We start from the raw sequence: 72,089 nt of genomic DNA, 5'->3' as shown, positions 1-72,089 counted from the left end.
GCTTAAAATTTCATATATTCTAATTAGCAGTATGTACAATTTCTCCTTTTAGGGGGGCTTTAGCTTGCATTAACTAAGAAAAAGAGAATTTACTTGGCCCAAAGAAACCAATTCTTCTCCCAGAATCTACCCACACAAAGAGCTTCTAATACTATGGTGTGGTTGCCACAGTTGGACTTTGGTTCTCTGAGGTCTGATGGTACCTTGTCCACTGCTGAGATGAGGCCTTTGGTGATTTGGATCCTTTGTGGGACAAAGGGGTACCCTGGTTTAGGGTTCCAAATTTATCGGTGTGTGTGTGTGTGTGTGTGTGTGTGTGTACTTGTGTATATATTCTTAACGTTGCACTCACATTCTCAGCTCTTGTTCTTCAAAGTAAAATGAGACCTCCTCATAAAGGAGCATCTACTTACAATCTTGTGATATAGGGCCAAGACATTCCCTTTGAATAAGACTCTTTATTAGAAATCTCCTAATATCTTTCATCAATAAATGATTATATTTACTAATATAACATTATAAGTTAACTGTACTCCAATAAAATTAAAATTTAAAATGATATATAAAGTGTGACAATACAGTAGATATATGAACTAGGAGACTGTGTGTCCCTGCATTTATCTTTCACTTAAGATGACATAACTCATCTCTGGTTAACACAGTAGTCTTACAAATTTTTGGTTTGCATTAGTGTTCATATCACACTTTGCACAAAGTGAGCTTAGTATATGTTTTTAATAAATACTCCTTAGTTTTTTTCAGGCTCGCACCCATGACATATGGAAGTTCCCAGGCTAGGGGTTGAATTGGAGCTACAGCTACCAGCCTATGCCACTGCCACAGCAACTCAGGATCCGAGCCACGTCTGCCACCTATACCACGGCTCACAGCAGTGCTGGATCCTTAACCCACTGAGCGAGGCCAGGGATTGAACCCGCATCCTCACAGATCGTTAACTGCTGAGCCACGGAGGGAACTCCGGAAAGACAAGTCTCAAAGTGGAGAAAGAGGTGACTAGCAATGCCAGAGGAAGAAAAGGGGTGAAGGGGGAGGGTCAGTCCTGAGTTGAAGTTTACTAACAGGAATAGAAAAAAAAGGCAATTTTTCTTTTTTTCTTCCATTTTTTTAAATAGTGGTATACGCATAAGATAAAGTTTACCATTTTAACCATTTATAAGTATACGGTTCAGTGGAATTAAATTCACTCGTAATGATCATCACTATCAATGTCCAGAACTCTTGTAAAACTGAAACTCTAAACCCATTAAGCACTAACTCTACATTCTGTCCCTCCTCCCAGTCCCCCGCAACCATCATTTTACTTTCTGTAAGTTGCTTTTCTTCCTTTCTTTCCTTCTTTCTTTTCTTTCTTTCCTTCTTTCTTTTCTTTCTTTCTTTCTTTCTTTCTTTCTTTCTTTCTTTCTTTCTTTCTTTCTTTCTTTCTTTCTTTCTTTCTTTCTTTCTTTCCTTCCTTCCTTCCTTCCTTCCTTCCTTCCTTCCTTCCTTCCTTCCTTCCTTCCTTCCTTCCTTTCTATTTTGGCTACGCCCATGGCATGTGAAAATTCCTGGGCCAGACATCGAACCCATGCCACAACAGCAACTGGAGCTGCTCTAGTGACAACACCTGACCCTTAACCTGCTAGACCACCGGGGAACTTCCTGTAAATTGACTTTTGAATCATGTTTTTTTTCAAACAGACTGGTCACCCTTAAATGGTGGAATCATTTCAACTCTTCACTCTTTAGTATCATATATCTTGGTGATGTTGTTTCCAAACAGATGTTTCACTTTTTCTTTTCTTTAAAAAAAAATGCATTATACACTTTCTTTCTTTCTTTCTCTTTTTAGGGCCACACCTGTGGCGTATGGAAGTTCTCCGGCCACGGGCTGAATTAGACCTGCAACTGCAGGCATACACCACAGCCATGGCAACGCCAGAACCAAACCACTTCTGCCACCTACACTGCAGCTTGCAGCAACGCCAGATACTTAGCCCACTGAGAGAGGACAGGGATTGAACCTGCATCCTCATGGATACTATGTCAGGTTCTTAACCCACTGAGCCACCATGAGCACTGTGCACTTTTTTTATATAATGCTTTTCTAAACTTTTTCTTTTTATGGAGTCACTGTCAAATAACTTATTCAAAGTATAGTCAACTCTAACTTAATCCCAACTAATTTCTCTATTTCTGATCTCTTTTTTTCTTCTTCTTCTTCTTCTTTCAGGGCCGCATCTGTGACATATGAAAGTTCCCAGGCTAGGGGTCAAATCAGAGCTGCAGCTGCTGGCCTACACCACAGCCACCTCAACACTGGCTCCCAGGCACATTTTCGACCTACACCACAGCACACGGCAACTCCACTGAGCAAGGCCAGGGATCGAACATGCATCCTCATGGATACTAGTCGGGTTCTTAACCTGCTGAGCCACAAAGGGAACTCCTATTTCTGATCTCTTTACACTTAGAGCACTACTAATGACTACCACCAAAACTATCCTCATTTATGCACACAACTTACTATTTTACATTTGTTCTGATACTTCCCAGAAGGGATGATGGGAAGACAAGAAAAACTTTACAAGACTAAAGATTGAGGCATTAGTGGATATGATGAGAAACTTGGACATGTTTGGAAAACCTTTTGGAAGAGCGAAGGGGAAAAAGCCACTTCAGTAGTTAAGAGGTCTGATTTACAGATCCAGAAATCCCATGTCTGGATTTCCCGGGGCACTCTTGATTTTTAAAATGTTCCCTAGTTGTTCTTTTAGAACACTTAGTTGGCTAGATCTTATGTCCTAAATTTGGGTTTGATGACATGCTGGTTGTCATAGATCTGGCTGTGTAATGGCAAAGCCAGCCCCACATTCCGTAAAAGAGCAGTAGGAATATTATCCCAAAATATGCAGAGTTTTCAGTTTGGTGAAATTGCTCACACCCAAGTCAAATTTGACTTTACTTCAGGGAAAGATGGTTCTACATATTTTCTGGGAAGAGACAAGGTTATACACCAGTATTTGATGTCATAAAAATAATGGAGTATGGGGAGTTCCCCTTGTGACTCATTGGGTTAAGAATCTAACTAGTATCCATGAGGATGCATGTTTGATCCCTGGCCTTGCTCAGTGGGTTAAAGGATCTGGCATTGCTGCAAGCTGAGGTGTAGGTGACAGATTCAGCCCAAATCCCAAGTTGCTGTGGCTGTGGTGTAGGCTGGCAGCTGCAGCTCAGATTCAACCCCTAGCCTGGAAAACTCCATATGTTGCAGGGGATGCCTTAAAAGAAAAAAAAAAAAAAGCATTGTGTGTGTGTTCAGACAATTTGATTCACTGCTTGCTTACTCCAAAAAAAAAAAAAAAAAAGCCAGAATGTGGATCATGTGAGAGACTAAATACAACAAAAGCAGAAAAAGAAATAAAAAGAGGTAAGATTTTCAAAATGGGAAAAGGTAGATCATGTATACATACTTTAGGAATGCCTTTTGATTGTTTTAATTTCTCTCTTTCTGTCTCTGTTTCTTTCACTGGATTTAGGGAAAGGGAGTATATACCAAAAGCCATTAGGAAAAAACCATGCATATAAAAGACTAGGATAAATGAAAGTAGAGTTAAGAAGTATGCAATAACTGAAACTATTTTGCAGCAAGTCTACAAATAATTAAAAACACACCTTTTAAAATAATTTCTATTTTAGTTTTGCTGACTCCAAAGACAACTTTAATGTATTTATTTTTCTTATATTATTTGATCCTGCATTCAGAAACGAGTAGAGAATGAAATCCAGATTTGAGTTTTCTCCTAAAAGGAAACTTGTTTCTAAGAGAGAAATGTACTCCAGGAAAGGCAAGAGAAACAGCAACACACATTAATTCAGCCAATGAAAAATATGTTTAAAAAGGATTAAAACCCAAAGCACACACAACACACAATATGTGTTCTTTCCCCGGACCCACACAAAGTGTTAAAATATATGACCAAAAAATGTCCAGAGATTGGAATAAAAGGGACAGTGAATTTGGAAAAAGATTCAAAATGTGTTGAGAAAAATTGCAAAAGATATTGAATAGAATATATTAAAAAATATATTCTGAATATGTTTAAGAATCTGGTTTATCTGTCTTGCTTTATCAAAATTGGTGATATCTTGTCAAGAAAAAAATAAAGAGTTATCAGAAATCACAGTTTCACTTAGTTCACTCTAGACTGGTGGTGTCAAAACATAGAAAGGTGGTGTCAATCACCCTATTGTCAATCACCCCAATTCTATGCCGGCTATAAAAAATTGGTCCCTGCAAGGAAGGGTTACTAGCTTGTCTATCAGTCTTTTTTATTTTTTTTTTTATGGGCGCTCCAGAGGCATATTGAAATTTCCTGGGTCGAGGATCAAACCCACAACTCTGCAGCAACTGAAGTTGTTGCAGTCTGAGTTTTTTTTTTTTGGGGGGGGGCGCACCCACAGCATAAGGAAATTCCCAGGCTAGGGGTCCTATTGGAGGACCCCTATGCCACACAAAAGCAACTCAGCAACTGTGGTACCAGCAACCTACCCTGCAGCTCATGTCAGTGCCCACTGAGTGAGGCCAGGGATGGAACCCCAGTCCTCATGGACCCTGGTCAGGTTCGTTACTGCTGAGCCATAATAGGAACTGCATGCAGTCTGATTCTTACCCACTTCATCACAGTGGAAACTCCATGCCTGCCAATCTTAATTGCCAATTTTAATAATCAATAATTTGGGAGTTCCCGCTGTGATGCAACAGGATTGGTGGCATCTCTGCAGCACCAGGATGAAGGTTCATTCTTGGCCCAGCACAGTGGGTTAAAGGATCCAGTGTTACTGCAGCTGCAGTGTAGGTTGCAGCTGTGGTTTGGATCTGATCTCTGTCCCAGGAACGCCATATGCTGCGGGTTGGCCAAAACAAACAAACAAACCCAAGTCTGTGATTCTCTGTATTTGATGGTCTTTATCGGTGGGAATTAGGGGTCCTTTTGTACTTTGTTCCATGATGCTCTTTCAGATAACTTGGATAACTGAATTTTTGCCTTTTACTTTGTGATCCCTAGAGTTTATTTATGTACCATGAAGTTGCTTAAATGTCTCTAAGTGAATTCACAAGAAGCCAGGGGTTACTCTCAGTGGAGAAGTATCATCATTTGTCTTCATCTGTCAATTAACACATCCTCAGAATCTTGGGACTATATTCAGAATGATAACTCTCAGAAGTGGGTGCAAAAATAAAAAATAAAAAAAAAAGTGGTTTGGAACTATCGAATCAAGAATAGGAGTTCCTGCAGTTCCCGTTGTGGCACAGCAGAAACGAATCCGACTAGGAACCATGAGGTTTCAGATTCGATCCCTGGCCTCGCCCAGTGGGTTAAGGATCCGGCATTGCCATTAAGCTGTGGTGTAGGTCACAGACACAGCTCGCATCTGGCGTTGCTGTGGCTGTGGAACCTCCATGTGCCAAGGGTGAGGCCCTAAAAAGCAAAAAAAAAAAAAAAAAAAAAAAAAAAAAATAGGAGTTCCTGCTGTGGAGTAAATCGCAACTTCGGCTTGGATCTGATCCCTTGATCCCTGGCCTGGGAACTCCATATGCCTGGGTCAGCCAAAAAAGAAAAAAAAAAAGAAGAAGAATACACTGATGACTCTTAAGATGTGGAACCCTGACTAATCATTGCCAATGGGATCAAAATCAGTGACAATTAAAGCCTGCTGAGAAGTGGACATGAAAGAAACTCCATTCTCCTGGTCACCACATAATGTATGGAATAATAAGGAAGAAAAGGGTGATTTTTTTTTTTCCCCCTGCACCTGGAACATGCAGACATTCCCAGGCCAGGGATGGAAACTGCCACAACATGGACCCAAGCCACTGCAGTAACAATGCCTGTTTTTTTGTTTTTTGTTTTGTTTTGGTTTTTGCTTTTTGGGCCACACCCAAAGCATATGGAAGTTCCCAGGTTAGGGGTCAAATTGGAGCTGCAGCTGCTGACCTATACCACAGCCACAGCAACGTGGATCCAAGCCACATCTGCGATCTATGCCACACCTCATGGCAATGCCAGATCCTTTAACCCACTGAGTGAGACCAGGGATTGAATCGGCATCCTCATGGATACTAGTCGGATTTGTTTCCTCTGTGCCTCAGTGGGCTCTCCCAATGCCTGGTCCTTAACCCGCTCTGCCACAAGAGAACTCAGAAAAATGGTAATTTAAAAAATCATCTTAGCAGCTGTTTTATGCAGTTACTTGCAACAGAGGTTGAGCCCTGACAGACCTGAGCAGAATGATGTAAATCAGACACTTTCCAAACTTTAATTTGTACACTAATCATTGTGAATTCCACTAAACTATACATTCTGTTTCAGTTGGTTGGGGACAGGTCAGGAATCTGCATTTTTAGCTAACCCTTAGGTGACTCCAGTACTGCTGGCGTTCATGGACCACACTTCGAGTAGCAAGGACTAAGAGCACTAGGGATGGAATGCACTGAATGAGCAGATGGAGAGAGGGAGAAAGGGATGGCACTGACAGAGAGAGAAGAGAGGATAGCTGGGGATTCTGATTAGGTAAGTGAGAAAGGCTTGCTACGTTAAGGTGTAACTTCCTTTCCTCATGATTTCTCAAGTTGCCAAAAAAGTTTCATAAATTTAAAACAATGGAGTGCTATTTGACATGTTTTTCTTAGAAATTTGGTGAAGGGGCTGACATTTGCACTTAGGTTGTATAAGGGTGGAATTGAGCATTTGACTAGATGCAGAACCAGATACACAGAAGAACAAAGCATCAAGGATCTGGGATTTTGGATTCTGAAGGATCACGAATTTAGAGGGTCAAACAAAGTTTACCTAAATCTCCTAGGATTTAAGAGTCCTTAGCTGACATCTGGATTATGCTAATATAATAATTATGATTAGTGCTTACCATATGCCAGACATTACACATTATATAAATTACTTCATTAATCCTCACAACAATTCAATGACGTTGGCATTACCCTATTTTATAAAGGAGGGAACTGAGGTTAATGGCATGCCCAAATCCATATACTCAGTAGGTTCCAGAATGATTATCTTAACCTTGGTCTGGCTGAATCAAAACAATTCCCATTCTTATTTACCAAAGGCCAGAAAGTTTGAAAGGAAAGGGTGGGAAATGTGAAACAGGTAGGTTAAGGAAGAGAAAAAAAATTCAGGGAATGACAAAATACTCTGATCTTTATATTGTTCTGATATTTCTACCTATACTTGTTTGGACCTGAATGGACTGACATTTTGAAATTTGATATACTACTGATGAATCAGGCGGCACTGTTCACTCACTTTACAGATAAAATTTAAAAGGTGAAATCTAGAGGTGAGAGTCACACTGAAATACAATTCCTAAGAGGATTTTTTTCCACTAGCCTAAATCCCTTCGCATTGCTGACATTTAAGACCACCTTTTGGAAATTCCAAAGAGAAATAGCTTAGCTGCATTCTTCTACCCAGAAGTGTGAATATAAATTGCTCCAGGTACCCTTTCTTCTTAATCCTTTTTTAATTTGAGCCTTTACTTCAATTAACTTTGAGCCATTACCATACTTGAAATGTAGGGATTGGGGTTCATTTTTTCTCCCCAAGGTGATTGTGAAGGCTTTAGGCCACAAAAGAGAAAAGGTATCCACATTCTAATGGAAGAGAATTTTTTCACTACAACAATTTTGAGACTATGTTACAAAAAGTAAACACATGGGAGAAGATACAAAAGTGCCAATCATCATGGATGAAACTATTTTTGAGATGAGAAACTGACACTGTTGCAGTCTAATTTGGGAGGGGAGTTTCTTGGCAGGCACTTAGAATTTTTCCATCAAGTCACAAGTATCTTCATTTAAATGTTCAAGAGTAAAAGGTCTCTATGAAAACTCACCAAGAAGTGCAAAAAGCTGGTTTTAGACTAAAATCTAGTCACAGAGAAAGCTTCTCTAATGAGCTCCAAAGAGAGTGACGGCAAATGTGAACAATTTCCCAGGATGATTCCTAATGATGATGATTCCATCTCTAACTTCCCTTGGCTTGTGTTTAAGTCAATACCTAAATCATGATTCAACACTAATCCCCCTCAAGCTTCACTAAGTATAATCTAAATCTGCTCATTCTACCTAAATATTCAACTATTCAGGGTAATCATCTCTGAAGCTTCCAGTGTTACAATTTCAATATAGTCTTCAAGCATGGGGCACACCAGGAGAGATGTAGAATTGATGTATTCTGATGATGGTAGCCAAGAATAACTGAAATGCCATCAGGATAAGAATATGCAGGTAGGCAAGCATTTGCTTCAGGGTAGCCAAAAGTTTGATTTATGGTTATAGAAACCAAGAAACCAGAAGTTTAAAAATACAATTGCGAAGTACTGGAAATGCTTATACCTTGTCGTTGCTCCATAAAGCACTAAGTGAATACAAATAAATTATAACTATGGAGGAATATTTGTGCTATAGTGATTTTGTTAAGAAAACAATCTTGAAAAAGATGGAAAAGGCACTTAAAATTAATCTCACTGGGAATATTCTAATTTCCCCTGTATTCGTACTTCCCTGGTATCTGACACACTTCTTTTATTACAATAAACATTTATTTTAAAGCTAATCATTCTTCAACTCCAGTGGCCTCTATGTTTTCACTTCCATGATATATTTCTTTTCTTTGTGGGCAAGTATATTATTATGGTTGTAGGTACTATTATGAAATAAGAAGTAACATAAAGCATTAACACACAATGCGAATAGTGAATGTGCTTTTATTGACCTAAATCTATCTGATTCAATATCATATGTTTTTAAATCATAAAAGACAGTAGAAAATAATAGAATTTAATTTTTTTATATGTGGAATTCTTCATTTTCATCAGTTCTTCTTTTTTTTTTTTTTTTTTTTTTTTTTTTAGGAGCAGAAATTGCCAAAGAAGACATACAGATGACCAGTAGGCACATGAAAAAATGATCAACATCACAAATTATTACAGAGATGCAAATGAAAACTTCCATGAGGTACCACCTCACACTGGTCAGAATGGCCATCATCAAAAAGTCTACAAATAAGGAGTTCCCGTGGTGGCGCAGTGGTTAACGAATCCGACTAGGAACCATGAGGTTGTGGGTTCGGTCCCTGCCCTTGCTCAGTGGGTTAACGATCCGGCGTTGCCGTGAGCTGTGGTGTAGGTCGCAGATGCGGCTCGGATCCCGCGTTGCTGTGGCTCTGGCGTAGGCCGGTGGCTACAGCTCCGATTCAACCCCTGGCCTGGGAACCTCCATATGCCGCGGGAGCGGCCAAAGAAATAGCAACAACAACAACAACAACAAAAGACAAAAGACAAAAAAAAAAGTCTACAAATAAGAAATGCTGGAGAGGGTGTGGAGAAAAGGGAACACTCTTACACTGTTGGTGGGAATTTAAATTGGTAAAACCACTATGGAGAAAAGTATGGAGTTTCCTGAGAAAACAAAATAGAACTACCATATGATCCAGCAATCCCACTCCCAGGCATATATCCAGACAAAATTACAATTCAAAAATATACATGCACCCATATGCTCATAGCACTATTCACAATAGCCAAGACATAGAAACAATCTAAATGTCCATCAACAGATGAATGGATTAAGCAGATGTGATACACACACACACACACACACACACAACAGAATATTACTCAACCATAAAAACTAAAGAAATAATGCCATTTGCAGCAACATGGATGCAGCCAGAGATTATCATACTAAGTGAAGTAAGTCAGAAAGAGAAAGACAAATACCATATGATATCACTTATATGTGGAATCTAAAATATGGCACAAATGAACCTATCTACAAAACAGAGATAGATTCAGAGACATAGAGAATAGATTTGTGGTTGCCAAGTGGGAGGGGGGAAGGAATGAGATGATGGTTTGGAGTTAGTAGATGCAAACTAATACATTTAGAATGGATAAGCAATGAGGTCCTACTGTATAGCATGAGGGAACTATATCCAGTCTCTTGGGATAGATCATGATGGAAGATAAGCCAATAAAGGAAATACACACACACACACACACACACACACACACACACACACACACACACACACGACTGGGTCATTTTGCTGTACAGCAGAAATTGGCACAACATTGTAAATTAACTCTAATCTTAAAAAAAGCTGAAATTGTAATTATTAGTTACAATTATTTGTGATAACTCAGCCAAGAATTTTGCCACAACACAGGAAATCTCAATAATGCAATATGGAATGTACCATAAGCTGGAACTATTTTTGACCTTATTAATTATCATAAATAGCAGTCTTGCCTTATTATATCATGGTTTCATTCATATCAGAATCCTTGTAGCATGGACTTCAAGAATGGACTCATAGTCACAAGAGTAAATCACTGAAGTACTCTGTTTCTAATTTCTAAAGTATTTTGCCAACATTATTATATGCTACCCTGGAAAAACAGTTGTTGGATATCTCTGATCTTTTAATGGTTGCTTCATCATTTTCCTCTCCACTTCTTTCTTCCTCTCTATAGCAAATTAGTATATGGTGTAAGAAGACCTTTCCAGCATCTGGGAAGAGAAGCATAACTTAAAATTGCAGAGCCAAATTGCCCTGCCCCTGCTGGATAAACCCTACTTTGCATGAATGGTGACTAGGATTCAGAAAAACTAGATGACACCTCCCCATTGCCTACCTAAAGAAGAGGCACAGGATTGACATAGACCAGAGGCTGCTGTGACAGTGACAAGTTTGGTGACTTGCACAATGTATGAGATTTGCTAAGCTCATTCCTGAAAACAGTAAATTATATTTACCTTCCTAACTGATTACATCCCCTCTGGTTTATACCAAAGGATTGAACCTTATTAGTTGTACCTTACAAATGTTAAGCTAATGTAGACATGGTGGCTTTGCTGACAGATTGTGAGCAGATAATATAACATTTACTCCTCTTTATTCACTTAAGACACATTCGAAGTCTGGAATAATGTTCCCTCCCTCCATCTCTTCCATATACTTCCCACCATGACACTTCCCCACCATGACACTTTCCTGGGCAACTTCCCAATCTCTTCCATCTAACCTCACTTCTCACATCGCTGCTCTGTTTTCTGGCCTGACTGAATCAACCCTGGGGCTGATCTCTTCCTTTACTTCAGGGCCTGGGAATGACTCCTTCCTGCCTTTCCCTGGCTATACAACTCAAGCAAAGTCACACATCAGAATTCTCAGAATTCTGTGACTCCAATTTTTATGGAGCTCCTATAGCATGGGATAGAGTTTGAGGTCCTAACCTTTGTCTCACTGAGATCCAGGGATAGGCATGATCATGATGACACGGTGCCCAAGCTAGGCTGAGATGAAAGAGGGGGGCTCTGGCCTTTGTGTGGCATCATAATGAAGGGCCAACAAAGTCATTGCTTCTAAGAGATTGCAAGTAAATTTTCCTAAGCAAGGGAGTCCTTCTTCACAGTTCATTGTAGGCCCATATAATTTCTCAGATATGGGTCTATTTCAATTGTTTCTACTCCCTTCCTATATACACACACCTTAGTTGTCACTTCCCATCCCACTTCCAGCCAGATACCTTTTTTTTTGGTAGGTTTTTATTCAATGTTTACCGATTGTTGATATCTCTGCTCTATCTTTTCCATCTTTAGAGTAATTTCAGGTCCACCACTGATATAAAACCTTTGGGACCAGCTGTGTTGAGGTACTCAGACCTTTTCAGATTGTTGAAGGATACTATGGTTTATACAACGTAAATTAGATAACACAATACAGGGTTTGTGGCTGCATATTTACTCACACTAAGTGGGATAAACCAAAACCATAAATAGTTTCATATCAGTTTGAATTTTTTTTAATTCAAATGAGTATGTTACAAACTTATGAAAAGAAAAAAACTTTTTGTATTTTGAAAGTGAGTATTAAGGATTGTTGATCTGTATTATTTTGTACCAAGTCTAGAAATAATTAACAGAGGAATGGAGTATTTTAGGAGAATTTGGCTTTTTGTTGTTAAAATGCCTTATTTTTCTATTTTGGAGACAGTACAGAGACAATTTTATAGGTGGTACAAAGAAGGGTGGAGTCATTGAAGTAATCAGTTGAGAACAAGCCAGAAAAAAAAAGAAGCAAAGGAGTGTGGGGGTGTGTGTAAGGGTTAGGGTAGGGGTTGAGGAGGAAGAAAGCCCAAATTTGAGGAAACAAAGATAAAGAAAAAATATTGGATGACTGGGAATGGAACCTGTTAAAGGACAGGGAACAGAACTTGGAGGAAAAAAAGATAATTCTGAAGGCATAGTCAAGAAATACTCTTAAATATTTTTAAAATGTACATTAAAAAACCATGAACATATATCCAGATAAAATAAAAATATCGTAAGCCTGGTCATCCCTATTAACCATCCTGGTTTTTAATTTTTCAGTATTCCATTAGGAACTGTTTGCAAGGAGAAGCACCTAAGCCTCTTTCTCCTTGTAAGGTTGGGAGGCCAAGAAGCCTGTCAGAAGTTAGAGGTTAAGGAGCCCAGAGTGCTCTAGCATTCTTTATTAGGGCAGTAAAGACCATGATTGAGAGTTAGAGGAAAGTTGCCACTTCTCTAATTTCCAAATGTAAGAAAACCGTGGGCTTTTATTTCACATTGGGGTGGTTCTTAATCTCATTTGACACTAACTGGATTGTTTCTTACATTCAAAATGCTACTTCTGTCAAAATGCAGTCAGCCCTATGGAAAGATGTGGTTAGAAGAAAGAATGCATGCGTGTATAACTGAATTACTGTTGTCCAGCAGAAATTATCACAACATTGTAAATGAACTATACTTAAACTTCTTTTAAAAAGAAAAGAAACTTATCTGCAAAAAGTACGAAATCCTGAAGCATCAAGGGTGGTGTTTCATTTAAAGGGAGAAGACATCTCTTTCATTCTTCAGATCTTAACCACTACTTTTGGGTTTCTCCCCAACTATTCCATGTAGTGAAAGATCTGAGAACACCCCTACCCCTAATGACCTATTCGATAAATTGTTTCCTTTATAGGAAAAAGGGAATATAATCAAAGAAATACAAGAGACAGAAAACCCACCAATCACAAGAGGAACAAGTCAGTTATGGAACTGCAAACTCTTACTCTTCACGTATAGGGAAAAAATTAGTGTTTCCTTAAAAACAGGGACAAGGTCGGACTGGACTGAATCCTTAGCCTGGAGAACACAGTAAATTTGTGTAGATTGATTACTTAAAGATATGCCACTTTTCCTATGCCAGACCCTGGGCTAGGTCTTTGGGGGCACGGGAAAATGTTAATTCCCATGGAGGGATTCAGATCCAACTTGGCATAGCGTAAAGTCGATTGAGAATGAATAAGGGTTTTAGACAATGTGCAAAGAACAGAGTAGCGGAGAAGCAAGTAAGGTTTACATCACATTTTGTGGGAGCTCTCATTCCCATTTTAGCGCCTGTGTTGGTTCCCCCAGCAAGCCACCTTCCTAGGGGGCGCGAAAGGAGGTGAGCCCAGAGAATAGAAGGCAGTAGTAGGCTGGCGAGGAAAGTTATGAAATAGGGAAAACCGGGGTGACTGGGTCCAAGACTGGGTAAATCCTGAGTTTGAAAAGAGAGGACGACACGCCTTTTGTCACTTTCCTCCACCTTCTTCCAAATCCCCCGGGGCTAAGAAATTGGCGAGGCAGGAGGCGGGTGTTTCATCACTTAGAGACCCTCTTCTTGCTCTAACGGCCGCAGCCCCGGAAACCTAGGAATCCACGGCTGATGCCTTCTGGAAAAGGACCCACCCCAGCTCGCTAAGAAAAGGAAACCCACGTGACGGAAGGGAGTGGGGGAGGGAAGACAAGCGACCCCGGAGCGAGCGCGGCCAGGGGCGGGGCCGGGGCCCCCCCGCAGCTTCGAGGAATTGCCCCGGGCAGCGGTTTGGGGTGTGAGGGCTCGCGCTAGGCTCTGTGAGCACCGCACACAAAGGTAGAGGACTTGCTGCGCGCCCACCGCGCACCGTGGGCAGAGAGTCAGGGGTGGGGACCGGCTCTGCGCGCACTGGGCAGAGGAGGGGCGGGCGTGAGCCTCTTCAGCCAGGAGTCAGAGCCAGAGCCTGACGCCGCCCGGGTGCGGACTGCCGCCCCTCCCGGCTCGGCGCCGCCTACCGCAGCCGGGGAGGGGCCGGGGCGGAGCGAGCGAGCGGGAAGCGCCAGGGCGGAGCGGGCTCCGGCAGAGCGCTGCGCGGGGCTGGCGGAGAAGGTCCGCGGCAGGATCGGCGTCGCTACAGCTATCCACGATCCAGTTCCCGGCCGGCCGCCCCCCGGACCCACCTTCACGCGCAGCTGAAAGCGCGCAGAGCCCCGAGGGAGCGAGTCCCAGCGCGCAGCGGCTCGCCTGCTTCCCTCTGTGGGAGATCGGGCTCCCGGCTCTCCGGACCCGCCTGGCGTCCTCGCCTCCGGCGGGGCGGGCCGGCTGCGGCGCCCGGGGCATGGCTTCGGCGGGCAGCGGCATGGAGGAGGTGCGCGTGTCTGTGCTGACCCCGCTGAAGCTGGTCGGGCTGGTGTGTATCTTCCTGGCGCTGTGTCTGGATCTGGGGGCCGTGCTGAGCCCGGCCTGGGTCACCGCCGACCACCAGTACTACCTGTCCCTGTGGGAGTCCTGCCGGAAACCTGCCAGCTTGGACATCTGGCACTGCGAGTCTACGCTCAGCAGCGGTGAGGGCCCGGCGCGCCGCGACCCCTGCCTCCCACCCCTAATCGCCCCGCGCCGGCTGCCCGGACAGCTACCGCTTCCCCCACCTTTCTGTGTTCCCCACTCTAGTCCGCCTCATTGCATTCTGGCCCTTTTCCGATCCTTGGGCTCTAGCTATCTCCCTGATCTCTACCCCACCTCTCTCCCCAGTCCCGGTCGTCAAACCCGGTGTGATGTCCCACGCCCTATCCTCCAGTGGCCATTCCTCGGGCCCTGGAGTAACACGCATGCTATTTTGGGTAATTGTTATCATTTAAGGCGAGAACCATGTGGCTGTGTTAAATATGCAACGCCTTCCACACCCCCTAAAAAGAGACTAGCAAAAACGCTCCAACTCCACTAGCATGCTGCGTGTTCTCTTTGCCTTCCCCACTCTCTTCTCTCTGAAGAAGGAATTTGCCTGAGTTTACCTCTTGGTGCCCATGTTTCTGCCTGTTCTACTCTACTTTATCTGGGTTTTCCCTAATGAGTTTCGGTTTGGGTTTTAGTTCCTTAAATTTTTGAGGGATGTGGAGAGTTGGGAGAGGGATAGGCTTTAATTTCCTTTCCTTTTTTGGTGACACCGTCCTTGGTTGCGAATTGCTCTTCCTTCACTTCCACTCCAAATGCCTCCCCTGTCCTCCAGATCTTTCTCTTAGTGAGTTACTCACAGATGCCTGGAAAGTTGTGGCTTATTCAGCCAACACTAGAAGCGGCAAAGGGATGGGTGGAAGATGGAGAAGAAGGTAGTAACGGCGGGGCTTTACTGTTTGTTTTTCTCTCTCCTTGAGCCCCACTTGCCTTCCCCTGCGCCCCAGTTACGCCCTTAGCAGAAAGCTGCCAACTTCCAATTTCTTGGTGCAATCCGCTTTTCCTCGCTAATCTTGATTCTTCAGCTGCTGGTGTCTGGTGTCAGTCAGGGCAGAGAAAGGGGAATAAAGGAGAGAGGAACCTGGCGGTGATTTTACACACTTACACACACACCCCTGAGAAACTCATTAAATTCCTTCGTGACAGTTTCATGTCTTCTCTGGGACTATTTATAAAGCTATACTGGAAACGTTTCAAGTTCTAGTCAAGTTGAAATAGGACAAAAAGCCACTAAAATCCGATTTACTTTTGTCTTTGGTTTCTTGTTATAAGAGAAATTAGTTCAGTTGGTTTAATTTCTTCCATAAATTTTGTTGTCTGTTTACCAAAGGCTTTTTCTTTGATATTACCTCAAAATTTCCATTGGAGGATTTCGTCTTTGTTGCTTAATTCACTGTGGAGGGAACTGGTTGGCAGCGGGAGGTCAACATTTAGGTCTTTTAATTCTTTCAGGGTTGGTTGTTTACAACTAAAGATAAAATAAATCGGTAAAATGCCTTTCTTCAGTAACCAGGAGATCCAAATAAACTTTGGAGAAAATATCTTTTCTTTCTCCTCTCCAATAGAAATGGAAATTTATGTAGGAATGTCAGCTTCAGCACGTTTCCTTAGCAACATGAGTCTTTTGCCCCTTTCTCACCATCTCTTGAAATAATAGCCCCCTGATTGCATAGACTTTTCAAATAGGTTAGAGAAACCAGCTTCAACTCCAGTTTTCTTTTCAGGCCCCTGTCCTTTTCTTTTGGCCAGGAATGTGGGGAATGGGGAGAAGCCAGCTCGAGTTTGTTGAGCTTCTGCAGTGTTTGCTAATCTTTCTTTAATTGCCTCCAAACCCATTTATCTCTGCTTTTTTCCTCTCTAAGCTAGAAAATGGGGAGACACAGCTTAATGCAAATGTAGTGATAATAGGACTCTGAGAGGTAAAAATCAGAGGCTGGTACATTTTCTGACTTTTTTCCTCTAAACCCATTATTCTACTCTCTTCTACTCATACCCCAGCATTTCTTTCTGTTTGCATTCCTGAAAATAAAATAGTTTTCATCCTATAAAAACTATACTCCAGAAGCAAATGAGGGTGGTGGAGATGGTTTTGTTGGAGGCTATCTGGAACAAGTTCTTCACTTCTTTATGTAGTAGCAGTTCGTTTTTCCTCCCCTAAATGGTTGTGTGGGAGGGTGTAGGAGCAAAGGGAATAAGGAAAATTGCCTCATCTCCCCCCCATAATGTCTGTTTTCTCATAGTGTTTGGTGGTGGACTTGAACCTTCTTTCCACCAGTCTTTTGAAACAGGGGAAGCTCGAAGTGAAACAAGCAATGCTTTTTTTTTTTTTTTTTTTTTGCCAGATCCAAAGGGCAGGCAGCTTTTCTCAGTCTGTTTGTTGTGTTGAATAGCAGAAAGCAGAGAGGGAAATGCCTTCTCTGAAGATTTTAAGAAATCCACTTCATTGTCTCTAGAAATAAATTACCTTGGGAGGAACCACCGAGGACAGTTTTACTAAATGCCCTTTACCAGCATCTTCAGGGCTTAATTAAAAACCTTTGTCTTAATTGGAATTAAAACTGCCTTGAAGAGGCAAGCTTGTAAATACAGAAGGGAAATTTCAGGAATGTTTCTACTAATGACAATATGTCCTACTTAGGCCCAGTTCCTACGGAAACTTTCCCCATAGCCATTATTTTTAAAGCTGCATTTTAATTTTGGTACCAAATATGCGTCGTTTGCTGCTTATAACCTGTTTTTTTGGTTTTAAGCAAAAGCAGAACTATGTCTTTTGTGTCCTAGTGTATTGAAGGTTGCGTCAGCACTTCTAGTACGAACCAGTAATCCGTGTGTCAGTCAACCGTAATGCTTTTCTCTGGTGTCCCAGTTCACTGTATGGGGGACTGTCCAGGCATTCATCTTTAAGCTATAAATTTCCCAAAAAGACAAATGAGAAAATAGTTAACTGACTGTATTTGTGGTGGAAAGAGGAGAAAAATCCAAAGTATGCCTGTTAGGAAGTTTAGACTAGGTAGTACTCACATGGCTGCTGGCCACAGAATTTCTAAGGATGGTTTTTCCCGCTACTGATTTTGGCAGCCTTTTAATAAATCTTAAATATTATTTTTAAATGATAGTAATGTTTTAGACTTTTGCTTAGTCACATTTAGTTTTGGTAACTTTTTTCCCTAGAATATAATTATTACGGTTTCACAGCCTTCAATTACAAGAAAATCCTTAGTGCAAACAGGATTATTCAAGTATATACAGAATGCCCACACCCTAAACTCAACATCAAATGTAATGTGTAACCCCTAGGGTGATTTTATGTTTCTTCTTTAAAATTTATAAACATGTAGCTATTTCACATAAAGCAGATTGCTTTTTTTGATGTTTGTGTTATTTATTGACTAAGCAAAATGCAAGGACGTGCAGATGGCCAAATGAAAACAATTTACTGAGAGTAATTTTGGGATATAACAAGTGGCATTTATCCATCTTTCCATCCATGAAATACTTGATCAAACAGTGCCTTTTTCAAGGAATATTGTTAACATCATTTGTGCACTGTCCTAAAAATAGCTGCATTTGTAACATGAGTCACTGGCAGTTTTGAAATGGCAGTGCACTGTATGCTAATACCAGGTGAATATTATTATTTTCAGTTGGCAAGAGGTTCTTTTAAGAGTGCTTTGTATGTAGCTCATTTTTTTAAAACTGTGGTATAAAAACCCACTTTAAAAGGCATTATAAGAAAACTTTCTTGGGGGGTAGTTTAATATAAATGGAACTGCCTTATCACCTGCATATCTTAGAAAATCTGAGGTACAGTAATGCTGAGTTCAGATGCATATCATCTGTGCATATTTTGAATCCATACCTTAATTGGGAAATAGAGTTTCATTGAGAAACTTCACAAGGTGATTTATTCCAGGGAAGGTTCAGCTTGTTGCTTGAAATGAGTTGATACTGATGCATGTTTACGAATAGCTCAGCTAGCCTGGAGGTCATGGTAGTTATACTCTCTTCTGGCTTCCTGAGAAAGAACAGAAGTAGAACAACTGTAATTTTATTTAACCTACACTGGTAGAAAATTATTCAAAGATTTAAGATTATTTGGCACTTAGCACCCAAACTTTCTTGATTAATAATCCAGAGAAAACCCAGTATAACATTTTAAGATCTTCATGATGATTTTCTTTTAAAGTCTCCTAAGATTCTCAAGTTCCCCAGATTGACTTTTACAAAGGATATTTTAATTTGTGGGCAGATATAATTCTTCTTTTGCTCACATTTATAGAATGATCGTGATCTCCAGGGAGCTATTTAGATCAGTCTTTGTCAGCTAAGGGATTTAATGAGTGTGTGAGAAGCTTGGACTTTCATAAAACATTTCAAAACAAAACCAAAACAAACAAAAGCATATCTCAAGCAATAGATTTTGCCTGTTGTCAGGAATAAATTTAAAGAATCACTTTCAAGTTTCTGTTTAATAGGAAGCCCACTTAGCAAGACCATAGAGTATTACTGGATATATTACTGAAAAGGATTGTAGGTGCTCCTAAATAAGTCCCTGGAATACGTTACCTATATATCTCAGTGTACTTCTATATGAACTATGCTGAATTCTAACAATAGTGCAGGAAGGCAGAGCAGTGTTGTGAAAAATACATAAGGCTTTGAATTCAAACTGCCCTGACTTGGCCACTTAACAATCTTGTGACATCATACAGCTTACTTAATGTCTTCAGATGGTTTGTCATGAAGATTAAATACACAAACATAGCTGCTCATTAAAGTTCCATTTATTCCTTATTCATACATTCAGAGAAACAAACCCAAAGTAGTAATTTTTTGTCAATAATTGAGGAATTTTTTCTCAAGTGATAAACTTAGTTTGCATTGACTTATAAAGTATGTTTTTAGTTTCAACTTTAAATTTTGATTTGCATTACCCAGAATTTAACAGTACTCTCGGTAGATCATGATCAAAAATTTATTTTTTAATAGCTACCTTTTATACAGTATTATTCCAGGCCAGATATCTCAGTTATTTCCAATATCAAGTAAACTTGCAAGGGAGCTAGTGTTTTCCCTTTTATTGTTGAAGAGACCAGGTGTTTTTTGTTTGTTTGTTTGTTTGTAAGTTTACCAAGTTCTCAATCAGTGATAGGTTTTTTTCCAAGAGTGTTCCACTTATTAATGCTGGAAAATTATCCCAAAAGTTAGTGGTATCAAATAACAATTACTTTATTATGCTCAGGGCTTTTGTGGGTCAGGAATTCAGATAGGGCATAGTGAGGATGGCTTGTCTCTGCTTCACTATGTCTAGAGCTGTATCTGAGTTTGAATGGCTGGAAACAAGAACATCTGGAAATGCAGGATCCTCCTCCAAGTGGTTTCACTGGGCTTGGCATATAGGTGGGAATGGCTGGGAGAATGGACTCAGCTGGAACTGGCCTTTTCTAGCTTGGTAGTCTCAGGCCTTTTCTAGCTTGATAGTTGGACTTCTTATAGGATGGATGGTTTTCCTGAGAGCGAGAGACCAAAGAGAACCACTGTCTGTTTGAACCAGCCTGGGAAATCGTATAGAAGCCATACGTCCAGCCCAGATTGCAGTGGAGAAGAAATGGACTCTACTTCTTGATGGACCAGTGGCAAGGTCACATTGTAGAAGAGCACTTAGAGTAGGAAATTCATTTGGGCCACATTTGGAATGTATAGTCTGACACTGGAGTCCAACTGCAGATGTGTATTTTTTTTTGGGGGGGGGGGTGAGAGTGGGCTGCACCCACAGCATATGGAGGTTCCCAGGCTAGGGGTCTAATCCGAGCTACAGCTGCTGGCCTACACTACAGCCACAACAATGCCAGATGTGAGCCTCGTCTGTGACCTACACCACAGCTCATGGCAACCCTGAATCCTTAACCCACTGAGCGAGGCCAGGGATCAAACCTGCATCCTCACGGTTCCTAGTCAGATTCGTTTCCGCTGCGCCACGATGGGAACTTGGGATCTGTATTCTTTATTGCCTCCGAAGAACAAAGACACAAATACATAGCTTCTTTCTTTAAGAACTTTGAATCGATTATATAAATAATGTTTGGCTGAGGCAAAAACTGCCCTCATCCAACACAGGGCTTTAATGATTGGTCACTTGTATGGGGCTACTTTGGATTTGAAATTAAATGAACTCAAGAACCTAACTTGTCCACAAATAGAGAATATATATATATATATATATATATATATATATATATGTATGTATAACCTGAGGTCATCTTTGGTTTATCGTATCAAATGATCAAGGATCAAACTGATTAAAAATCTAGACTCTAATTTGCTACTTCACATTGCATGATAAAGTTTTAGCCTTTTTAAGAAAGTTTTGTATGAGTTTAATGAGATGGTTTATACGTGAGCGCTAAAATGTTAAAAAATTTCAGAGAGAAACCAGGTTTTGTAGTGCTAGAAAGTTATGAGAGTTGCAGAAATGTTCTTTGTTTGCCTGTTTTTTCATTATTTTAATAGCATGATTCTTCTCCTGATAATTGCCCATATAATGAATTACAGAATCATAGTGCATTTGGAGTAGAAAAGATTTTTTTTTTTTTAATAACCCTGCCCAAATAAATCTATTGCATAAGAAAGATAAGAAAATGAAGCAAGACACAATATTAAAGATTCAATAGATTGTACTTGGCTGTAGTATTTTTACAGGGTGGGTTTTCAAAAGTTCTTATGATATTGCAGATAACTATCACTTGCTGTGTGAAGGATTGTTGAATGCTATCATGTATGGAACTATGGATGAAGAAGTTAAGGATTACATGGGAAATCGATAATCTACTTTTTATAAGATTATTTATCATCCAATTTGATTTCCCATAAGACTTAAAGTCTTCAAATTGCCTCATATTTCAATAAGTCTGTTAAGTATTAGATATTTATTATCATCAAATTTTACATTATTACCATGGCTAGACCTTAAAAATCAACAAAAATCAGCAAAACCTTTTTCTTTAAGTTCCTCCATGATAGGGTACTTTAAAACAAGGGCTTAATTTTACATTGAAAAACAATTCCAAAAGTCTGTGGAAGCCAGCCATATGTTTCTTAAATTGATTGTATGGATATAAATTTCATTAGATCACCTTATTCTGGCTTTATATATATTTTTTAAAAAGATACACTTATTTATCAAGAGACTAATTTTTTCCTTAAGTAGAATTTCATTCTCACACGCCAAAGGCAGGAACAGTTATATCTTACCAGTCTTTCCGAAGTATTGGCTCATCTCCCTTGAAAATGAGACAAGGACACCTTTCCTTACCCTTTTTTAGCTCCTGTATTTGTTCAGGATTTTGAGACATTAGTAGACCATCAATTTTCTGTTCTATTGTAGTCTTGCCTTTGGCACCAAAGATTCCCATTAAAGCAAAACAAAACAAAATAATAAACCCTACAAAAATGAAGCATCCATGGTTCCCAAGAACCAGGGCAAAAATATCTAGATCATTTTTGTCTCTACCAGCCTATTAACTGTTGTGAGATTTAAAATGATAGGTTAATGAGCCATGTTTCAAGATAATGTCACAAACACTGATTCTGGCTTTTCAAAATAGATGTGTATTAGGCAAAATGACATTAAAAAAATAGAAGTTGGGATCCCAAGTCACATATTCTCTATGCATAAAAGGGCCACCCATAAAAATAACTCAAATTTCCATCAAAGGGAGTCTATAAACCAAATGTTCAGTATAATGCATAGTGCTTTGTGAATGCAACCTGGAATCTATTCCTAGCACCAGTAGGTGGATTAACAAGAGATAGAAGTGGCACTTCCCCTCTTTCCTATTTTCTCTTATGTGGCCAGGGAATTAATTACATTCAATCATAATCATTGATTTCTTAGCTTGGAGTAGACATTGTCCTGGTACAAAATCAGTCTGTTGGTGAGAGCAAGGTGATGAATGAAACAAATGGTTTCTTTTAAACAAATTAATAAAATAATATAAATGTACAAAGTGCTATAAAGGAGGAAATAAATATAAATTTAACTTCTGAAAGGGGGTAGAAGAAGGGCTCTAACCTAAAGAAGCTTACTAACAGGGAACTAACTGGTGGGGGCACTAGCTTGTCAAATCTATCCCTCCATATTTACTAGGGGGTGTCTTAATACTGATCGTGGGTGACTGGCTGGCCATCTTCCATCTGCTGTTTGATTATTATTAGCCACACTAAACCCCTCACAAAAGCTTTTTAGTTGCTTAGAGACAGGTCACCCACTCCTAGTCCTGGCGTGGGTTTTCTTCCTGTTTTTCCAAATCACCAAGTTTTCCAAATTATAACCTTCTTAGGTTTTTTTTCCAAAGAGTGGAGAAGGAACAATGTTTGATGTTACCAAACACATCACACTTTATAGATATACCTTGATTAGGAATTACTGTTGAGAAGTACCAGTACCCATTACATAATATTAGTTACCATCAAATGCTAATGAAAGCTTTCTAATATAATACTTGGTAAGAAACAGCAGTCATTAATGATGATGGTGTCTTTCTTTTTTGTCTAAATACTGAAACATGCTTTAATAGCAGGGCTTTTGCTAAACAGCATATACAACGGTTTTATTGGGAGAAAAACACCATATGTTATGGTATTTAGATGATAAATTATATTTCCACCAAACTTTCTATGATAGAATTCTGTGAAGCAGCTAAAGTATCCCTTTATTTGTAAAGACAAAAGAATGTGTATTCTCTTCTAACATCAACTCAAAAGGGCTTGAATGAAATTGTCATGGATTGAAAATCAGTACCTGTTTGGCACTTTTGGACCACCAGAATGTTCCAAAATGTTGGTTAAATTGACCTGCACTTTGATCATTAAAATTGTTGCATTTATGTATTTGGATGGTTACCCGGGGGCATTTATGTGCTTAAAGTCAGGTTGGAGTTGTATTTTTGACACATTTTTTATTCATAAATGGGCCTAAAAGTAGGACCTAAATAGTATTGTTGCCAGTTTGATTAACATGGGTTTTAAACTAGGTGCTTCTTTGATATTCCCCTGGACTTTGTGTAGCCCAGTACTGTTTGTCATTTTATAAAAGACGCATAGTTGTTTGCCACAAATACTTGTTTGCATGTGAAGAATGTTAGTTTTGATATTAGTTGTTTAAAAAAAGAGATGGCCATTTGAATTATTGAAATTAGAATCTGAATTCTTTTGGCTGCCTTTGTGTCTATATCTCATGGAATAGTGGAAAATTAATGCAATGCTGACAGATTTAGGTCAGGATGCAACTTAGCCAAGAAAACAAAGTTTAAGCTCCCTCAGTAATGGTTCTGGTTTTCCACTTCATTTGCCACATGCAGACTAACTTTAAGAAGTTAAGTATATCATTTGATACCTCTGGAAATATTTTGGTTGTTACATCTATAGTTTCCTTCCTTTTACACAAAATAACAACATCGTTTTGGTTCATTCTTCATAGATGAGAATATGGCATTACTCTCTACACTCTGAAGTATGTGGTGTTAATCTCAAAATAAATTTTTAAATTACATTTGATGAAAATAATTAAAATCCCATAATTTCTGGCAAAGTGAGTTGGTTGGGAAAAAGGTCTTCAGTAAAGATGTGGATATCTTGGGGAATGTGGATTTGAAAGGTTGTTCTGTAACTGAGCATTTTTCCCTTTGAATATAAACCATCCCAATATTTCCAATTTCGGATGATAAAATGGAATCGGCAACACCAAGTTCACTTTTTGAGTTCTCACCAATATAACTAAAATGAATTTAAGGTTTTGCTATAAATATGTCCTACAAGTGAATGAAGGTATTTAGAAGAATAGAATGTTTGCTGGGGATGAGTGAAATGATCTAGTTCATGGGGGTGAATTAGGGCAATCTTGTGGATGACTTGTGAGGCAGTGCCAAGATGATAGAAAAGGTTACTCTTCTAGGTTGAAGATTCTAGGTTGAATGATTCTGATTGCAGTTATGGATAGCATTTTGGTTAATATTCTTTTGGATAATTCAGAGGTGAAAATATTAGTGCCTGTCTAGCAAATTTGAATGTGATTATAAAAGTTATTAAAATCAGTATTTTAATTTGTTGATGGGAATTATAGGAATACTGAAAATCGTGCATTAAAACATTAGAATACACTTAGGGGAGCACTACCCACTCCACCTGTGGGAGTTGAATTTATAAGGTGAAAAATCTGTTTCTTCACTGCTTTTTAATTATATTTAATTTCCTAGAAGAAGGGGCAATTGTGTGCTCAGGGATTTACATACAGTAGAACTAATCTCAGCATATAAACAATACCTACAAAGGTAAATAAATTAGCCAGTGTTAGTCAAGTTAAAGGTTTTGAAATGAGATGGGTGGAGGAAAACGAGGCACTGGTGTGGTGCATTGACCTTGGCTCAAAAGTGTGGAAAATGTATCCTCGTTTAGATTTTGCCTTTCCTGAAAATCAGAAGTAAATTTTGACCATGAATTCCCCAAGGGAATGTGAATTCTCCAATTTGGTGGTTATAATGTAGCCCATAGAATTTTCATAATGCAGTGGCAATTTCAGGCCCGTCTCATGTATTAGACTGTAAAGTAAGTCAGCACATTCTGCAGAAAACTAAAGCATTTATAGACATTGGAAACTCTGACACCATCTAATAAAAATACCTTGAAAGAGGACTTGAGTTCCTGAGTTGCATACTAATGTTGGACTTGATATTATGACATAAGGACTGCCCCATTTTTATTCTCTAACTGCAGGGGAAAGTATAGCATTGTGTGTGTTTTATTTCTATATCTATGTAATTATGTATATATTATATATAGAATTTTTCCTTTTTTTTTTTTTTTTTTTTGAGAAAACTCACTTAGGGAAGCACACACTTAACTTAACCCTTGGCTTTCAAAGGTATAGTTCCAATGCCTCCAGTGCGTCACTGTGTCAGTTTTGGTAAAACACTCTTAAGTGGGACCTGACATATACTATGGCAGCCTCATTTCAAGTTTAGTTTCCAGATACAAAACATCCCTCCCAGCCCATTTGAGCCCTAGTCAGTTTATGTATGAAGGATGTACATTATTTCCTCAAAACTGATTATCACTTGTTCTCTCAGGTCTTAGAAACCAAGCTCAGATTTCGAATCAACTGCCCTGACATTGAACAATGACCAATTTTAATTGTGCAGAGCACTGCAATTTGTAAAACAGCACCATGGCCACTGATGTTCTGCAGAGCTGGTTTATGCTCACCGCTCCACTACAGTATCAGTATATCATTTATAGAAATGAATAAAACTAATGCAGAATAATAAATCTCTAAGGACTCAACACTTCATCTGACTAAATACTCTGAGGGCTATAAAATTGGGGAACTAAGATTGATATAGAAGTTATCCAATTATGGGAACTTAAAACAGATGATTTTTTTGGAGAAATGGGCTAAAAATTGAGAATTTTATGGCATTTTAATTTGTTTTGCAAACACTGAATATGGGATAGCAAGTATTTGTGGCGTGCAAATCTTCCAATGGAAGAAAACCATTTGTGTAGAGTTTTCTGGTCATTTATTATAATATTAATGTAAAATTACCCAAGCCCTATAGTATGAAACAAATTATTTTATATATAGTTGTTAAATTTACATTTGGTAGATAAGTAAATATCTTTTTGTATAAATATGAATCCCAGCCTATTAGTTTAATGGACATTAGTTGGTATCTATAACTTTTTTTTCATTTGTTTTAATTCCCCATCTCCTAGTCTTGTTCATTAAGAGGACAATGTATAAGGCTGATCTGCCTAGTCCCTGACTTTAACTCACCTGTAAGGCAGGTCCTAATATTTGGACAGTGGATTCTATTGTTGTTTACTGAAAGAGACAATGATGCCACATGTACTGTTCTCACCTCCAAAATGCCTAGTGTTAAACCTTAAAACCTGGCCTGGGCCTCCTTGAGTACAGTAGCCATATCAAGCCACTTTTTCAGCTTACTGATTGATGCTCAACTGGTCAGCGAGTTAAAGCTTTGGTCCTGGGCAACCTGCCTGAGTGAATCATTCCAAATGGATATAATGACAACAATCCCAAAACTTGGCACTGTCCGCCAGAGATATAGCCTCAATACTTCAGTCTAAGCCCCAGCTTCTGGCCAGAACAGTGGCAGACATATGTGGCCCAATTCTAGTCTCTCTTGGAAAATAAAATGACTTTTCTGTTTGAGCAGGCATAGCTATGGTTGTGGACCAAAGGGAAGGGTAGCAATAGCATAGGAGTGGAGATGCTGGTGACTGATACTCCTTTTTCACTTTATATCTAAAATGACTTTTTCGTTAGCCACAACCGCAGTACCAAGAAATAAATATAGGACACATAGAAGAAAATAAGATCTGGTTGTGTTCATCTACTTTTTAGAACTATTTCCTGTGCTACAAAAGCGATTCCCTTCCTAATTAATTAGTCCCTTTAATTAATTAACTTTTTATTTTGTTTTATGGCCATACCCATGGCATATGAAAGTTCCCTGGCTAGGGATTGAATCTGAGGCACAGCTGAGACCTACTCTAGTGTGGCAATGCTGGATCCTTTAACCCTCTATGCTGGGCTGGGGATCAAAACTGGACCTCCGTAGTGACCCTTGCTGCTGCAATCAGATTCCTAACTTACTGCACCATGGCAGGAATTCCTTTTAATACTTGTTATTCTCCTGATGGCTTCTATTGCATTTTTTTTTTTTGCCTTTTTATATGAAACAAAGTATTAGTATTTTAAAGAAATTCACCATTATATGAAATTAGGATTTTTTTTTTTTACAGTTTTCTATTGCTATGCTAGATAAGCATCACTTAACACTCTTGTTTACTTATTTGGCAGATTAACTTCATTATGAAATTACTATTGTCTGAGGGGCCTGTACCTAAAAGAAAGTTCTGCATTTTAAAATGGTACATAAGGTATAGACCAGGGGTAAGAAAACTAGCCCGAGGGTCAAAACCAGCCCACCTCTTTTTCTGTTGATAAAGTTTTATTGGGACACAGCCATGCTTTTTCGTTTACATACTGTCCAGGGCTGTTTTCACACCACATGGCAGAGTTGAGTAGTTGCAACAGAAACTATGACTGATAAAGCTGAAAATACTTAATATCTGGTCCTTTATAGGGAAAATTTGCCAATTTTCTCTTAGTTTCAGTCTTTACAAAATACAAAAAAATCCATTTATTCCAGCTATTCTTTGAGGATAGTTAATGTAGAGAAAAATGATCAAAATTCCTATTTTATTCTGTTTTTTGTTTGTTAAATTTTTTTTCTTTTTTCTTTTTTTTTTGTCTCTTTCTAGGGCTGCATCCACAGCATATGGAGGTTCCCAGACTAGAGGTCTAATTGGAGCTACAGCTGCCAGCCTATATCAGAGCTACAGCAACGCCAGATCTGAGCCGAGTCTGCAACCTACACCACAGCTCATGGCAATGCCAGATCCTTAACCCACTGAGCAAGGCCAGGGATTGAACCCGCAGCCTCATGGTTCCTAGTCGGATTCATTAACCACTGAGCCACTGTGGGAACTCCCCTGTTTTATTTTGGACTGAAAGTAGAAATAGTCCAATGTAAGGCATTTTATGACTATTGGACTATGTGAAAGAGCTTATCAGAAAAAAAGCAATCTTTTGTGCTTTTACTTTTAAGATATTTTTTAAAGTGAGTGAATATTTAGTTGTATCTTGGTTTTAAACAAAATTAATACTTTCAAAATTCTTATTTATTTAAAGTAGATTGGAGGAAGTTGTTAAAAGCAATAGTCATTTTATGAAAGTAATAGTTCAAATTGAAAATAATAGCATAGTCTCTTAAGGTCTCCAGAAATTCGATTGATGGCTGGATGGATTGATTTTATTTTTTACTTTGTACCTCAAACACTTTGATATAATGAAAATTTGATTTATTTTTCAGAAATTGCAACTTACAACTTTTCAGAAGGATTCTATTATGTTAAAGTACAATAAAATTATTTTATGCATAAACTTTTTCAAAGAAATTTAGAGACTTCCAAATGTAAGGATTACTCTTTTTTTTAATTGAAAGCTACATGCTTTTATGGAATTAAAAAAAAAATTGTATGGCTATCCTTTTAAACTCTAGTTGAAAGCCAGATATGCTTTTGTTTGAAGTTATATGGCTTTGTTACAAATAGATGGCATAAAAAATGTTCTCTACTTTCTTGTGATTAAGCCTTATATTTTAAGAAGTGTGGATTTGTTCTGTTTTCCCCTTGTTTGTTTTTTTCTTGAATGCAGTGCAAGTTCTAGTTCAGTGCCAGCTATATATCCTGAATTTATTAGGAGGAGAGGATGTGGAAGAGGATACTTGAGGCAGGGTTATACAAGTATAAATAAAAGAAGAAAATCATAGGGCATTATAGGTTCCTCTACTTGTCCCTTATCCTGCAGTGGCAAAGAGTACACTTTGGAAGCTTTCTGGAGGGATAATTTCAGAGTGCAGCATGAAAAAATCATGAATTCTTGACTTTGGTTAGACTGCATTGCAATTTAACCATGGATTAAAGTCTATTTTTATTTCCTACACATATGTTAAAGTGAGGGCCAGAAGAGGCAGCCTAGGCTAGGACTTCCAAACAAACCCATGGAAGAATGTTCTCCACAGTATCATTTTCTGTGATGCTTCCTGAAGTGAATAGTGCTTTTATATTCACTGTACCCCTCTTAGGGAATATATATATATGCCTTTTTAGGGCTGCGCTTGTGGCATATGGAAGTTGCAGGGCTAGGGGCTGAACTATAGCTGCCAGCCTACACCACAGCCAGTAACTTGGGATCCGAGCCTTGTCTGTGACCTACAATACAGCTCATGGCAATGCTGGATCCTTATCCTACTGAGTGAGATCAGGAATCGAACCTGCAACCTCATGGATGCTAGTCAAGTTCTTAACCTGTTGAGCCACAGTGGGAACTCCAGGGAATATTCTACTTTTATGAAACAGAAAATGGGTCAGTTTTCTGTCATACTCTTTCTAAATCTTTATTTGATAAGAAATGACAAATGCATTTCAGCGAGGTTTATGTTTCATTCAAGGCATGGGGGAGTCTTTCAGATTTTCTGTGTGCAGAGGCTTATACATAGTAAGTAGTCAGCATATGCTTACTGTTTCCATGTGTGAATGAAGAAGGAGGCTGAGGAGCCATTTAGAGTCTACTCTTGCACCTTGGAAATCCTTTTTTTTTTTTTTTTTTTTTTTGCCATCTTAACTATTTGTAAGTGTACAGGCCAGTAGTAGCGTTAAATACATTCATATTGTTGTATAATCACTCCCTAGAACACTTTTCATCTTGAAAAACTGTCATTCTTTATCTATTAAATAATAACTCTCCATTCCCTCCTCCCCTCAGCCCCTGGCAATTAATTTCAGAAACCATCTCTGTGGTGGTTAATATCACAACTGTAAGAGTAGAATGAAAGGAAAGAGAGGATGAAGAAACAAACAACAACAAATCTTCCTGATGCTAATTTGCTGGGAGAGTTGTTTTAGTGAGGGGGAGAGGGACAAAGGAAAAAAGTTGAGGGTTTTTTTGTGCAAAGGAAGGCTTTCTAAGAAAGGATAGCAAAAAAAAAAAAAAAAGACTACTATAGCTTCATGCAACAAGATGGATGAATATCAGAGACATAAAAGCCAGGCACGAAATAAGTATCACAGATTTAAAAGCCAGACACAGGAGTTCCCGTCGTGGCGCAGTGGTTAATGAATCCGACTAGGAACCATGAGGTTGCGGGTTCCGTCCCTGCCCTTGCTCAGTGGGTTGATGATCCAGTGTTGCCGTGAGCTGTGGTGTAGGTTGCAGATGTGGCTCGGATCCTGCGTTGCTGTGGCTCTGGCGTAGGCCAGTGGCTACAGCTCCGATTTGACCCCTAGCCTGGGAACCTCCATATGCCGCGGGAGCGGCGCAAAGAAATAGCAAAAAAAGGCAAAAAAAAAAATTAAAAAAAAAAGCCAGACACAAAAAAGTTGATATTTTTTATATAAAGTTTAAGAACAGGCAAAATCAAATACATAAATAATGTCAGTCTATAGCCTGGGCGGAAGTGTAATTATTGACTGGAGAGGGGCACGAGAGAACCTTCAGGATGATAGGAATGTTCTATATCATAATCTGGATGGTGGTTACATGGGTATGTAAATATAAATAAAAATTCATCAGGTTCTCTATTTCCTATACCTATGGTGTCTGAAATTTATTGCTCAATAGAAAATTAAATAATAAAAATAGGTTGTGGAGGGGGCACCAAATTTAGTATCAATACTTAATAGAGTCCTTGGAAGAAAAGCATGGCAAACCTGTGATCTAAAAACTGTGCTAAGCTTAACATTAGAGACTTTTTTGAATTTTTGTTTAGTAATTCTTGTTGAAAAACATTTCAAATCCCAGAGGATGCTTAGCATGCAGTAAAATCACATCTATTTAGCTGCAGCAAGGTGATGGCTGCTGAGCATAGTTTATGGCTTAAAAAAATAATGCCTTTCTTTTTACTTTCCAGATTGGCAGATTGCTACTCTGGCTTTACTCTTGGGCGGTGCTGCCATAATTCTCATTGCATTCCTGGTGGGTTTGATTTCCATCTGCGTGGGATCTCGAAGGCGCTTCTACAGACCTGTTGCTGTCATGCTTTTTGCAGCAGGTAAATATATTCATTACTTTCAGACCAGTATTAAAGTTTCACGAACCTTTCTACTATCCTCCCTTCTCATGCAGAGACAGTATATGGTTGCTGTATTACATACAAATTGAGAGGCATTTGTTATATTTTAAGGTATATTGGCTAAAGGTTTATCATAGTATCAGTTTTCAGTGTGTTAAGCTGAAGACTTTCACAGAGCACAGTGGCAATTTCTAAACTTCTTACTAAAACATGAATAAATAATAGTTCTTGACAGGGCTATTGCCTTGGGAATTGCAGAAGATATATTTACCAACAGTCTTTCTTCACATCTAGTATTTTTTTCCTTCTTTTACTGCCCCCTTAGTGATCTTAAGGCAACATTATTTTTTTCTGATGTAAAACTGAAAAATATTCTAATATGTGTACCCTTAAAGATATAAATCTGTCTTGAAATAAACATGATTATACTGAAAAATCATAATGTATAACATGAACTGTCAGACAGCTATGTGAGATCAGTGTCATATTCATTAATTTAGCAACCATCTTTCTAAAAAAGCACAGCTTGGATTAAAATATCAACCCAGGTAAAATGGAGGTTTTACTAAAAGTCAAGGAGCTATTTAGGAAAGGGGCTTATAAGACTAAAGGCCCAGTATATTATTTGATGTGAGTTTAATTTTCATTTATAAGGATATCCTTAAATATTCTTATAAATGACTCAAACTGAAATATTCTTATGGTGCCTTCAATTTACCGTGTCAGTCATATCTGATTTGAAGACTGCAAAATAAGCCCATGTGACTGTCAATAATGAAGACACTGAAAGAACCATCTAGCCTGTTAGATGTATTTTTTAAAGCTGTTTAAAATGGGAATAGATGAAATTAGGATTTGAAGGGTCATTTGATCTAAAAATATAAAATCAGAAGTGTTCTGCTGCCCCCTGCTGTTTTTGTTCATCTTTTTCTACTCATGAGGACTGGTCAGAATGTAAGTGTCATAAAAACAAAGGTCCACAGGGCTGAAAGAATTTAGAGGTAGATCTAATTCAAATCTCTTAAGTGACTTGCTCAAGATCACATAGTAGTTACTGGTGGACCTGGGGCTAGGAGGCTACTGAATCTTTAACTGGTGGTTCATTCACCACCAAATCCCTCATTCATTCATTCACTGTTTATTGGGTACCTGTCACAGACTGGACATTGTATTGAGACACCTATAAAACTAGCTAAATAGCACAACAGATACGTTCCAATAGAGTAGAGAACACTATTACAAAAAAATGTTTTGAAGTCTTAAGAGGTGATCCACAGTATCATTATTTTGGTGATCTCATATATAATAAGGGTCTCTATTGTGAATCATTTAGATTCTCCTAAAGATTCCATCACTATTCTCCAGTTTATTTCTTAGTTAATGTATTTACCATAGCCTTTTCCCTATTTTTAGAATGAAATAACTTATATTTTTTTTGGGGGGGGGGCGCTGTGCCACCCATGGCATGTGGAAGTTTCCAGGCCAGGAATTAAACCTGTGCCACAGCTATAATCAGAGCCACAGCAGTGACAACGCCAGATCCTTCAGCTGCTGAGCCACCAGGGAACTCCTGATGTAACTTAGATATTTTAATTGTGGAATAAGTTTCTTTTTGTAGCTATGATTTATTGACACAGTGGTTAGAGAATCAGTTATAATAGAATTCCATGATAAATTGTTCTGAAATGATATACCATTCTTTAAACTGGAATTATGCTTTGAATAATTTTTATAATGTTCAGATATTTCTTATTTATGAAGATATAGAGATATTCTAGACATTCTTTTATAAAAACATTATTATGCTTAGTTACTATCCCATTTGGCCTTTATATTACCTTTACTCAGATGTCTTTACTGTATAATGGCACATACAGAATCTATAAAGAAATCCGTTGTTTAAAGCACCTACTTAACATGCTTACAAAAGTAACTAGAAGTTCCAGTTTTTTCTTAAAAAGTTCTAGACTTTTTTTCCAAGTATAGCAAAATTTATGAAAATGTGAAAATAAGTACTGATTGTAACAGAAAATACCGGCAATGAACATAAGTTGGATTTGGCCAAAACAACAATTTTGATTTGGCTCTAGCGGCCACAAGTATTAGTAAATTATAAAATAATGAGAGGAACCCCTACAGCAATATTCATACAGTGTTACTCTACTTTCTGAGACCTAAAATGAGCATTACATTGCTACCTGTAAAAATATACATGTGCTGAGATTTAGTTTTACTCATTCTCTTTTGAGACTGTGCTTTTGAAAGCTTTTTTGAAATAATCATTAGTTTAGTATTCACTTTGCAATAAGCAAGGAAAAACTTACTGGTTATCTGAAACACGTCATAAAAGATTTCTCTCTCCCATCTGCAAAAGCCATTAACGAGTTTCCTACAACTAATTTCTGGAAAAGATATTCATTACACATGCTAACCTATTTACGATTTGGATGTAAGATTAACAGAGTTGGAAATTTTGCATATTTGAAACAATCCTAGCTAAAATCATGGTTATTTTGCATGTTTCTTAGGAAACATACTTACTCTAGTGGTTGGCCTGTCTCAGCAGTTTAGTGAGTCTTTGTAAATGTGTATCTGGGGCCATTTCCCCTTTTTACTCATCCTGGTTTGCTTGAAAATGGTTTGTGTTTCTCTGCTCCTCAGAATATTTTATTCTCCAAATAATATTAAGCCTTATCTTGGTATTCTGTACACAGGACTATATCATTAATTCAGTATCATATGCTGTGCCTGGTACTAAAGGGGAATGAGTAAATAGTTGAAGGAGTGCTGGAAAGATGATTGAGGCATGTGGCTTATAATCTGATAGGTAAAACCAGGCTTGAAAACAGCTAGCTAACGGTAATTCAATTTTTACTAAACCACTTCTCTCCTGGCAATTTTTGAAGCAGCAAGTTTCATGGGGCCACAAATCTAAGACCAAAATAGCTCAAAAAAGTAATCATTGTAAAATTATTTCTTCACATATTCATATTTTCATTCATTTATTTAAATATATGTTGGGTGCAACTACACTATAATATGTATGCAACTATACTATGTTGGTGTTAGATAATATATTCTTAAGGGTTTTTACTAAAAGCTGATGATTAAGTCTTACAAACACAGCCAAACAAATTTTAAAGGTTTTTTTTAATCTTCTCTTTTCTCTGAGATCCTTGACCTAGGGTGGGTTTGTTACCTGCTTAAATAATTGCTACAAGAGCTAAGAGATGGCCATCACTGCAGCCCATCTAAAACACTGTCCCATGTTCCACATCTCTTCCACTCACTGGTCCTACAAATTTAGATTTAGGAATAAGATGTTATCTATAATAATAATAATGTAGATGATGATAATAATTAACTGAGCACCTACCACATGCCATACTGCTAGACATGTAGTCCATTCTATCTCTGCTGTAATAATTTTAAGATTAGGTATTTATTTTCCCCATATTATCAGTGTACAAGCAGGCTCAGAAAGGTTAAGAAATTCCTTGGGGTTGTCTAACTAGTAAGTTGCAGAGCTAGGGTTTCTTTCTTTCTTTTTTCTTTTTTTTTTTTTTAGCACTGCACATGCCGTATATGGAGGTTCCCAGGCTAGGGGTCTAATTGGAGCTACAGCAGCCGGCCACAACCATAGCCACAGTAATGCCAGATCTGAGCCATGTCTCCAACCTACACCACAGACTATGGCAATGCCAGATCCTTAGCCCACTGAGTGACGCCAGGGATCAAACCCGCAACCTCATGGTTCCTAGTCAGATTCGTTTCCACTGCGCCACGACAGGAACTCCAAGAGCCAGGCTTTCAATTCAGGAACTCTGTCTTGACTTGAGAGCCCAAGTGATGTTTCACAAGTCATTTTTACTTGGGTATATATAACATGAAGAAAAATCAACCAAATCAGTTTAAATTTTGAATTCAGCTGTCAGTCGTGTACTGAGGTTAGAGTTCATCCTGTAACTCCAGTTACTCCATCTCTTGGGAGCAACACCTGAAGAAAGGCAACACCTCAAGGTGTCATAAAGGCCACAAACTGTAAATCAACTATACTTCAATAAAACTTTAAAAATGAAAAAGAATATTAAAAAAGAAAAAGACCACAAACTTATCAGCGCAGCATGACTCACTGAAGCATAGTACATCATGAGAACTGTGTACATGCCTGGTACAATTGACTATAGCATGTTTTCCATTGTGTAACCGACAATGACAGATAATACATAACAAGATTCTGATTACCTGGTTATCTAGTTCTCACTAAAGACTCTGTGGAATTAGAGGGATTGCCTCTTTCTGGGTCCTTTCTTTTTATTGTTTGGCTTTACAGATCTTTTTATGCCCCACTGGGACTTAGGATGATTGTTTCATTCTTTTCCCCCAAGGGTTTTAAGACAAATTGCAGAAAATTCCCCTTCTGTAATTTAGGTTTTGAATAACAGCATCCCCACTAATTGTATTAGTAAGGATGTTTCTGTTACATCTATAGAAAGCCCTCTGTAAATGACTGTATATGCAGAATAGGGATGGGGAGGTGGGTTCTGCACCTACATTCCATCTCTGATTAGCGGGTTGTGTTTGGCAGCCCTCCTTGCCATCCTGTCAGGTACACTGAGATGGCTGGAGGTATTTCAAGTCCAGATTTTGACAGAAAAATCAGCATCCAGCTTATATTTCAAATTAAAAAAGAGTTCTTTATTCACAGATCTTTATCCAGATCAACCTGCTCTTTGGTTAGAACAATTTACATTATCACCACCAATAATTAACTCATTTCATATGTACTGCTTACTTTTAGTATAGATTAAATTTAAAAAAAGAAAATTGATAGCTTCATGTTAACCATTCATGGGCAAATGTTTTTTATTCTCCAAATGATTGATTCCTTTATGTAAATTTGATATTTAGGGGACTTGGCTGGATAGTCCTATCAATTTTGTATTTAAATTATATTCTAAGTTATTATCTTCTTTTTATACACCATCATTACTGCCTTAGAGGACACAACTCTTGCTCAAGTGGAACATCTCAGTACCCAATCTGAACTTCCCCTTAGTTTATTTTCCTATGATAACATCTGAACTAAACTGTCAATGTGACTCCTTCCTTTCCCTTTCCTAGAATCCCATTACCCAGATTTTCTTTTATAGTCTTTACTTTCCTTGACCTTTCCCACTGATGTCACCTTAGTCATCATTATGCACAGGTATCCATGCACTGACTAACCTCCTTGGGGCCTGTCCTCCGTTCTCCTCCTGAAGTAAAGGTGATTTATAATTAGTCTGTCCTGCACACAAGCACATGAGGTGTAGGTCTGAAATACAAATCTGGTCTTGTCACTTGTCTTTTTAGTTTCCCCAGAGGCAGAACCTGAGACAAGGAATCAAGTGCAAGTACTTAATCTGGGACGTAAAAGAAGGGCTATGGAAAGTGAGACTGGGAAGAAAAGGCAGCCAGTAAGGAGTGCATTATCAAACCAGTTATCACTATAAACAGCTGGAGCTTAATCTTCCTGGAAAAACTCTGGAAACCAGTGTAGAACACGCCCCTCAAAGTTATCTCACTGAAAGGACTGGGGAATTGGACTATTTATAAACCAAATGCTAATAGTCATTGGTAAGGGTGATGGTGGAGATAGGGAAACAGCAGTGTTAATTTCCCAGAATACCGGGCCTGCCCCACAGTAAAGCAAAGTAGCTTTAGTGGCCAGAGGAAAAGTCAGGCACAGAAGTGTAGGTGCTGATAATTGGAAGTCAGGCCAACTGGAATGATGAAGATGATAATATATGGATAGGGTACCAACAGTATCTCCACTTAAAATAACCTCTGAGATGTCTCCTTATAGAAAGCTGTCTATTATTTTCCTTAAACACTAAGCTTTTTATAGTCTAACAAACATCTCTGTATGACTATGCCTTTCATTCTACCCCTGTGAATTTTCTAGAGGCACACCCTCTTATACCTCTATGCGTTATGAAAACTGTATCTTCCTAGAGGTCTTCTATCTTTCTCTTCTGAGTGTATCCTGTCCATCCTTTAAGAACCAGTTTAAATGATGCCTCATCTCTGAAGCCCTTCCGTCTCCAGGCAGAAGTGGTATCTGGAGTATCAACAGAGCTCAATAAACGTTATGAATGGATTATAAGTGAAATGCCTCTACTATTACTTTTGAATACATTTCTTTGTATCTACATGTCTGTCCCCACAATAGAGTATGAAATATCAAAGCGCAAGGACTGTGTCCTACTGTCTTAACCCTTTCACCTAGGATACAGTGGGCATCCAGTAAATGTTTATTGAAATATGGAAATATTCCCATGTTAGAAAATACTATTTAAATATTGGATGTTTTGAACACTTTAATATTGAAGACATTGATAGATAACCCCTTAAAGAAAATTAGAAATAACAAAAGGACCTCTAAATTCTCATCATGTTTCTGTCCACATGTTTTCTTGGTTGGTAGTTTTGTTACCTCTTTTTCAAAAAGTAGAGAGGTGGAATAAAATGAACTCCAAATTTTCTTCAAATTCTAAAATGCTGCACAATTTTACTTTAGGCCTCTGAGGTAGAGCCAATGCCTATTATGTTTCATTGATTGGTAGTAAAGTAGAATGGTGGTATTTTCTTGAGTTCTGGAGTCAAGGATTAATTGTTGTTTATTCCTTTGCAGCTTCTGTGGAAGGCAAGGAGGCATTTTAACCTGCATCTATATATTGCATTAAATGGAGAAATTATTTACAAATATAGTGTTATATATTTTTTTCTCAATTTTGCTATTACATGCATTTTTTTCTCACTGATTCCAAAGAGAGTAAAATAATTCAGAGGCATAAAGTGCTTTAGGGTATTTTCATCTGGCAAACAACACAGTAAAGTTTTACCTCGAAAAAGCTACTCAGGAGATTGGAGGAGGCCAATGGAGCCTAATGCAGTTGTATGTTTACTTTTCCCACTAGAGGGAAACTATGTCATTATATTATACCATGGAGGCCAAATATTTGCTAAATAAAATACTAAAATGAAACTAAAAGGAATATTAAAAGCAGGCTAGGTAAACACCCAACTCCAGGGACTGACTGAGTCACAAAAGAAGCAGTATAATCCTTTTAGAATATAATTCAGATCAGTTATTTCTTCTCTGCTCAAACTCCCATTGTAGCTGCCCATCACTTTGAGAATAAAATCCAGACCCCTGAGCATGCTTCACAAGGCTGTTTCTGAATAGGCCCCTGGCTGTCTTTGCCATCTCATCTCATGCTGTTCCCTTCCTTGCTCTCCCTACTGCTGTACTGCATCCAGATGTCTTTACTAATGTTCCACGGTACCCAATGTGCTCCTGCTTCAGTTTTGCACTGCCTCTGCCCTCTACCCAGATCGCTCCTACCATATTGGCTTGCACCCTTTACTTCATTCAGGTCTGTGCTCTAATGCACACTTCTCTGTCCTCTCCTCCCCAGAGAGGCCTGCTTCAGGTGTGATATAAAAGAGTAGGCTGCACCCTTCTGTCTTATTTTCTTGCTTTGTCTTTTCATGTCTTTTAGCAATACCTGCCATATTCTGTATTTATTTACTAATAATGGATGGCCTAACCATGAGGATAACAACTTTTGCTACCATTGCTTTAAATTGTATCACTTCAGAAACATTCAAGTTGCTTTTGTTTTTGTTTTTGTTTTTGTTTTTTTTTTGGCTTTTTGCCATTTCTAGGGCCACTCCCCCAGCATATGGAGGTTCCCAGGTTAGGGGTCGAATCTGAGCCATAGCTGCTGGCCTACGCCAGAGCCACAGCAATGCGGGATCTGAGCCTCGGCTGCAACCTACACCACAGCTCACGGCAACGCTGGATCCTTAACCCACTGACCTAGGCCAGGGATCGAACCTGCAACCTCATGGTTCCTAGTTGGATTCGTTAACCACTGAGCCATGACGGGAACTCCTCAAATATTTGTTGAATGAGTAAATGAATTTTACTATTCCTAATTCACATTGATATTTCACTCATATCCTGGCAGAATTAGTCAGGAGGTGACAAGTGACCAGAGTCTAGAAACAGAAGGAGAAATAAAGTGCCTTTTTTTCTTTTTAACTTCCTTAGTAACTTTGGTGTTGTGGTTTTTTTTTTTTTTTTTTTTTTTTTGTAGTTCATGGGTGATAGTAGTGGACTTCTTGTAGTTTTAAGACATTTAAAACATAAATGTGCCCTTTCCCTCAAAAAGGCACAGAGCTATCTGAATTTTTTAAAATTAATACACATTTAGCACTTACTGGCTGGAAACAGAAGAAGTGTGGATTATATAATATGCTGTTAGTTGTTCTGACAATGACTTTTTGAATGTCAAGAGATTCTCCTTTTATATGGATCTGTTTATCTCTCCATTCTCAGTAGTGTGGAAGTATGGAAGACCAAGTGCTGGCCCAGAGCAGCATTAAGCTACATGGCAAAAATGTTTGGAATTCTTATAACTGGTTCCAGAAATGTCACTTTACCCCTTGTCAGAGCCTTATCAAAAGTGATGATTTTGAGGAATCATGTCCTCATGAGTTTTCTGTAGTTCATCAGTTTTATGCCAGAGACAGATGATTGTTACGCAGATTTTCTAAGAACATTAATCATATTAGTAATAATGATATTTTACAGGTACTGAGAATAGATGAGTAGATTTTAAAGCACAAAATTCCAGATTAATTAAACACTATCCATCCTATGGCTCCTTTTTAAAAAAGGAATAAAGTGTATCATTTTTGCTATATTAAAATTTGTTCTTATCAAATTATTCACCTCAATTATTCACATTTTTGTTGTTGCATTTTTGGAATTTACAGTATTATTATTATTTTTTACCACTGCACCTGCAGCATATGGAAATTCCCCAGCCAGGGGCTGAATGAGAGAAGGAGCTGCGAACAATAGCACAGCTGCGGTAACACCAGATCCTTTAGCCCACTGTGCCAGGGCCAGGGTTCAAACCCACTCCTCTGCAGCAACCCAAGCTGCCACAGCTGGATTCTCAACCCATAGCACCACAGTGGAGCCTCCTGGGATTTATATCTAAGATGAATTAGATAACAATCATTTTAACCCCAGATTTACATTACATATCAAGAGTTGGCAAATTTTTAAAATTAAGGGCCAGATAGTAAATACTTCTGGCTTTCTGTTGTACCTCTTCAACTCTACCACTGTAGTGTGGACAGTACATAAATGAATGAGCTTGGCTATATTCCACCACAACCTTTTCCCCAAAATAAACAGACCAGATTTGCCAACCCCCGTCACACATTAATCTATCCCAGTTTTTTCAGGAAGAAGATTGTCTATTTCTTGAGGGTAGAAGCCATCATATTGTAGAATACAAGACAGATACATCCCATAAATTCTTATTAAACTGATTTAAATAAAATGGGAACTATATAACAGTTGATCCAATAGAAAGTTATGACTTTGAATGGAAGGCATCATTTTTTACGAAATCCAGTGTCTCCTATGAAAAATAACCATACAATAAATAACAACTTCATTTTATTTTTTTAAATGATTTTTATTTTTTCCATCATAGCTGGTTTACAGTGTTCTGTCAGTTTTCTACTGTACAGCAAGGTGACGCAATCACACATACATATATACATTCTTTTTCTCACATTATCATGCTCCATCATAAGTGACTAGATATAGTTCCAAGTGCAGTACAGCAGGATCTCATTGCTTATCCATTCCAAAGGCAATGGTTTGCATCTTCTAACCCCAAATTCCCACCCCATCCCTCTCCCTCCCTTTCCCCTTTGGCAACCAAAAGTCTGTTTTTCAAGTCCATGATTTTCTTTTCTGTGGAAAGGTTCATTTGTGCCATATATTAGATTCCAGATATAAGTGATATCATATGGTACCTGTCTTTCTCTTTCTGACTTACTTCACTCAGGATGAGAGTCTCCATTTCCATCCATGTTGCTGCAAATGGCATTATTTTGTTCTTTTTTATGACTGAGTAGTATTCCATTGTGTATATATACCACATCTTCCTAATCCAATTGTCTGTTGATGGACATTTGGGTTGTTTCAATGTCTTGGCTATTGTGAATAGTGCTGCAATGAACATGTGGGTGCATGTGTCTTTTTCATGGAAAGTTTTGTCCAGATATATGGCCAAGAGTGGGATTGCTGGGTCATATGGTAGTTCTATGTATAGTTCTCTAAGGTGCCTCCATACTGTTCTCCATAGTGGTTGTAGCAGCTTACATTCCTACCACCAGTGCAGGAGGGTTCCCTTTTCTCCACACCCTCTCTAGCATTTGTTATTTGTGGACTTATTAATGATGGCCATTCTGACTGGTGTGAGGTGGTACCTCATAGTAGTTTTGATTTGCATTTCTCTAATTATTAGAGTAATTCTTAATATATTGTGAATTCTTACTGCATTTTAGTTTTAAAACAAAAAAATACTGTCAATAAAGTATACTATTTAGAATAAGTAATGCTTCAGATTTTTTGGCTTTTATGTTTATTTGATTAAAGTATAATATAATTTTATTCCCTATAAATAACATTTTTCTAATTTTGATTTGCTTTTCTTTCAGTTGTTTTACAGGTTTGCAGCCTGGTCCTTTATCCAATCAAGTTCATTGAAACTGTGAGCTTGAAAATTTACCATGAGTTCAATTGGGGTTATGGCCTGGCCTGGGGTGCAACTATATTTTCGTTTGGGGGTGCCATTCTTTATTGCCTGAACCCTAAGAACTACGAAGACTACTACTAGAACCAATAGTCGCAAATTAAAAAAAAAAAAAAATCAACCATCCAACAAAAGGATTACGTCTTCATCTTTTCTAACTCACTATTTTCTAAAACACTTGTGGAGCATCAAGCCATTTGCTCAGTTGATTTAATATCTTTTGCCTTTTGGCTGTCAACATCATAACCAGCTTTTACATCCATTTTAGGGACCTGCACAAATTAAGGGAGCTGATTAGACATAGGCAAATGCTGCAAACTTCCAATATGTTCATGTCACTTTTCTTGACAAGTGAAGGGTCTATATGACAGCAACCATTGTGAGAAACTAGTTGGAATGAGAAATGCCTGAATCTCCTATTGCCTGCAGGGGAGCAGCTGGCATAAGCAGCATTTAGAAGTTCCTTTGCGCTGACACGGATTCCACTGTTAGAGTCCTTATTGCCTGCTTATCCCACCCAGTGACTACATTGGCTGTTGGTTATTTGCTTGAGTGAACTCTTGAAAAGTGAACTTCCTTTCAGCATCTAATGGGAGTTCTGAATGTAACTGGTTAATGGTACATAGTCCACCTTCAAGAATACGCTTTTTAATGGGAGGTTATGCTTTGGCAATCAGCATCTCCCTGGGAAGGGAGTCAAGACTTGGAGACATGTGCTTTTCATTATGTGGTTAGAAATTGTGCCTCAGCCATATCTATCTAGAATGAGGAAAAACTGAGAGTCCTTACTTTCCCTGGGGCAAACAGAAAGAAATATGCATGAGTTGCTTTTATCCTAAGTACCCTTTAAATCACTTACCAAACATTACAGCAAACAATTGTGCATATGTAACAAGCTTAACTATTTTTATAGAAGGTGAACCATTAGTATAAATGGTAATAAGTTGTTCCCTAGCCCTACACATGCATTTGCCTATTGCACATAAAATTAATATTTGCTCTTAGTGAAGTGATTTGAACACTAACCTTGTACACATTGTTTAGAGACTTAGATCAGTATTCACACTTATTTACCATACAAAAGTGCATATACCTTAAAGCTTTTGCTCTATGTTCTCTACTGTTTCACTGGAAAGTTTTAATAGAATTGTATAAGAAGAAAAATTGAAATGGTGTTAATCTGAAAATTAAGCACTGTAGTTCAAAAGAGAGTAGCAATTAGGATGATCGTTTTGTTTAAAATTCATTAAAATAGAAGGCTGCTTTTTTCCCAAGTATTTTAAATGTCTTCATTAAAAAATAAAGGAATAGTGATAGGTTTATATATATGTCTAAATGTCAGTAGAGGAGTAGAATTCATCTGGTTATCACCTGGTCCTCTGAGGTTAACTAATGGGCTAACTGATTTGTGCACACAAATATAGATTTATGGTAAGGGAATCATTTACTGACTGTTCAAATGGAAGGAAGTATCAGTAATAGGGAAGAAGTTTGCAACAAATCTTACACTGCAAACTTGTGTTAATCCTGTTTAATATACAAATTTGGATAGTTTAATTATAAACATATTTTTATATCAAATATACAGTTCTAATGTAAAAGTTATAAATAATTATTTTTGTTAACAAAACAATATTTGGCCCTCTTGCAGAAAGAAGCATTGGAAAAATCATTTAAAATGTGCCTATGTTCTATTGTATTGCAAAATCCATAAAGAGCAGGACCACATCAATAATAATTTGCTTTACCTTCCAAAGCAGAGTTCTGCTTTCAGCTTAAGAACTATTGCCAAAAACAACAGGGAAAAAAAACTATTTTATTATTCAAATATTTTAAAAAAAACCCTATTATCTTGTGACTTTTCTATGGAATCACAAAGTAAATTTGAAGAACCTGGCATATTCTTATTTTAGCAATGACAGACAAAAGTGATTAAATGTATCCTAGAGAGAAACCTTTATAAAAGTATATGATTCTGTATAGAATCATAAGAAACTAGGAGTGGAAAATTTCCAGAAAGATGTTACTATTTATAGAATCTTTTGAAGCAATTTTCATGAGAAATAGTAAAATCTGGGCCAGGCTGTCTTGCAGTTAATTGCATATTATCAGAGCAGCATGAGAAATAAGGTATTTGTTGGATAGGGATTTCGGCTACTAAACACTCTCTATTGTGAGAGAATATCTTTATTCCTGAATAATGGAGGAACAGTACTTTGGTGCTGACATCAATGAGGCGCTTTTCTTAGTACTAGTAGAGAATGCAGTGTGCTTTTAGACCAGTATCACATCTTGAGTCTCATCAGGTTTTCATTCTGTCAATATGAGAAGCTGGAAAGTGACAGAATATGGTATAGGCTAAGGCATACATATTTGCAGTGTACTGAGAAGTAGATTTCTTATATAACTTTTTTTCCCTTCCCAGTGAAGAGCCCTATGCTATATTTCTACCATCATTAATATTTGAGAGTGTTTTATTACTAACAAGTTCAGTATAACATGAAAGTTGTCATGGCTTATCCAAAATATTGTTTTGTCTGTCAGAATAAACACAAGTGAATTTTTTACCCACATTAACCTTATGTCTTTGCAGCTTTAGGTTTGTTTGATGTTTTCTTACAAGCAAAACTGTTAACTACAAACCCATTGTTTATTTTAGAGAGCGAGAGGTACACATACACACATATAGCATAAAGTACTCAGCAGGGCTAGTTATTTGGATTTCTTGCACAATGACTTAGCTTTTTGTAAGTTCAACATGTAAATTTTAAAGACATAAATATAGAGAGACCTATGTGTTTGAAATATAAATGATATATATGGATTAGCATGTACCTGTATATTATTAAACATGCAATGAACTGACTGGTAAGTGACGTCTAATTGTATGGCTAGCAATGTAATTTATTCAGACTGTATTTTTGTACAGAGCAGCACACACTAACCTATGCCTCTGTGTCCTCTTTAATGCCTAAAACTGTGCCTAGAAATTTCATGTCTTAAAAAATAAAATATACTTCATGCTGTTTATGCTATTAGTTTTACTGCTGTTCTATATTTATTATTTTTAAATATATGACATGTTTACTACTTAAATATGAATTCATGGTATTCTGATTATTTTTAAACAGTCCTCTAGGGAAACCCTGTTTATCACTCCAGTGGTTTTGAGTTTGCAGTTTCACAATCAGTTCTTCATTTCATGATTTTTGTAGCTGACATGAAGTTATCTATGTGGAAAAAATAAAAATAAAAGTGGTTTCACTGATGTTGTTTGACTTTGTGTCTTCTATGTTGTGTGGACTCTTGAACAAGTTTCTAAATTACATGTCTTCAGTTCATTTTCTCTTTTAGTAAATACATATTATTTAGAAAATATAGATTGATATAACATGTTTATTTTGTATATATAAAAAAAATTTTGGCTATGCCCATAGCATGTGAAAGTTCCCATGCTAAAGATCAAACCTGCACCACAGCAGTGACCCAAGCCACTACAGTGACAATGCCAGATTCTTAACCCACTGAGCCACGAGGGAACTCCAATTTTGTATATATTTTTAAACAATTTTTTTGTTTCAGATTATCTCCCCAAATCCTTTCTAGCCTCTGCAGCTGAGTTATATGAAGAATAAAAGAAAGAATATTAAATATCTTCATAAACTTTCTTATTTCGAAAGGCACAGAGGAGATAGAGTCGAGGCTATCTTCCCTACTCTAATCACACAATTCGAGGAGTAGTGAAAGTGTTTGATGCTCTATTTTGGTTTTTGTTTAGATTTCAGTATTTGCAAGGTATGTTAAAGCAGACTTTCCTGCATTATTTTTTTTTTTAATTAGACACTACATTTTTGGTGCATGTGTGTGTGCGATAATAAATTCATAAAATATAAGTCCAAATTTCCCATCACCGTTTGTGTATTACATAAATAGTATACTTGGAAAGAAATGTAAATTAGACTGAAAAATTTGCTTGTATGATTGTCAGAAAATTTTCCAGAAGATAGAAATAGGACCATATATAATTAAGCACTTTCTTGTGTTAATAAAACCAGTTTGAATATAAAATATATATTTTTGTTATGAAGACATCCTTTCATGTCTCATATGAATCCTCAGATCTTGAGAGATTCACAGTATATTTTTCTGTTGAAAAGAAAACATTGTAAATCATTTGCAAAACTATGAGGTTCTTTAAAATCAGACTTTCAAAAGTATGCACATTTAAGATATAAATTTTAACATTTTCTCAAATTTTGTCATTGTAGAAATTTTCCTTTTCAATAGCCTTATTCTAGTTTGATGAAGTAGCGTAATTCCTTTGATGTGTTATATTTTCAGTATAAAGTACTTTTATTTTAATACAGAATTCTCATGAGCAAAACACCTTTACAAACATGTCCTGCTTGGTAATTATCCATGACCCACGTTCTCTGAATTTGAAAGACATGGAGACATAACTTGACTAGGATTTGACAAGGAAAAAAACATTGCCTTCAGAGATTTCACTGTGAACATAAAACAGGAAAACAATTCTAATGTGCTTTGCCATAATGGCCATGTAGTCAGTTCATGGTTTGTTTTAAAGTCAGGCCCATGCTTTGTCAACACAATGTTCCATTTTGATGGTCTTTAAGTCCTTTTGGTTAGAAAATGAACTGATAGTGAAATTATTTTTTATTCTGTATAATAATCTACTGAATACCTGGATTTCTAATTTGTTGATCAAATTTTCATGTTATGACCTTTGTTAATAACTTTTCAGAAGTGCAAACTTAAGATTAAAGGAGCAAATAAAAAACGAGAATTAAGCACATAATATTTTCATAGGAAGCACTAATTTACTTGAATAATTAAATTTGAATAATTAAACTCCGTCAAGTATTGGGAACACAATGTCACGGATACTTAATGTCAAAGTTAAAATCAGACTAACAAAGCTCCGTGTAATAAAATGCCAACAATTTTTCTAATTTAAAGCAGGTTTGCAGACTGGGAGAGCCTCACATTTTTAAACAACTACTAGATGTTGCCATGAGCAGAAGGTCCATATATTCATACTTGGAAAACCTATTTTCCAAGAGTCACCAGCTAGGTGACTCGCACATTTATATTCCAGCCGTAAGTCCAATGGTTCCAAAGTATAACTAAGAGAACAGGAGCTGAAGTGTTCAAGTTGGAAGGATAATATGTGGTGTTTCTAAGCCAAGATTAACAGCACACAAAGAATGGTGTTCTTTGTAAAAATAAAGCTGTGTTGAGTGGTTCACCAGAGAAACTCAGTTTTGGCAAGCAATTATTTCCAAGGTGAATGACTTCATAGAAATAATGATTATAAAAGAGGCTTGGAACAAGTGCTGAAAAACCATGTTGTCAAACCAGCAGAAACCTTGAGTAGATCAATTTCTGCATGACAAGGATTAATGAAGAAAATAATATCTAAACTATGTAATTTATATACTAATTTTGGCATGGGTAAGGATATTCTGTGGGTGACCCAAAGGCATTTCTTATACTACAGAAGAGAGAAGGCATGGCATTACACTTAAAACACTATATATATGTGATGATGGTACTGAAGATTGCTCCTTGGTTGCTTTGAATTTAACATCATAAAGGTAAAATCAGAAATGAATATCATACAGCCTATTTAATTTTTTGATAAAAATTTTTCACAAGGGAGGATTCAAATAAATTGTTTTAAACGTGAATAGAAATTTCTCTTAAGATTATTATGAATGGGGAGTTAAATTGTTAAGAGTTAAAAGGAGGAGAAATACTACTATGCTAGAAATACTACTATGTGTTAACTGAAAAGAGAGATAATGCTGTCATCCTTGGCATCCTCTCCTAGGCAAACTTGGGGATTAAAGCATTTTTGGAGAGCAGTTCCCCCTTTGTGGCCATATCACTGTTCAGTGGTGATGTGGCAACTCTTGACATCAAGAACAAGTTTTCCAGTTTTTAACTTTTGGGTGATTCTTAAACATTATCTAGCCATTATGGTTGTGTTAATTACTTGAGTCATGGTGTGTCTGAAAAAGGCAAAAATGAGATGTTTCAATAAAACATTTAACACTAATGATCATGAAAAGTATGTTTCTCATTCAACTCCAAGCTTTGGGTGCTATTCACTGTTGGAACAAATTTGTCATATATCTAATATGATATAGAAATTCTTATGGAGGCACAATGTTTAATATTAAATTTCCAGTTATATTTTCTGAAGACCTCGATATTTTAAAATCTTGAATTAAGCAGAATTTTGGAAAACTCACTCTCAGAATATTTCTTTGCAAACCTCGATATTTAGCATTTACCTTTCTAGCCAACTTTTAAGACATGGAATACTTTGACTTATTTTCCCACATTTGCTTCAGGCATGGATAAAATTATTTTTGTCTCTATTTGTATCAGAAAGTCAATAAATATTAGTATGTGTTTGGGCAAGTATTTAAATTTTAGGGAGTTCAAGTATGATCCTAAACACTGATCCTTCTGCTACTGATTGAATGGCATCTTTGAATCAGAAATGCTCTAAAAGTTGAGTCAACAATTAAGACTTCTTATCAATCAAAAGCACCATTTCACTTCTGTTAGGCTTGGTCGACTATTGTGTTGTGTGGATGGGGAAGTACATACAACATGCTGTTTTCCTAAAATTAGGCTTATTTTGACTTATGAGTATAAATATGTAGACATTTCTTGACTTTTTATATTTAGAATGGTCTGAATATACATTTTTTGTTTTGGAACCAGAGCATTTCTAGAATCATTTACAAGCTATGGAAATACAAAGTTAGAGTAAGTACAAAGATTGGAGAAAATACATAAAGGAAAAGGAGATCAAATAGTTAGATCTTCCAAGTTTTACTGTTTATTCATAACTGTGTTATAGGACTGTTCAATTATGAGAGTAGAAACCTGACAGGATGATGCAATCAATTAACTTTGGAGTCTAGGCTCCACCCATAATGTTTTTTCTGAGAACAATAGAGGAATTGGCAGGCAGCCTTATTTGCACCATATAACCCTGCACCCCTGGTCATAGGTGATTACATACAGCAGAGATGGTTCCTGCCTTAAGCTAGCCTCCTCTGTTTCTCTTGCCCATTAATTTGGAATTGGTCTCTGCATGTGGTTAGTAATAAAATGATTATACTATGGAGTTTTGGGGTATGTGCAGGGATACAAAGAAAACCACAGAGAATAAAGGAATGAAACAGATATACAGAGAGAAGCAGTCAAGAGGGTCCCTGTAAGTTAAAGGGAGAATAAAAGAGTGGGTAGTCCTAGTCCTTGTGCTGCATGAAATACTCCTGTGTCCTTCCAATAATTTCCTGTTTTGCTTAAACCAGTTTTAGTTGGAACCAATAGAAACTCTTCTTAGACAAAGCACCCTTTGTTAAAGGATTCAATATTAGGTTGTACTAAATCTCCAAAAAAGAATTGGGAAGTACATGAAGATTTCCTGACACACTTCCTGTCCCACCCCAGGGGAAGACTCTCATTTTCCCCATCAAAATTGCTCCCAGTTGTCTCATTCACAGTAAACTCAGTGAAAATATTTTAGGGTAAACAGTCCCGTGTGTATATTTTCTCCAGGATCAAAGTTATATGCTGAGGGGGAAGTATCAATAATTATCAGATGCGGAGTTCCCGTCGTGGTGCAGTGGTTAACGAATCTGACTAGGAACCATGAGGTTGCGGGTTCGGTCTCTGCCCTTGCTCAGTGGGTTGACGATCCGGCGTTGCTGTGAGCTGTGGTGTAGGTTGCAGACACAGCTCGGATCCAGCGTTGCTGTGGCTCTGGCGTAGGCTGGTGGCTACAGCTCCGATTCGACCCCTAGCCTGGGAACCTCCATATGCCGCGGGAGCGGCCCAAGAAATAGCTAAAAAGAGAAAAGAAAAAGACAAAAAAAAATAAAAAATAAAAAATAAAATAATTATCAGATGGCATGAAAGCTGTCCTGGAATCTCTGAAACCACTCATGGTCATTTCTCTCCCATCTTACATCTCAAATGCACTGGCAATCTACATCAGCCCATAAGAGCTGTCATGCTGCACAGCTCCAGAGAGAACTTTCACATGTATACTCCGAGAATGCTAGTCCTGCTGATTTTGCGTGTTTCTTTGCATTTATGGCTTCCATTGAGGACATCAGGGTTATACTTCACACACACAATATTATCAGCTAAGGTTTCCATTGCTTCCATTCTAGTGCTGCTTTGGGCTCAGGTGAGTCAAACCCAAGTAGAATCAAGTATGCTGGAGTGAACGTGTTAATTTTATTTGGCAAAAGAGTCTACTCATGGAACTTTTCTGGAGGCATGGTCTGTATGGCTGCTTAAGCAAGACAACCTAATAGTTATTCTTGGATCACCCTTTGGCTAAAATAGTGGCTCCGCACGTGAAAAAGTAGTTACACATAAGCACAGACAACTGAACCCAAGGTCAAGGACTTAATCTCCCCCACATTTGTGTGCCCAACTCAACATAGAGTCAAATAAGAAGATGGAAAATAACTCCCTACTCCTGCTTCTTGCTATCGTGTCCCCTTAAAGGCAAATGTGTGTGTGTGTGTGTGTTGAAGAAGTGATCATTAATTGTTCATGAAAATTCACCGTGTAATATGCATTTAAACATCAGATGCACTGTGACATAAACACCTTCAAAAAGAGAATTGTTCTTTCTTGCAATTAGACCAGAAATATTTAGGTCTTTAAATAATACGCTGGCACGATTTTTTTTTTTAGTTCTTAGAGCAAAGTATTACGGGCAGTCAAATTATTTGTCATCTCCACAGCTTTCATCCAGGGTAGAAGTCATCCACTTTCAGGTTTTCTTCCCTATTTAATTTCAAAACAAAGTTCTATTGATTGATGTGAGTTTTAACTTTGGCAGACTTTTTTTTTTCTGTGATTCTGTGTGACAGCAGATGGCCTTAAGCCCTTAAGACAAACCGATTCATCACCAGAAGCATCCACTCACTGGTATAACACAGGATCCTTGCTTTTTGTGAACAGTATCTTCAAATTATCCAGAGAAGCCACATGCACACGGAACATTAAACAATAGAGTGATTCTGAAAACTGGTACAACTGAAAGAAAGGTCACTTAAGACTTAATTGATAGAACACTCCAGGGATATGGTGGGACTTTGGGGGCACTTTAGTTGTTTCAGTATTTGATATCACTAAATACTCTGCATCATCATTTTCTCACTTGTTTAAATTTTTCAGGCCTTAAGGATCCTTGAAAACATTTAACAGAAAGTCCAATCCTTTAGCACATTCTCTTTTCCTATGGCCTGAGCAGCAAAAGCCATTCATTTTTGAAATACCGGGCAAGTGTCACATATCCTGGGTCAAGGAAAATGCACGCCTTGTTATTTTCCATTCTCACTGGGATCTAACAATGCAAGGCAAAATAATTTTGCATTCCTGACTCCTTCATCAGGAAAATGACATAAGAATCTGCAGAACAAACATAGCATGAGGCATTTAGGAGTGCTGTATTTTACACACTATATTTAAATTCTGCAGGAATAAGAATAGAGTTTTAAAAATACATCCGGTCAGGACTTGTTTCCTCCTTTCTCCATTCTTTAAATGCAAACGCATGCATACTGACAGCTCTCAGAAAAACAGCCCTAATGAGAATTTCTCACTTTCCCAAGGGGTGCCCTCTGCCACCATCTATTTATGGAATAATAGCGGGCTCCCTACTTCATTCTCACATCGTAAGTTTAAAAGAGCAATTTCCATTTTTGAAGTATTGCTAAAAGGAAAGAAGTCATCTTTTATCACAGTCAGGAAAGGTCAGCAAGTCAGTAATCCTCCATTCACTTACTGACAGAAATATCCTCTTTCCTTCCACAGCAGACCAGAAAAGTGATTGATTCGAGATTGGCATTAATACATAAAATGGCCAATGCACATAGCCATGCCTGAGCAATCCCTTACATGGTCCAGAAGTTTCTTTTATTACTTGCTAAGGCTGTGAACTGAATCTGTTGGAGCAAGCATTGTAGATAGGATTCCAGTCCCCTCCCAAGCATTCTTTCAGAATATCTAATCCCGACAAGACTGAAATATTTTCATAATGAAGACCAATGAAGAAGCTTTTTTTGCTTCTGTGTCCAGATGTTGACTGTTCTTTTGCATTCAGGTACACACAGACACACACACACAGACACACACACACACACACACACACACACACCCCCATTCACAGAAGTTTTGTTTGTTTCTTGCAAACCTCATGTTTTTCAGCCTCCAGACTAAATTTTATTGCATCTTTAATTGGGCCCAATACAGTGCAAGGCAACTGGACATTACTAAAGGTATAGTCTGAGACTTCATGAGTCTCATAATTCAAGTAGGAAAACAAAGTAGAAATAACACAATAAAAAACACATAGAAATGATTCTGCATCACGTAATAATATGACTTATGGTTCTTAAAGTTCACTAATTTTAATTGCAACCTAATACTTTACTAACAATATAGAATATATAGCAAGATTTTGACCAAAAATAAAATGTGGTTAAACAAAATTATACATGTAACAATCAGTCTGGGTTTTTCTGTGCACTAGTAGGCTAAATATTTTCTTTTGGAAAGAAAGCAAACATCCACCTGTATAATCTAAGACACCATGGATTGTAAGAATTTATGTACCAATGAGAAAGGAAAAACAACAAGATTGGGTAGAGGTGTGGCATAACAGAAGTCCTTTGAATAAAATGGTAACCAAAGGCTGTAATAGTTTAAGTGTAAAACTAAGCAATTCAAAAGAGTGGCCACAGAAAAAGGAACAGCAAGAGGACCTTAATATCACAGACTTGGCATTGGGTAGAGAATTTGAACAGCTAGTTGGTACTCATGCAAGTCTGAGGTCTGAATTCTAGTGTGGTCCAAAAAACTTCAAGCAGAGAATTTAATTTAAAATGGTCTCAGATGGTTAGTGCCTGAAGTTGTCTGGCAAAAGCAAGCAAAAGTCTTCCTTGGAATAACTTAATTTTGATCCAGTCTGACAAAGATTGAGGATTCAGTTGATTATAAGATGCACCCTGATCTCATAGGTGTGAAAAAATATTTTAGGATTAATAAAATATGGTTATTATTTCATTTGTAAATGATCAAAAGACTTTCACTTCAGAATTAGCCTAGTTATTAACTAAAATATCTGAGATTTAAGAAGAGTTAATTGTCATAAATCATGGTCATTATTTTTCAGCTCCTTTAATTTTTGGAGGTTATCTATATATCTTCTGAAATATATTTCCAGCCTAGCAATCCCAGGCTAATATGCCATTTATTTACAAAATAATAATGGTGACAAATATGAGAGTGACTTTAAGTAGCCACACCTGCAGCATGCAGAAGTTCCTGGGCCAGGTATTGAACCTGCCCCACCACAGTGACCTGAGCTGCTGCAGTGACAAGACTGGATCCTTAAACTGCTGTGCAACAAGGGAACTCCAAGAAGACTTTAAGCAAGATTTTCTCTATAAAAAAGCAACTGTTTAAAAAAAAGTATGATGCTGGATAAGCAATGAGATCTGCTGTATAGCACAGGGAACTATATCTAGTCACTTTTGATGGAACATGATGGAGGATAATATGAGAAAAAGGTGTGTGTGTGTGCGTGCGCGACTGGGTCACTTTGCTGTATAGCAGAAATTGACAGAACACTGTAAATCAAGTATAATAGAAAAAATAAAAAACTTATCCAAAGAAGCCAGAATCAAAAAGAAAAAAAAAAGGTATGATGCTTAATGGCAGCTTAGGTTAAAGGAATGGAGATGAACCAGAAAACATGTTTTAGTACTTTTGTTTGTTTAAACTTTTTATTGTAAAATAAAACAAAAAAGTGTGTAAATACATATGTAGAGCTCAATAATTTATCACAGAGTAAACAACTATATAATAATCATAACCAAGATCAAAAAACAAATTGTCAGCATTTCAGAGATCCTTCATGCTCTTTTCATTACTGTTCCCCTTTTTAAAAGTAGCTTGATCACCTAGCTATTCATCCCTACACATTATAATTTTATGTAGTTTGATTTTTTAACTCAAGAAAGTCAACTTATACAGTATTTTTTTCTGTCTTACTCTATTCAACACTATGTTCTTGATATATATTCACATTATTGCATATAAGCTATACTTTGTTTATCTTATCCCTGTATAGTATAGTATATATGAAGATGCCATAATTAATGTATCCATTCTACTATAGCTGGACATATAGTTTGCTCTCAGTTTGGACTATTACAAATATTTTTGGTATAATTATTCTTGTACAGGCCCCTTGATAAAATTGTGCAAACAATTCTGTTGTGTATTTATAACTTGGAACATAACTGATGGGTTATAGGGAATTCACATGTTCAATTTAATAAGTATTTCCAAGCAGTTTTCCAAAGCAGTGGTATCAATTTGCATGCCAGCAGCCACGTAATACAGTGACAAACTTTTTTTTGGATTTTTTTCATCTGGCCTGTGCGAAGTTTTTTCAATGGCTTTTAAAAAATACATAAAAATTTTCAAAAAGCATTGTAGGATTATGCTGTCAGGATTCAAAACATTTCACAGGCTAGGACAGTAAAGCAATGACAATAAGGTAAAATTCATCAGGAACTATACAAAGCTACATCTTTTGAGCAAGCACAGTTTAAGGAGACCAAGTATCACAGGATTGCACATGAAAAAGATGTTGGGATGTCATGAAAGTATAGTTGTCAGGAAAAAATGAGTCCTATCCAAATCTATGTCAAGAACAGTTTTCTCTCAGGAGAACTTGTATATGCCCATGCACTAAGAAGGAGTTATCTTTTTTTTCCCCATAAATGTTTATTAGTTAATGAATACGTGAATGAATGAGTGGTTTGTGGTCAAAGCTGAATATTAGAGAAAACAGACACTCAAGAGCAAAACTCCTCTGAGTGTTCTCACTCTTCTCTCTAAATTTCCTTTTTATTCAAAGAACGACTAAGAAAATTAGATGACAATAATCAAAGGAGAAGCAAATGATTAAAATAAGAGCCAGTTAAATCAAATCTAGGATTTTGGGGAGATATTAAACAACAGGTTTTATATAAATAAAGTCTTAGTTATGCTTTCCAAAGCAGAACTCTTTTCCTATTCTATTTAATCCATTTCTTTTGGGTTTCTTCTTGTCTTCTTTTTTCTTCTTCTTTTTCTTTCTTTCTCCTTTTTTAAAAAAGCGTCATCTCTATGTTTTGTAAAAAGAGGAATCCTGCAGACAAAAGCCTTCCAAATCAAGAAGTCTCTCTTCTGGTCATGCTTCGCTCAGCTTAGGTGCACACTTTTATACATAGTCCTGTTTCCCTTCAATTCTCCCCATTATTCATTTCACCCAGTGCGGCACTCTAGTTTTATTTTTGAAGAAAATAATCAGGGGTTCGATATATGTAAAAATGAAAAACTGAATGGAATTTTAAAAATTCATGGCCATAGAAAATATTCCATGTAAATAAAGTCACACCTCATGAACTTAATGCCTATTAGCACCTCCAGAGTTTTCTTTTTTATGTTTATTCCAATTTACAGGCATAATCAACTTCTTGTTTTGCACCATTTGTACTTGCATGCCTCTTCAAAGCTGAGAAATAGATGCCCTGTTTCATTGCTATTTCCCTAGGTTATTTTGGTTCAGTAGTCTGATGTCTGTAACGCTTCATAAAATTAAGAAATATCTTATTAATGCCTTCATCTCCCCTTCAGGTTTTTTGTCTGTATGATCTATGCTACAGATTACATTTACAGTAAACTTAATCTATTTTTAATGACACTTGCCAAGAAAACCGTGGCTTTATTTTTCTGTTTACTTGGTAGTTGCCTAGCAAATAGCAGCGGTCTATCACTGATTCGGAAGGAAGGTGGCATGTTAAATTTCACCATTTATCAGTTTTCCCTATGTAACTGGCATATCAAAGAACAGTGCCTTTAAAATTATCTAGTGCCTGCCCAAGGTTTTAAAAATTTTTTATTTTTATGTTTTTATGAGACAAAGGAAAAACTTAGTTGGAATTTTACAACATCTTTGAAAAGGAGTTGCAGCTTCATAATAATGACATATTGTTAGTGTGCTTTAACACTGACAAAGCACTTTCAAAAAATAATCTCATTTCAACTTTACAAGAACAAAGCTGTTCAGTGTACTGGTTAGAATATGGCCTTCGGAGCCAGGCTCCCTAATTTCAAACCCTTCTTCTGTCATTTACTATATGTTAATATGAACCAGGACAATTTACTGAACTTTTCTCTGGGTCACAGTGTTTTCTTTTGTTCAGTGAGATGATAAATACTGCCTTTAGACTTGGTCTGTGAATGAAATGAGGTTATAGTTTGTATCTGTTGGTTATTGCCACAATAATATGTGTAGTGATATAAATCCCCAGTGGTATACAAGTGTAAGTTTAGAGTTGGAGGTTGGCTAAAGGTTGGTTATACTAGTAATTCCTGGTCTCCTGAGCAAGTCTGGGAGTTGGCTGGATGTCATCTGATGTAGGATAGCCTAAGTTGGGATGACTGGATGTCTTTCACTCTGTTCTGGATATGTCTTTATTCCCTGGGAGTCTGTTCTAGACACATTCTCATGACACAAGAGGGCAAGCCCTATTGCTAAAGTTAATTTAGCTAGCCTCTGTTTGCTCACTCATGATGACAACCCACTGACAAAATGAGTAAAGTTGTTGAGCTCAGACTGAAGAGACTGGGAACGTCAGCCCACTCATGATGGAAGGATACTGAAGATGTATATTGCAAAGGACATAAATATAGAAAGGGGTGACAAATCAAAGCCATCATTATAATCTACTATAATGTAAAACATAGCAAAGTGCATACAAGACAGGATTCAATAAATGTGAAGCTATTACTATGAGGTTGATCTAAATGCAATTATCATTTTTGTAGATAAAAATGATAGAATATCAGCAATTTTATATGATTCAACCTCAAATTACTATTACAACATCCTGTAAAAAGGAATTATCATCTATAATTTTCAGTGGAAGAAACTGAAGCCTAATTAATTTTCAAAGTTAATCAGCTAGTAAATTTTAGCTTTTTACTTCATTGTAGTCTTATGACTCTAAATCTACTTGCCTTATATTACAGCTGCACTTTGAGATGCTTGGTGATAGATAAATAATTCGAACTGTGACATGACTTTGTATATAACACAGAGACATAATTTCCCAACTCTTTATCCTCATAAAACTCATGCACTGCCACTGAGTACTGATATCTAAAACAACTGGTCTTCTGCCAATAATAACTCCATAGCATTAGATCTGGTTACTAGCTCCTAGAAAAAGAAATGAAGCTGGTAGTAGCTAAATGCCATATTAGTACTCTCAGAAAAGCCATCTCAAAAGCAAGTGAGAATTTGTGAGTTATAGTTAAATATACTATTTCATGTTCATACTGTTTATATTTTCCTAAAAACGGTGGCTTTATTTTTTCACATATATTTCATACTTGTATATCTCACTACATTGGAGCCAGTTAAACAGATATATTATGTATAAATATACATTTGGATTATTTTACGTATGTACCTATCACATATTTAACACTAAACTGTGCATCACATGTTTCTAGAGATGTTCTATGTATTTACTGTCTTTTGAATAGCCTCTGTTCAATCTACTGAATACATTAGTAAATACCCATACAGTTACAATACAAATGATTTCCCTATGTGTGGATTCAGATGAGTCAATTAAATGAACATCAAAATCAAATTATTCTTTCAATTACAAATAATGATTCAAATAGCTCAGAAAGAGAGAATATATATAAAAAGCAATAATTATTGAAGCTAGTTATTATCATGTATTGCTGCTAAATTAAGTTTTCTTATCTGTAAGTTAGTATTTTATACACAGTAGACTCAATTGCATTCCCCCTACCTATTCCCACTAAGATCTGGAACATCAAAGAATTCTTCTTTCTCCGAAAAACTGGAAATTTTGAGACTGAAAAACTCTGTTACTTAGTGCTTTTAAAATTGAATGATTTCACTCATTTATTTTGTTAGCGCTGTCAGATCAAGAATTACATATGTTTATTAGTAATGTAGGAGTTCCCGTCGTGGCGCAGTGGTTAATGAATCCGACTAGGAACCATGAGGTTGCGGGTTCGGTCCCTGCCCTTGCTCAGTGGGTTAACGATCCGGCGTTGCCGTGAGCTGTGGTGTGGGTTGCAGACGCGGCTCGGATCCAGCGTTGCTGTGGCTCTGGCATAGGCTGGTGGCTGTAGCTCCAATTCGACCCCTAGCCTGGGAACCTCCATATGCCGCGGGAGCGGCCCAAGAAATGGCTAAAAGACCAAAAAAAAAAAAAAAGTAATGTAAAAAGCCATAGAGTCTTATCAATACCAGTGACACTCTAAGGACTCACACTTCTTAAGCATCTTGTTTTTGCACTGAACCTGAGAGCTGTGTGTACATGGAACACCTGCCATATGCCATCTAAAGGATCACTTATATCTAAAATCTAATATATGACACAAATGAACCTATCTACAGAAAAGAAACAAACTCATGGACATGGATAACAGATTTGTGGCTGCCAAGGGAGAGGAGGAGGGAATGGGATGGACTGGGAGTTTGGGGTTAGGAGATCCAAACTATTGCATTTGGCATGGATAAGCAATGAGATCCTGCTGTATAGCACAAGGAACTATATCTAGTCACTTGGAATGGAACATAATGGATGATAATGTGAGAAAAAGAATGTATAATATATATGTATAACTGGTCACTGCTGTACAGAAGAAATTGACAGAACATTGTAAGTCAACTATAATAAAAACATTAAAAAAAAAAGTGTGAGGAGAAGGGGACATGACACAACAGAGTTCAGAGTTGATTCTTATTTATAGCATGTATTAGCTTGATGACTTTTGGGAAGATATTTTTGAGTTTAGTATCCTTGTCTTTAATATTCGTATAAGCCCTAATGCACACTGTTATGTTCATTCAAATAGGATCTCGCATACATGGAAATACACATAGTTGTTAGTCAAGCCCTAATTTGCAGAAAGAATCCAGAGAACCATCTGAGAGATGTTCACTTAAATAATCTAGTGAAAGAGGAGTTCCTTTTGTGGCTCAGTAATGAACCTGACTAGTATCCATGAGGATGCAGGTTCAATCCCTGTTTTCTCTCAGTGGGTTAAGGATCCAGAGTTACACAAGCTGTGGTTTAGGTCACAGATGTGACTTAGATACAGCGTTGCTGTGGCTGTGGTGTAGGCTGGCAGCTACAGCTTAGATTCAATCCCTAGCCTGGGAACTTCCATATGCCGTACTTGCAGCCCTTATAAAAAAAATTTTAAAAATAAATATCCAGTGAAGTAGAAAATTAAAAATAGTCCCCACAGCCACTAAATATGAGAACATTATGAATCACTTCTCCCATTATTGTAGTTTGTCTTGCTTTTTATAATTGCCACAGATTCGTTTAATTTGAGAGTGTAGACTGAGGTATTTTTCAAACTCTTTTTTACTGTAATAAAGTAAGAAATCCATTTTTATTTTATTTTTTTGTATAATGACTTTTATTTTTTTCCATTACAGCTAGGTTACAGTGTTCTGTCAATTTTCTACTGTACAGCATGGTGACCCAGTTACACATACATGTATACATTCTTTTTTCCCACATTATCATGCTCCATCATAAGTGACCAGACATAATTCCCAGTGCTACACAGCAGGATCTCATTGCTAATCCATTCAAAGGCAATAGTCTGCATCTATTAACCCCAAACTCCCAATCCACCTCATTCCCTTCCCCTCCCCCCTTGGCAACCACAAGTCAGTCTGCTCTCCAAGTCCACGATTTTCTTTTCTGTGGAAAGGTTCATTTGTGCCATATATTAGATTCCAGATGTAAGTGATGTCATATGGTATTTGTCTTTCTCTTTCTGACTTACTTCACTCAGGATGAGAGTCTCTAGTTCCATCCATGTTGCTGCAATGGCATTATTTTGTTCTTTTGATGGCTGAGTAGTATTCCATTAGGTATATGTACCACATCTTCTTAATCCATCCATCTGTTAATGGACATTTGGGTTGTTTCCATGTCTTGGCTATTGTGAATAGTGCTGCAATGAACATGTGGGTGTGCATGTGTCTTTTTCAAGGAAAGTTTTGCCCAGATATACGCCCAAGAGTCATATGGTAGTTCTATGTATAATTTTCTAAGGTACCTCCATACTGTTCTCCATAGTGGTTGTACCAGCTTACATTCCCACCATCAATGCAGGAGGGTTCCCTTTTCTCCACAACCACTCCAGCACTTGTTATTTGTGGACTTATTAATTTTGGCCATTCTGACTGGTGTGAGGTGGTATCTCATGGCAGTTTTGATTAGCATTTCTCTAATAATCAGGGATGCTGAGCATTTTTTCATGTGCTTGTTGGCCATCTGTACATCTTCCTTGGAGAAATGTCTCTTCAGGTCTTTTGCCCATTTTTCAATTGGGTTGTTGGCTTTTTTGCTGTTGAGTTGTATAAGTTGTTTGTATATTTTAGACATTAAGCCCTTGTCAGTTGCATCATTTGAAACTATTTTCTCCCATTCTGTAAGTTGTCCTTTTGTTTTCTTTTTGCTTTCCTTTGTTGTGCAAAAGCTTGTCCGTTTGATTAGGTCCCTTTGGTTTATTTTTGCTTTTATTTCTGTTGCTTTGGGAGACTGACCTGAGAAAACATTTGTAAGGGTGATGTCAAAGAATGTTTAGACAGTGTGGTACTGGTACCAAAACAGACATACAGACCAATGGAACAGAATAGAGAACCCAGAAATAAACCCAGACACCTATGGTCAATTCATCTTTGACAAAGGAGGCAAGAACATAAAATGGGAAAAAGACAGTCTTTTCAGCAAGTATTGCTAGGAAACCTGGACAGCTGCATGCAAATCAATGAAAGTAGTACATACCCTCAACACCATGCACAAAAATAAACTCAAAATGGCTGAAAGACTTAAATATGGAGTTCCCATCATGGCTCAGTGGTTAACGAATCCGACTAGGAACCATGAGGTTGCAGGTTTGATCCCTGGCCTTGCTCAGTGGGTTAAGGATCCAGTGTTGCCTGTGAGCTGTGGTGTAGGTCGCAGACATAGCTCAGATCTGGTGTTGCTGTTGCTCTGGTATAGGCCGGTGGCTGCAGCTCCAATTAGACCCTTAGCCTGGGAACCTCCACATGCCACAAGTGCGGCTCTAGAAAAGACAGAAAGACAAAAAAAAAAAAAAAGACTTAAATATAAGACAAGACACCATCAAACTCCTGGAAGAGAACATAGGCAAAACATTCTCTGACATTTTTATTTTACCTCATTATACACATGCTGCACACATACACACATATCTGAAAGAAAAGTCTCATGAACTGTTATTACATCTTTTGCTGTCTAATATTTTCTACTCTGCTTTGTTCTATTGTAATTTATTTTATTAAAAATAAAACTTGGCAGAGCCTCCTCGCCTGCTCGCTTGAATCTCTCACAAGCGTCCTATCCTAATAAATCTATTTCTTGCCTATTACTTTGTCTCTCACTGAATTCCTTCTGCGTGGAGGCATAAAGAACCTGAACCTCAGTAAGTCCAGACATTGGGCCCAACGCTTCCCGCTTCATAGATGGATCCAGCCTCTTCTACTAACTAGATATGTGGTCTTGGGCAAAGTTGATTAATATCTCTATCTCAGCCGCTCCATTTGTGGGTAAACTCTGAAAGTCTGACATGAGGAGAGCACTTAGCACAAAGTCTGACCCAAACAATAAATGTTTCCTATTGTGTTGTCTACAGGCAATACAGTTGCTCCGTTGTTTCAATGTCTCAGCCATGACGCCCTCACTATGTAACCAAGTCAGTGCCCTGTGAGGCTCCTAGGCACACAAGCCTTTCTATGTCCTCCATTTCTTGTTTTTAGGGAATAAGCCTTAGCCTCCATGACCTTCCCTGAGTTCCAAAGTGCAGTTGCTAATCAGGGCAGGGAGGGGATGCAGAGACCCAAGAGGAGCAGTGCAGCCTTGGGGCAGGGTCCTGGCTCCTCCTCAAGGAATATACATAATAATATCTTTGAGCCTTTCTGTAGAACTAAAACCCCCAACAAATCGAAGAACTACTTGATGAAGCATCCTTCATTCCCAGAAGAAGGAAGACCACCAGAACCAGTCCTGGGGCCACTAAGTTTTGAGAAACAGTGCAAGCTTGCCTCTACCCTGATCCTTATCTATGGCCCTGATTCTTATTCCACTTCCCAAACTTTAAAACCACCTCCTAACCCCTTCCAAGGGAGGCACAGTCTTTAAGGCATTAGCCTGCTGTGGCCCCCTTTCCTTGGCAAAGCAATAAAGTTATCTTTTTCTCCTTTACCCTCCCCCCAAAAAACTTGATCAGAGAGTTCCCTGGTGGCCTAGTGGTTAAAGGATCATCAATGTCACTGCTGTGGTTCAAGTCTGATCCCTAGCCTGGGAACTTCCGCATGCCAAGGGCATGGCCAAAACAAAAAAAGTCACAACATATGTTTTAAAATACTTTGAAGTAGAACAGATCCAAATTTAAATACCAAATCATTCACTTACTAGCATAGTGACTATGAACAAACTAAAATCTCAGTTTTCTCATATGTAAAATGGGAATTATAATAGAAGTAAACCTTGTTTCACAGAATTTCATAGAGACATATCAGATAATTAATATAAAGCAGAAAGTATAGTAGATGTTCATTATTTGGGGGTTTCAAATGACTTTGTTTAATTGCATTAAAATTTGAAAACATTTGACTGTATTCAATCAAATTCAGAAAAGTTAGATAATAATCTGGATAATTTAGATTCTTAAATTTATTTCTCCCTTGACTATCTCATGTAGAGAAAAATAAATTTAATTTTAGGATGTTTAATATTCAAGAAAAAAACAAACTTAATGTCCAAACACCACTGACCTAGTTGGTGAGAAAGGCTGTGAATGCTTTGGAAGCATCATTCTGGAACTTGACAAGTGCCTGACTGCACAAAGGCATTCAGGGCACTGGCCTGGTATAATTTAACTGTTCCAGAAAGCTCTAAATCCAGGCCAACATTTGTAAACACCAATGCACAACTTCTTGCAATGTCACCTTGTTTGTTCTCTCTTTTCCCTCCTCACCCTGCTTCCATTTCCCTACATGTTTCAAAGTTTAAATTTACCTGAACCCACCAAGTGTGTCTAAGAAAATTGTATCATTGTTAGTCCCTTACTTCCCTTTGGGTTTAGGATACTCAACCAAAACCAATCTCATATTTCAAACCAGACCTCTTTCTGTTTACTACTAGTGTGAGAAGCAAAAATTTAACTTAATTAAATTCATATTTTCTCCCTAATTTAGTAATGCAAATTAATATCTTCTGCAACTATATATGTTGTAATATGCAATGCAACCGGGACCCTGTTGGCTAGCAACCCAGGTAAATGAATCAGTGGAGATATTTACAGGGAGGAAAATAACATACTTAAAATTTATTTATTTTTCATGGTAAGAAAATTTCTTTTCAAATTGCAATCTACAGGTGTTTGCTAAAAGACTTTTTCAATCATTACTGCTTTTCTTATCTTTCACTCTCTTTTGCTATGTCTCGTAAATATTGTTGACAATGGGTTTCAAAACATAACATTCTGCTGCTATATTATGTTTCTATGTCCTGTGGATTACTTTTCATGTCCTCTTGATAACATCTGAAACATAATGTGCTTTTATGAGGAAACTGGATGATTACTTAATTGCGGTGTTTCTGTTTTCACTGAATGTGGTACTGAATATAAATGAGAGGAATATGGTCTCCTAAATAAGATTCCCTAGTTAAGGTAGAAATTTGACTTTCATATCTCACTCATTAGGTGAACCTAAGCCCCCCAAATTCTTCTGAGTGGAAATATTTCATGCCTAGTCTCTGATGCATGGTGAAGTTTATTTTGATCTAAACTATTTCAGTCACTTTTCCATTAAGGAATCTTTAAAAATATTTTTGTGACTATAAAATGTTCCAGGTAGTCTTAAAAATGGAATAATCTTAAACTAGCAGGAAATCTCATTAATAAAATCACTTATATGCTCTGTGTTTATGTGTAAGCCCTTTGGAAAAAATGTCACTGTGGAATGAGATACGCTCAGAGATTTTAATGATATAGACTTTAGGCTTTGATAGCTTTACAAATTTAAAGTCAGAAATAATTGGGAAAGTTTAATCATTCATAAAGTAGTATCTTCATTATACATAGGCAATGTGCATTTTTTAATTATTTTATTACATCTTTGTACCTCTGTAAAAGGTATCTTATTCCAGGGTCTCTGGGTAAATGGCAATGACCTGCCTCTGGTTAAGTCCACTGCATATTTTACCAGGTAAACTTTTGGGTCTGTCATTTCAATAAGACTGCAAATATGCTATTGATATGTATGTGTAATCTTAGAATACTCTCAGTTTGTCCAAATACAAGGACAATGGTTACATTGTGAGTAAGGACTAGAATTTAGACCAAAGGACCTAACAAGAACAAAAAAAGCCCTAAATGGATGAAAGGGATAATATGACTAGAGTTATGGATTCAAATATCTCTCTGTCTGCAGAAACAACATAAATGAATGAAACTAGCTGGATGCAAAACACATTGTAGAGTGGGGGGATTTATGGCCAACTGAGATGATAAAGATTTACTTGGTGCTAAACCTAATTTTTAGGCTTATGTGAGAATGTGGGTTCAATGTTTCCAGGTTTCCCCCTTTTCTTTAAAAAGTTAGAAAGATTTCTAGTAGGAGGAGGAGGAGAAAGAGGAGGAGTATTTGTCTTTCCTAGGGCTGCACCCGAGGCACTCGTTAAGTTCCCAGGCTAGGGGTCTAATCATAACTGTAGCTGCCAGCCTATGCCAGAGCCACAGCAACCCGGGATCCGAGCCGCGTCTGCAACCTACACCACAGCTCACGGCAACCCGGATCCTTAACCACTGAGCAAGGCCAGGGATCGAACCCGCAACCTCATGGATCCTAGCTGGATTCATTAACCACTGAGCCGAGACAGGAACTCCCAGAAAGACAGATTTCTAAATTGAAAATGTTGGCTGATATATTTAAAAATCACTTAAACATGAATTTATAGTAACTTTTTTTAGAGTTCTTACTCCTCCAAAATTTTAAAATATAATTTGCATAAAATAAATTATATATATTTTTTAAATTTATAATTTAATGATTTTTGATAAATGAATATATTCATATAACCTTTACCCCAAACAAGCTATAGAATGTTTTCCATTACCACTAAAATTTCCCTTATTGTCAGTTCTAGCCAATTCCCCTTGTCCAGAGGTAACAATGGTTTTGATTTCGATTGTCATAACTTAGACTGGCCCTTTTAAGAACTTAATATAAATGGAATGACACAGCCAATTTTAGTTTGGCTCTTTTTGCCCAATATAATGTTTTTGAGATTCATCCATGTTGTTACATTTATCAGTAGTTTATTACTTTGAATTGTTTAATAGTATGATATTCATTTTAAAGCATGATGTAGACCAAAACTTAAGATAGACTAGGAAAATGGTTGGTTACTTCTGGATTGAAGAGAAGATAATGGGTGAAGGCAAAGATTCTTAAATGAAGAAAGGATGGGAGAATGATCATTGCCTTTGAGAGCGTTAAACACTGTAAAATGGTAAAAATAGAAAAACTGGAAGGCATAAGAAAGCTAAGGAATTTTTAGGTAGACTTTCAAGGTTTTTAAGATTTTGGGTGTAAGAGGGACATAAATGTGACTAAAGAAGTGAAGAAAATAGCTAATTAATGAATCTGTGATTTGAAAGTGGATTGAATTTAAAAACATAGCATGGCTTTTAATATCTAAATTCATTTAAATGCAAATATTTGGAATGTTTTTAAAATAAAAGGACACAGCACACTTTTTGCTATACTTAAATGACATTCTTATGGGGTGTCAATATACTTATTTCTCCCCTGTCCTATTTTCTTTTCATTTATTTCTCCTATATCTTATTTCCCCCTTCCTTTTCTTACTACCTCATTGATTTTTTAATAATTTTTATTTTAGAATAGGTTTAGATTTATAAAAAAAATTGCAATGATAGCAGAGTTCCTATACACCACATAGTCAGTTTCCCCTATTAACATCTTACATTAGTATAGGACATTTGTTATAATCAATGAGCTAATATTTATATTATTATTATTAACTAATATCCATACTTTATTCAGATTTCCTCAGTCTTTTGCTAATGTCATTTTTCTGTTCCAGGAGCTCATCCAGGATACCACATTACATTTCATCATCATGTCTCCTTGGGTTCCTCTTGTCAGAATTTCTCATATTTTCCTTGTTTTCAATGATGTTGACAGTGTAAGGAGTAGTAATCAGATATTTTGTACAACTTCTCTCAATTGTGGATTATCTTACGTTTTTCTCACAATTAGGCTAGTGTTAAATGTTGTTTTGGAAGGGTAACCACAGAGATAAAATGTGACTCTCATCACTTCATATCCAGAGTACTTACAGTTAACATGACTTAACATTATTGAGGTTAATCTTGCACACCTGACTGAGCTAGCATTTGTCAGATTTCTCCATTGTAAAGTCCAAGGAGAAACTTGGAGATAGGATTTTTTGCCTATTCCTTTGTGCTAGGCCCAGCTGTATAGCTATGGGAGGGGGTCTCCTGCATTAATTCCTTTTTTGTCTGCTATTGTTCTGTGGAAGTCCTGAAGGCAAACCCATTGGCTATCAGAGCTAGGTGATCCAGGGGCTTGTATCTTGAGCAGCAGCCACAAAAGCTTTTGTACCAGATGTGTGTAAATGCTCCTTCCAGGGGGATATTGGTGACTTGTGGTTGGCTCAAGCGACAAGGCAAAGGTGGTGTCTGCTGGCCTTCCCGTTCAACAGTGAGAACGTCCCCAGATAAGTGCTAAATTATAAGCCTGCTCCTCAGAGAGCAGCTTTAAAGTACGCAAATAGATTTCTTTCAGGGAAGGGTTGGAAAATGTTTTTTTGTTTGTTTTGCTTGCTCCTTTTGTGCTGAGTGCTGGGAAATAGCAAAAGTGAGTTCACAGAAGCTTGTCAAATGTTTCTTTCTTTCTTTCTCTTTTTTTTTTTGTCTTTTTGCCATTTCTTGAGCCACTCCCACGGCATACGGAGGTTCGGAGCTGTAGCTGCTGGCCCACGCCAGAGCCACAGCAACGCGGGATCCGAGCCATGTCTGCGACCTACACCACAGCTCAAGGCAACCCGGATCCTTAACCCACTGAGCAAGGCCAGGGATCGAACCCACAACCTCATGGTTCCTAGTCGGATTTGTTAACCACTGAGCCATGACGGGAACTCCTTGTTTTTAATTATAGTCTGGCAGGTCTCCTGGATGCAAGCCCTACAGATTTTCAGGGTTAGGTATTTTGGGGTCCTATTCCACAGGTGAGAGTCTTAAAAACTGAGGCACTAGATGTGGGGTCCAAACCCTTCACTCCCCAAGAAGTGGAGAATCTGAGGGTTGGAAGTTCTTTCCAGATTGGTTGTGTGCTGGGGGTGGGATTTATTGTGTGAGAGTGTCTTTGCTTTTCCTATATAATTCAATGTGGATGTTTGTATTTTCTCGTTTACCCAGTGTGTAGGAGTTGCTGGTTAGTTTCCAGATTTCTTGCAGAAAGAACTGCTACGTGTGTAGCTACACATTTAGTATGTCCAATGTCCATCAGAGGAGGTGAGTCAGGAGCCTCCTATGTCACCATCTCCCACTGGAACCTTTCTTACGGCTTTAATAATAATCTTGGTATTGTGCTACAGAGATCACAAAGATTGTTTTTTTTTTTTCTTCAGGATTTTGTTTCTTTCCCATCTTCCTTCTGTTCATCTCACAGCAGTCTAAATCCTTTCCTAGTTAACAATGATTGATTTTCATTTTCCTAACTTGGAAGGTTAAGTTCACATTGTAAAATTATCTCTATATTGATGAGATTTTAAGCACAGGGTATATTTTGCCTACTTCCCACACGTAAGAAAAATAATCCCCATTCTCTTTTTGAACAGTATCTCATGCTCTGCCATGAAACTGAATCACAATTCTCTAACAGTACAGAAAACTTCAATAAGGCCATTGCCATCTATGACCATTCAAAAATTAGAGAGAAGATATGATAGAAATTACTTCTCCTTGAATTTCAGCATTCTAAAATTGCTATGTTTCAGTCCAATACTCTTGGGTTCAATCCAAAATTGTTTGCCTCTGTGTTCCTTGTGAGAGATTTTAATTTAGAGGATTTTAGAATCTCTCAGCTACCAAAAATGCTATCTTCTGATATTCCTGGAGATGATTTGATAAACCGCTTCAAAATTGGATTACAGCATATGAACCAAAATATATTCACTTATTTTCTGTTGTTTGTGGTATAAACAACAACTATGAACAATGCATAATCTGTTTTAACTTGAAACTCAAAAATATTTTACTATGAATCAAGGCCTGAGTACAGATAATGAGATGCTTCCATCTTTCTTAGGAGAATATTTTTTTTGGTAAGAAAGACAAAATTAAACATTCCTAAACAACAAAGAAATGTATTTCATTGCATACAGGAAGACTAGAGGTAACGCAGGGTCAAGTACAAAAACATCAGTGATTTAATGACTAAACAAAACATCCGTCTCTGTAATTTGCTCTCCTTAACAAATTCTTTTAAAAAGGATGCCAATGGCTATCAGATTTTCTTTTTCACTAAAACAAAAGAGAGTAATTTCTCCTCAAAACGTGGAATAAAATTTATTCTGATTAGTTGAACTTGGGTCACATGACCAAGGTGGAACAAGAAGAATAACCAAGAGCTATCTTGTGCTCTTATTCCACTGGTAAATAGGAAATTTTTCTGAAGCAAGAAATAGATATCCAGACAAAATTAAGGTCCTGTTAGAAGAGAAACTGTGGCTTCAGCTGTCTTCCCATTCTGTTTTATTTTCTATTCTAATATCTTTGAGATTTTATTTACAACATATGGGCATTTAATAGTAGCTCATGCCATTTAACATGTGCAAAGGCGAGTACTGAAAATGCATTGGAGTCTAGGTACAAAGTGGTTCATAAAATGCAGACACTGAATTTTTACATTGAATAAAATTATTCATAACTTTCAGAAATAAAAATATTTCCAAATTGTTTATTTTAATTGGATTTATTTCCTGACTATAGAAATAAATAAGAAATTCCTTTTAAATTTGTGCAATATGCCTTCAAAGTTACCAGAGATATGCTGAGTGACTGATAAATAATTCACTTAGCCTGGAAACAGATGAACGTTTCTGCAAGCTGCAGACATCTAAGTTTCCCCATAACTTTCCTTCTTCAGATTAACTAGGACAGATGAATGATGGCATTCTAATCAGGACAAAAAACAGTATTCCTTTCAAATTTTCAGCAACTTGCCAAGCTGAGTTACTGATGTCATGCCTAGTCATATTATTTGTGTCAAAATCCTCTGATCTGCTCTAAGTGCTGCAAATAGTTGTGAATAGTTGATATTTCCTCCAGAAACAGCCACATTTGCAAATCACATCTTTAGGAGATATTAAACGCAGAGGAGTAGGATAATTCTCCAAGTAATTTAAAAGTAAGTTTGAATTCATTTTATCCAAAGTACTAACATACTTCAAGGATTTTCTCTGATTTTTACCAAACACTGCAGATTACAAGGTATTTTAGGGAACATTTATTCAATAACCTACGTGGTCTATTCTCTAATATCCCTGATTAAAACAAATTTCAAAAGCAATGGCTTAGATTCACAGGAATGAGTAGTTATATGGTTTATGAACAATTAAAAGCTAATGCTGACTGTGGAATCAAAAAAAGTGCTTTGCTGACCTTGAGTAACTTTTAAGGAGAGAGCAACAGAACAGAAAGTTCTGTTGCTGAAGTTTCACAAGTACATATCGTAAAATATTTGTTGGTCAAAAAACTAGATCAGAAACTTAGATCATGCTAAGCAGATTTCCTCTTGTATTATTCAGCTTAAATATCCTTTTTAAAAGAATTGACTTGTAACTTTTAAAATTACTGAAGTTAAATTTACATATAGTGAAATAAACATTCTAAGTGTACAAGTCAATGACATTTGGTTGTACACAGATACATTCTCATGTAATGTAAGGACATGTAATCTGCAGCTACTCAAGATGAAATCAAAAGTTGCAGCTTTACATGTGCTTACTGACTATTTACATATCTTCTTTCATATAGTATGTGTTCAAGGAGTTTATCCATTTTTTATTAGTTATTTTTGAGATCTTTATATATTATGGACACAAGTTCTTTGTCAGGTATGCGTGTTAATATTTTCAACCTCTTTGTGGCCTGCCTTTTCATTTTCATAATGACAGTTACTGGAAAAACAGAATTTTAAAAAATTTTGAAGTCTAATTTATCATTTTCATTAACTTCAATGTTTTTTTGTGGCTTCTCTAAGAAATATTTGCTGACTCTATGTTTGCAAAGATTCTGTAATGTGTTAAAAACTTTTACAGTTTTCACTTTTACATTTAGATCGTAATCCATTTCAAATTATTTTTTGTGTACTATGTAGGGAAGGAGTCAAAGTTAATTCTTTCCATATGTTTATTAAGTTTCTCCAGCCCAATTTGTTGAAGATATTTTCTTTTCTCCTTTGAACTGCATTGAGCTTTTTCTTAAAACTCAATTGACTGTATAAGTGTGAGTCTTTTTTTTTTGGATGATGTACTCTGTTCATTTGAGCTACTTTTCTATTTACTACAATATCTCAATAACTGTAGCATAGAAAACCTGAAGTTAGGCAGTCTAAGACTTTTAAAGTGGAAAATTAGTCACTGATTTTTAAATCTTACTTATTTATAAAATAAGCACGCCAAGGTATAAATTTTCCTCTAAATATTGCTTTAGCAGCATCCCACAAACTTTGACAAGCCATATTTTCATTAGAATTCAGTTTGGTATATTTTCTGTTTCCTTTGAAAAATATTCTTTAACTCATGAGTTATTTCAAAGAGTGTTGATTAATTTTCAAAGTTTGGGACATCTTTTAAATATTTTACTATTATTAATTTCTAATTTAATTCTCTTATGTGCAAAGAATGTTCTCTGTGAATATTCAGTCTTTTCAAATTTATTGGTACATATTTATTGTTCAGCATATTGTCTATCCTGATAGAAATTTCACCTGCACATGAATAGTGTGTTCAGTGATTATTGAGGTGATATAGAAATGCCAATAAGGTTGAATTGGTTGATAATGTTGATCAAATGTGCTGCAGACTTAATGATTTTTTTTTGTTTACTTGTTTATCAATTACTGAGAGAGGGGTAATGAAATCACCAACTAAGACTGTGACTTTGTGTTTATTATTTTAGTTCGGTCAGTTTCTACTTCATCTGTTTTGTTATTTGGTGCATTCACTTTTAAGATTGTGATGTCTTCCTAAAGAAATGACAATTTTTGGTATGGCTTAAGTCTAACTTCTAAGCTTTTTGTTTTCTATTTGTTTGATATATTATTCTTTTTTCCTCATTTACTGCTTTTTTTTTTTGGTGTGTTATTTGAATATTTTTAGTGTTTTATTTTATATACTTTATTGGATTTTAGTTAATACCCATTTGTCCTATTTTTATTACTTTTTCTTGGGATTATAATATGTATCCCTAATTTATCACCACAGTCTACTTAGAATTAATATTATACCACTTGGCGTAAAATACAAAACATTTAAAAGTCTAGTCCTGTTTTCTCTTCGATATTTTCTATTTTGTCATTCATTTTGCTTCCACATATTAAACATCCCACAATAAAATGTTATTACTTAACTCTACGAAAATAAGTTTTCTCTTAAAGAAATATAGAAACTAAAAGAAAAAAAAAATGACAGCCTTAGATTTACCCACATATTTATAATTTCTGTTACTTTTCATTTCTTGCTATAGATTTGAGTTTTTCTCATTATCACTTCTCTTTGGCCTAAAGAAGTTTCTAA

The 72,089-nt window shown here is 37.1% G+C and overlaps 1 protein-coding gene across 1 annotated transcript; it reads left to right on the top strand.

The window, feature by feature from the left end:
* Positions 1 to 14,238: 14,238 nt before the first annotated feature.
* On the top strand, positions 14,239 to 45,277 carry TMEM47 (transmembrane protein 47). Its single transcript, XM_047765285.1, has 3 exons — positions 14,239 to 14,734; positions 31,175 to 31,315; positions 41,915 to 45,277. Exons 1-3 carry the CDS (start codon positions 14,509 to 14,511, stop codon positions 42,091 to 42,093), a joined length of 546 nt encoding a protein of 181 aa, XP_047621241.1. The 5' UTR covers positions 14,239 to 14,508; the 3' UTR covers positions 42,094 to 45,277.
* Positions 45,278 to 72,089: the final 26,812 nt, after the last annotated feature.

Source organism: Phacochoerus africanus, chromosome X, assembly GCF_016906955.1.
Source record: "Phacochoerus africanus isolate WHEZ1 chromosome X, ROS_Pafr_v1, whole genome shotgun sequence".
Taxonomy (NCBI): Eukaryota; Metazoa; Chordata; class Mammalia; order Artiodactyla; family Suidae; genus Phacochoerus; species Phacochoerus africanus.
The sequence above is the reverse complement of the archived record's forward strand: the minus strand, read 5'-3'. Positions and strand labels throughout refer to the sequence as shown.

Coding starts and splice junctions, on each gene's coding strand:
- TMEM47 (XM_047765285.1), top strand. CDS start 14,509: ATGGCTTCGGCGGGCAGCGGCATGGAGGAGGTGCGCGTGTCTGTGCTG. Junction 14,735..31,174: donor CGAGTCTACGCTCAGCAGCG/GTGAGGGCCCGG, acceptor TTTACTTTCCAG/ATTGGCAGATTGCTACTCTG. Junction 31,316..41,914: donor TGTCATGCTTTTTGCAGCAG/GTAAATATATTC, acceptor CTTTTCTTTCAG/TTGTTTTACAGGTTTGCAGC.